At 43.4% G+C, this 72089-nt stretch overlaps 1 protein-coding gene across 1 annotated transcript; it reads left to right on the forward strand.

The window, feature by feature from the left end:
* The first annotated feature begins 2843 nt into the window (after positions 1-2843).
* LOC104032885 (maltase-glucoamylase-like) lies at positions 2844-51940 on the forward strand. The gene is made up of 48 exons (XM_075727505.1): positions 2844-2897; positions 4378-4501; positions 5553-5626; positions 8599-8719; positions 8926-9035; positions 10006-10157; positions 11546-11717; positions 13368-13467; positions 15843-15955; positions 17256-17381; positions 17816-17947; positions 18675-18794; positions 19463-19576; positions 20345-20429; positions 21009-21126; positions 21647-21818; positions 22819-22935; positions 23341-23495; positions 24062-24146; positions 25544-25600; positions 26181-26305; positions 26886-26974; positions 29031-29080; positions 29830-30000; positions 30603-30752; positions 32340-32552; positions 32866-33020; positions 33764-33932; positions 35422-35518; positions 35628-35740; positions 35916-36041; positions 36723-36851; positions 36974-37081; positions 37321-37383; positions 37721-37855; positions 38904-38988; positions 39894-40032; positions 42132-42265; positions 42680-42714; positions 42806-42922; positions 44625-44773; positions 45912-45996; positions 46139-46195; positions 46768-46892; positions 47315-47403; positions 48105-48154; positions 51055-51225; positions 51878-51940. The coding sequence occupies exons 1-48, from the start codon at positions 2844-2846 to the stop codon at positions 51938-51940; spliced, it is 5493 nt and encodes a 1830-aa protein (XP_075583620.1).
* Positions 51941-72089: the final 20149 nt, after the last annotated feature.

A 72089-nucleotide genomic window follows, 5' to 3' on the forward strand; every position in this document is an offset into this window, starting at 1 on the left:
TTTCAAAAAGGGAAGAAAGGAGGACCCTGGGAACTACCGCCCTGTCAGCCTCACCCCTGTGCCTGGGAAGATCATGGAGCAGATCCTCCTAGAAGCTATGCTCGAGCACATGGAGGACAGGGAGGTGACTCGAGACAGCCAGCACGGCTTCACCAAGGGCAAGTCCTGCCTGGCCAACCTTGCGTCGTTCTATGAAGGAGTGATGGCATCCGTGGACAAGGGAAAAGCAATGGATGTCATCTACTTGGATTTCTGTAAAGCGTTCGACACAGTCCCCCACAACATCCTCCTCTCTAAATTGGGGAGATATGGGTTTGATGGGTGGACTGCTCGATGGATAGGGAATTGGCTGGATGGTCGCATCCAGAGGGTCGTGGTCAATGGCTCCATGTCCACATGGAGACCGGTGACAAGTGGGGTCCCTCAGGGGTCCGTACTGGGACCGGTGCTGTTTAACATCTTCATCAATGACAGAGACAGTGGGATTGAGCGCACCCTCAGCAAGTTTGCAGATGACACCGAGCTGAGCGGTGCGGCTGACACGCCAGGAGGACGAGATGTCACCCAGAGGGACCTGGACAAGCGGGAGAGGTGGGGCTGTGTGAGCCTCGTGAGGTTCAGCAAGGCCAAGGGCAAGGTCCTGCGCCTGGGACGGGGCAGCCCCCGCTATCAGCACAGGCTGGGGAGGAAGGGATTGGGAGCAGCCCTGCGGAGAAGGGCTTGGGGTGCTGGGGGTGAAAAGCCGGACACGAGCCGGCAATGTGCGCTGGCAGCCCAGAAAGCCAACCCCATCCTGGGCTGCATCCCCACAGCGTGGGCAGCGGGGCGAGGGAGGGGATTCTGCCCCTCTGCCCCGCTCTGGGCAGACCCCCCTGCAGCCCTGCGCCCAGCTCTGGGCCCTCAGCACAGGACACGGAGCTGCTGGAGCGGGGCCAGGGGAGGCCACAGAAATGCCCCGAGGGCCGGAGCCCCTCTGCTGCGGGGCCAGGCTGGGGGAGCTGGGGGTGCTCAGCCTGGAGAGGAGGGGGCTGCGGGGAGGCCTGAGTGCGGCCTGGCAGCGCTGAGAGGGGCTGCAGGAAGGGGGGGGCAAGCTTTAGCAAGGCCTGTGGTGACAGGACAAGGAGTAATGGATTTAAACTGAAGAAGAACAGATTTAGACTGCGTATAAGGAAGAAATGTTTCACGCTGAGGGCGGTGAGGCACTGGAAGGGGTTGCCCAGAGAGGTGGGAGATGCCCCATCCCTGGGAACATCCCAGGCCAGGCTGGCCGGGGCTGTGAGCCCCCTGGGCTGGGTAAAGCTGTCCCTGGCACTGCAGGGGCTGGGCTGGGGGGCTGTGAAGGGCCCTGCCCACCCAAAGCGTCCCGTGGTTCTGTGACTCTATGAAGGTCTGTCCAGGCATCAACAGGCAGAGTCGATGCCGTGTCTGCAATGCCTTAGATCTCCTACGGGTACTTTGAAAGCATGCCATTTTGCAGGAAACATGAAATCGCTACTCTACCTTTAACTGGTTCAGTGGTGGACGTGGCAGTGTTGGGTCAATGGTTGGGCTGGGTGATCTTAAAGGGCTTTTCCAACCTCAACGGTCCTATGATTCTATGAAAATTAATTTTAAACATGTTTGCTGCTTTTCCATGGGGATGTAATCATTCAGTTGAAATTATTTCACATCATAGCTAGCAAACAAAATCAAAATTTCTTGGTGCAAATTGTTATATAATGAAAACTCCTGATTTTTGACACTGGGCTTACTTCTTTATAAGATATATAAAGGTTATAAGATAACCCTTCTTCAGGCTGACTGCTACCAGACCCATTGCTTGGGGTTCTGCCAGGCTTGGTGGGCTTCCATTTTCTCACGCGGCAAATAAATAAAACAAGGTAAAATAAATAAAGCAAGGTAAAAATAACGGGGAAAAGGGATCACCTGAAGCTTTCCTCTGGGTCAGCAGGATACTTTAGTAATTCAGTAATTAAGCAAGTGAGAACACGTGGTAGCTTCTGCTCTTTGCACAAGGAGGAGTCCCGGTCTCCAACCCCGGTGTCAGGACTCTGTGCACATTCTCCGCTTTTAACATAAAAATGCAAAAATAGCCCCGAAAGCACCTGCCCTGCCCTCCAGGTGAGCACCGTAAGGGTGGACGTGCAGGAATGGTTTCTCTTTTCTCTCTTTTTTCGTGGAGTTTCTGAATGAGTATTTTCAATATGAACTGATTTTTGTAATGTGATTTTTAAATTTTTTTAAAATTTTTTTTTTCCTTTTCCACCTTGAATGCCTGGGGTAGGTGTTTCATCATTTCAGCGTGAAAGAGACAGATTTTGGGGGTGGGCACATCGTTCCTAGTGGCTGATTTTTGTTTGAGGGTGGGGTTTGATCTGGGAAGGTCCCAGGAACTTTTGCTGAGCTGGAAGCAAATTTTCTTACTTTCATGGATTTGCCAGAATTCCCTTATCTTCAAGTCACTGATTTTCAGGACATAATTGGCTCTTAATTCCTGCAAATCTAATTGGGACACAAGAAAGCACCCTTGATTTGATAGCGTTTTAACTCGCTTTCGCAGTCCCTGACGTTTTCATTCCTGCAATTCGATGTTGTGTTCGCGGCTTGCAGAAAACTTGTGATAAATCCACGACGGCAGACACATGAGTTCAGGGAAATTTCTATTTCTTGTGACGGAGAACTCTGTGGAGCACTCTGCGGAATCAGCAAAATGAAGCTGTAAATCCTTTAAAAAAAAAAAAAAAAAAAAAAAAAAAAAGAAGCAAAGCTGGAGACGTGCGGCTGCCATTGGTGGATCTCATTAGCAACTGATGCACCCAGATGATAAGAGGATGGAATAAAACATGGATTTACAGCTGAGCGCAACAGCTGAAAAAGGAAAGCAAAAGGGCTGTAAGGTACGTGGTTTAATTTACTCGCTCCCTGTCTTTTTAGAAATTTTTGCCTGGCTGCTGCCTATTTGCCTGGCGGCCAAACAGACGTTTACAGATCCAACATCCTTATTTTTAGCATCTAAATACTTGGGAACGAAAGAACGGAAAATTGAATGTTATGGTTTTTTGGGATGGGTGCTTAGGGCGAGAAAAACGACAGCGACAACAATAATACAGTTTTAACATTTATTATCTATTATTATTAATTACTAATTATCATTATTATTTCAGTTTTGCCCCAAATGAAGGTTAGTTCTTAGGGGGCCTGGTCAATATTAAGTCAATATGAAAAGGAATTGCAGAGAGGCAGAGCCACCACATTCTTTAGTGTTTAAAACGAATTTTTTTCAATGTAGTTTTTTGGAGCTGCTTGGGCATGGGAGGTGAAGAGGTGCAACAGGCTTAAGCTGCCCTTTGAATGCGCACACTTTTCTTCTCTTTTACAAGTAACTATCTCACCCTGTTAATATATTTTTTTTAGGGCAATTTAATATCCTCCTTTGTACAACTGGAGGTTTTGTGTGTTTGAAAAAATGCAACTTGAAAAACCAAAATGTGCGGATCAGTTCAGTTTTAGTTCTGGAGTTTCAGTAATGGAAAAAAAAAACCCAACCCCTCCTTAATTAGAGTTGGATGAAAATGCTGTTTTGTGCGTATTTGAAAGGAGTTTGCGGGAAGGAAGAGAAATCCCTCAGTGAGGAATGATGACATCATCAACGTTACTCGAATTATTCTAGATGTAAGGCATATTGTACTTGGCCTTTATAGCAGTGTATGCATGAGGGGATACGATTTAAGGCTGAAACAGAATCATAGGATCGTTCAGGTTACAAAAGAGCCTTAGGATCATGGTGCAGAAGCGTAGGCGTAACACTGCCAAGTCCACCGCGAAACCACGTCCTTAAGTGCCACATCTGCATGTCTTTTAGATGCCTCCAGGGACGCGGACCCCCCCCGGGCAGCCTGGGCCGGGGCTCGGCCGCTCTTTCCGTGAAGAAATGGCTCCCAACACCCAGCGCAGGCCTCCCCCGGCGCAGCCTGCGCCCATCTCCTCTCGTCCCGTCGCTGACTGCTCGGGAGCAGAGCCCCACGCGCCCCTCGCTGCCCCCTCCTCTCGGGAGCCGCAGAGCCACCAGGTCCCCCCTCAGCCTCCTCTTCTCCCGGCCGAACGCCCCCGGCTCCCGCAGCCGCTCCCCACGCGTTCTCCAGAACGTTCTCTCCTCGTGGACCCTGCCCCAGCTCCGCTGCCCTTCCCTGGCCACGGCCCAGCGCCCCGACGCCCTCCTTGTGCCGGGGCCCGGCACTGGGCACGGCCTTCCGGGGGCGGCCCCCCAGCGCCGGTACGGCGCCCATCCCGGCCCTGCTCCCGCTGCCCACGCCGTATATAGTTTTCCAAAATTTTTATTCTTGGTTCCCTTATACAACTATGTTCTTCTGGGCTTAGACGAAAAAGAAGAAATTAAGCAAACTGGAAATCGTATTAGCCGTCCACTTCTGTTTGGCGGTAGCTGTGGCCTGTGTCCTCATCGGGATTTTGGCAACGAGGGAAGCTGTGTCCGCGGGCACCCGTAAGTGCTGGTTTCTGCTGCTGAATCAGACAAACAGTCTCCGTCTTGAGATTTTTGGATCCGTTTGATAAAATGAAATTTTATATATGTATATATAAACCCATATAATACCTTAAAATATACTTACATATAAAAACATACAAGATTTTATATAAAATACATATATGTAATTTACTTATATACAAATATATAAAAACATACCTATAAATATGATAGCAATAAAAAGAAAAAGAATTCTTTTATAATCTGCAGAAAGCGGACACTGCCCACAGGATCTGATGGAGATTATTTTAATGCCAGTTGTGACTGGGGTTTTCAAGAATGTGGAAAACCACCACCCCACCAAAAACATGAGAATAAACACTTTTCTTCTGCCCTTTGCAGAGCTGTTTATGGTTCTTGACATTGCTCTGTTTTTATCATTAATCAAAGGTGAACTGGAGGAATGTGCCGGTAACGGGGATGCCCTCGAATGGCAGAAATAAATGGGATGACGTGTAATTAAAGGCAAATTTTATCTCCCCTAAATCTCAATTTCATTTTGCTTCATTTTCTAATTGTCAAAAAAGGAGCATTTCAATTTTTTTTTTATATAAAGCATCACTTAAGAAAAAGATGGTGGGAGACAAGGCCCTTTCGTACAGAGAAAAGCTGGTAACTGCAAAAAGCTGTAATATTTTTACCGTTCCGGTACATCAGAAATCGCTTGTCTTGGAGAAACACCTGTGTTTAAAACCTGGAAAACCAAAGTTTTTCTGTCTTCCTCTGCAGCAGTTGCACAGAATTTTGTAAAACGAGCGAGTTAGCGGTAGTTGGGGCTTGCTGGAAGCAATGTTCACCGTTGGAGACTTCCGAGACAATGGGAAATGACTTGGGAAAATCGTTAAAAGGGCATTTAATAATAAATAGTAGTAGCAGCAGCAGTAACAGCAGCAGCAGTAGCAGCAATAGCAGCAATAGTAGTAGCAATAGTAATAGTAATGCTAATAGTAATAGTAATAATTTTAAATTAAATTATTGAGATTAATGCCTTTGTTTCTCTGCCTCACAGAATTTGCCCCAAACTGCCCGAGTGTGAGAACAGCTGAGCAGATCGACTGCATCCCCGACCAAGTCGCCACCAAGGTCTGAAAACATGAGAAAAAGCAGGGAAAAAAAAATAAAAAAAAAGGTTTTATAGCCTAATACCTATGGGATAAACTACTCTCATTTAATAACAAAAGAAATTACCTTGTTTATACCGGAGCAGGGTTTTTTTTAACCATTTTTTAACCAGCAAATGCCTGAATATTTTTTGGTGCTGGACAGCCATCAGCAGTAACCAGTTTAACCAGTTTCAGCCCATTTCCAAGTTGGATTTTGCTCCCTGTGGGAGCACTCGGAGCAGTGACAAAGTCCGTCCTGTTGATTTCAATTCAAGCTGGGGACAAAACTGGGCCAACACCATCCAGTCTGAAAATATTTCTGCTTTGCTGAAACCACTTTTTTTTTGGCACGATGCCAGATGTTGCGTTTCTAAGGGCATATTAAATTAAAAATTAGCTCATTGTGATGCATTGGATTTTTAGGATGTAATGTTATGATCTTTTCCCAAGCAAATTGAGTCTCCATCGCTCTCTTGCATTGGTGCCATCTCGGTAACGGAGCACACAGTGTAGAAAATGAGGTGAATTATTCCAGTTTTCCAGCAAAAACCCACTATCATAATGTCATAAAATAACATTTAATACAATTTGGCCGCTAAAACTGTGATTAAAGGTCAGAGCGAGTCCTCTCTGCCACGGAAGATGGCACATAGTGTCGGAGCAGCCTTGCAGATTGTTTTAAACTTTAATTAATACCTTGGAGCCAGCTGTGCTCTACCCAGTGGCTAATGTTAAATATTAACTTATAATTTAATATTAGTATGAAATAAAGCTGAATTTGGGAATAGAAGCAATGCGGCCATCGCGTATCTTCTCGCCGCAGTTGTACCCTGAACTCTATTTATTTATTTATGTCTTTAAGTGCCACGTTTTGCATCACCCCTAAGCTCTAATCGAGTTTTTTAATAAGGTTGGGTGTGGAATGGAGCAGGGCTGCAAAATGCACGAGCCGAAAATCCTGTTTCCTTCATTAAGAGCTGATTTCGCAGAATTATTGGACTTATTTCGATAATAAGAATGAGTGAGAAAGGCGATTTGCCACTGCCTTTTTTTACCCTTCAGTGGATTTCAGGCTAAAGGCTCGCTGGGAAAATGGCAATTAATTTAAATTACGTGTAAGCTTGTTTAGCTGGTAGAAAGCCTTGCCTTCCCCATTCATGCAAAATAGCTAGAAAAAGCCAGCAAACAAGCAAGTATAACTGGAATTACCAAAAATACTTATTTATGAACCACGCGTAGGACAGAAGGGAGTTGGTATTCGTTAACCGCTCGCTGCCAGCAAGAGCAAAGTTGGATGAGGCAAGAAAACCCCCTGGAAAATGACCCCACACGGCCAGGAAACTGATAAGCGGGTTGATTCCTGCGGGTTTATGTCAAATAGTGGTGCAGTCGGGTGCGCGGTCACGCCGCTGCCTTCACCCCCGGGGCAGAGTTCAGGAGTTATTGCTTACGCCGCTGTAAAACCTCTGCCCACATCTGCCTGTCTCTACATAAGCCTGGCTTGGGTTTCCTGCGCTCTCTTTTGTATCGTTATCTGCCGGGTGGTTTTTGTGGCCCGGAGCACGGGGCGAGCGGTAATGTTTATTTACACAAAGTGATAGCTTGTATAATAACACAAATAATTTTTTGGGTGGACTCTGCTCCTTTCTCGGTGCTGGGCATGAAAGATATAGAGTCTAAAATACATATACTATAAAAGTTTTTTATATATATATATATAAAAAACCCAAAAATGTATACTTGATGCTCCCTGAAAATATAAAGTCATTAATGGGCATGAAGACTATTTAAAGTCTTATTTAAATATTCTTATTTTAAGAGTTTTATTTAAATAGTCCGTGGTCTGGAAAGAAGAAAGCATAGTTGGAAGATGGAAAAGCACACTTAGAAAACCGGAGAAGGGGAATATTAGCCAATCAGGCTTTGGGGTCACCTCCGATTTTAAATAACAATTTTTTTAATATTTAGTCTTAACAGCCATTAAGACAGTTTAAATAGTTGCTGATCTATTTTAATAGACGGCGGAGCTGGCTCTATCCTGGGTGTCCATGCTTGGTCCTGGAGACCTGGACATTGGGCTGAGGTCATCTACAGGTGCAGCCCTTTGGTCCCCATGAAGTTCCCTACGTGTCACTGTGACCCCAGGAATGACTGACTTCATTAATGAAAAAAAAAAAAAAAGTGATATATGACCCAAATCTTACTTTCAGAGGTAAAACTAATTTAAAAAGTGGGTGAATAACTTATTTTCTAATAGCAAAGTGAAGGTGTCCTGATTTATTGGGCTGGAGAGGTTGGTGGCACCACACCAAGACACATGTTTTAAAGGACGGATTGAGTTGCTTGGGTTTGGTTTTTGCTGCTGTTTATTAAAAAAAAAAAAAAAAAAAAAAAAAAGAAGCGTGTTTTCCTCCATTTGAGCCTGTGCAGGACTCACCTGGACATTTCTGATACTGAGGTGTTGATATGACCAATGCCGAGTTGGCGACGCATCCGATGCAGCAAATGGAGACGTCCATAAAATATAGAGGAACCCGTGGCTTCGTCTCTATGCTCAAATTATTGGTTTTTTTCACTATTTTAAAATCGAAAGCAACCTTAGCTTTTATACAGTCTTCATTGCATGACTTTTTTTTCCACCCTTTTTGTGGCTGTTGCCGCTCAAATGATTCCATAATTTCCTTAACAGATTCGTGTCACTTGTAGCTTTAAGAAAAAACAAATGTCCAGAATCCTTTTTTTTTTTTTTTTTTTGCCAACTAACGAGCAATTTTCCACTGTGAATCCCCAAAACAACTTGGTCGCACTCTTTGCCACCAAACGAACCTGAGAGGTCATTCGGAGATGGAGTCCAACTGGGGGCAAATATTATGCAGGGTTTTCTGGTGGGTGTAGCACGGGTGCATTTTATTATGGGATTTATTTCTATGAAAATCTCCTGTTTTGGACCAGAGCCTCTGCATCCTCCGCGGCTGCTGCTGGAGTCCCCAGAGCGACACCAACGTGCCATGGTGCTTTTTCTCTTCAAACCACGGATACAAAGTAGATGGAGGGCTGCGAACGACTCAAGAGGGTAAGTTGACACCAAAGCTCCCAGAATTAGGTGCACGCAAAATTCCATTTCAATATAATTAATCTATTCTACTCTATGCAATTTTATTTTATTTTACTTTATTTTATTTTATTTCACTTTATTTTTATTTTACTTTAATTCTTTTCATTTTAATTTATTTTACTATATTTAATTTAATTTCATTTCATTCCATTTCCCCACCCAAGGGTTTCAAGCTACGTTGACACGGCTCTCCTCACCTTCACTTTTCGGGAATGATATCAAGACCGTCCTCCTCACAGCAGAGTATCAGACCCAAAATCGCTTTCGGTTCAAGGTGTGTTTTTCACCCTGTTGTCGGCAAGATTTTGGCCTGACTGGTGCACAAGGGAGATGAAGCGGAGTTGTAAAGGCAGATCAATTCCCTTTCTCACCCCATGACTCCCACCAAAATACATCCTTGTACTTCCAATAAAAAATTTTGACCAGGAGAAGCTTTTTTGTACCCAGAGGAGCAGCAGTTTAGCCCAGCAGGGTTTGTGCATGAAAAATTGCAAATACCTTTAAAAAGATCAGATTTTATCTTATTTCCATTTTTTTACCCCCCTCTTCATTGGAAAACAGTTTTGGGCCAAATACGTTCATTTATGTCTATCTCACAATTGTTTTGGCGGAAAGCTTTAGCTCTTCCAAAGCACTTTGGTGTTTTATGGAAAATTCAGCACTCGTTTTGTAGTAAATCTGCCCATATCCATGGATTTTTGGGGCTGGGCAGGACTTCTGTTTTTTGTTGTTGTTGTGGGGGTTTTTTCGTTCGGTTGGTTGGTTTGTTTTGCGGGGATTTGGTTTGGGTTTTTCCCCCTTTTTTTTCTTGTTTTTAATTTTCTCCGGGCTGGAGGGTGCCACACGGTTTCCAGCCCAAAATCTGAGAGTCGGGCTGGGTGTGGTTCCAGCCGGCCAAGGTAGGTCGTGTAGAAAGACTGAAAACGAGATGCTGAAGAAGGGCTGGGCAATGCCTACAAACAGAGTCATGCACAATTCCGCCTCCTGCATATTTCCCATGGGAAAAATACCCTCGGATCAAGCAATAATGGGAAATATCCTCGTACCTACCAAAAATAAAGAGTCTGGGTAGGTTTGCGCAGCCTTAATTTTGCCATTTATTGATGACCGCTTCTTGTTGTGATGCCGTTTTGACGACGGGTGGGGTTTTTTTTGTCAGGTCAAATATGGGGGGTTGTGCTGGGAAGTGTTAAAATGAGGCATTAATTTCTAAATTACTTCTTTTGTTCTTTAAACGTGCATAGATCACTGATCCTAAAAGGCAGAGATTTGAAGTCCCCCATGAGCATGTGGGACCCTTCAGCGGTCCAGCAGCCTCCAACTTAAAATATGAAGTTGATGTCCAGCAAAATCCCTTTGGCATCATGGTGACCAGAGCCAGCAACGGAAAAGTTTTGTGAGTAAATTTTGGGCTTTTTATCCATAAAATTGTGATGCCATCTGTTTTCTCTGGAGGTCTGTGTCGTGTTAGGTGCCCTCTTGGTTGCGCAAACTGCTGCTTCTTTCTTTTGATGGATCGACAGTATGGAAAGACTCTTTCCACGTAAAACTTGGGAGTTGGGGAGGTCTATCTCACAGGGTTTAGGCTTTGCCGCGCTGGCTCTGTGCCCTCTTCTGCCCTTAATCCCGGGGAGAATTGATGAATTGTGCCATCTGTTCATCAGTTATGATGAGAAGTCCTCCCCAGTCCATCCTCCCATCGCCGTTTACTGCATCTTTCCTGTCTTATTTATGCTGCTCCTCCTGAAGGGCTCAGCCCCCAAAATAAGGTTGCGCTTCAGGTGTGTGATAGGAGGCTATTTGGTACCCACCGGTGCTAAGCTGGTCTTAGAAAATTGTAGAGTAAAATATTCAGAGAACTTTTGAAGGATTTTAATCTCTGTTTTCTAAAAAAAAAAAAAAAAAAAAAGCCAAATCCACACCTAAAGAGAGCAAAGCTGGGCTAACAGCCCTGCACTGAGACCCACTGAAAGGTGGAAGCCTCAGGAGTAAATATTTGTTAAATCAATTAAAAAGTGATTACGTAGCTGACTGGAGTCAGATCAACTTTTCAAGATTAATGAATTCGGATTTACTTTTTCTCCTGCTGTTAGCGTTGTTTGCTTTCTTAAAAGCCTCTCTAAAGACTGATTTACCCTTAGCGAGTGCACGAAAGACGGAGTGGGTACTCAGGACCGACTTAGCTGGCATGTGGAGGGGAGAATAATTTCATTCCATGGGACCTGTTGGAAACAGCACTCTAGAAGATTGCTTAGATTTTCCTTAGACTTTCATTTAATTTGGAAAAAAATATTGGGAACTATTTGAAACACTGCTCTGGAATATTGCTGAAATCTTCCCTAGGTTTTGATTTAATTTTTAAGAAAAGATATTGGGATGTTTGAAACACTGCTCTTGGAGATTGCTTAAATTTTCCTTAGACATTCATTTAATTTGGAAAAAAAAAAATGTGGGGACCTGTTTGAAACAGCGCTCTAGGAGATTGCTTAGATTTTCCTTAGGATTTCATTTAATTTGGGAAAAAAAGTTGCATTTTCTGTTTTTAATGAAAAAAACCCCCACAATTAGTAAATTATTATTAAAAACACCCAGTATTTTTGCTGCAACATGCAACATGACTGGTTTGGGCCAAATTAAGAGACGCATATGACAGAATTAGTAGTGGCACATGATGCAAATGCTTTCTTAAATAACAGGTTGGGTTTTTTGGGGGGGACTTAGCGATATTAACGGATCCGACCCTCAGCATAAAATGTTTTATGCAACATTTCATCATTTCACCAGGTTCAATACCACCCTCGGCCCACTGCTGTACGCCGAGCAGTTTTTACAGCTCTCCATCAAACTCCCCAGCAGCAACATCTACGGGGTGGGCGAACACGTGCATAAGCAATACCAACACGACGTCAACTGGAAAACCTGGCCCATATTCAGCAGGGACGTGGCCCCTTCCGGAGTAAGCGCTTATTTTATTACATTTTCCTTTTTTTCAGGTAAATGACGGAATCCAGCCATAGTTAGCACATTAATGATATCCACCGATTTTTTCTTTTTCCTTAAAGACTTGCCAAGTGTCGCAAAATGTGAGATTCCACTGAATAAAATCCCCGCTGGAATAGCTTTTCATAAATATTTTGATCTAATTGGTTGGGTTTTGATGCAAATCAGTGGGGGAACATTAATATCTGACAGGCTTTGCTTTTTGCTGGTTCTTCCTGCCCATGCACTGCTGCGTGCCAGAGGTGGTTGATACAGCAGTTTTCCTTTCGTGGCGTCGTATCTTAGGAGATCATGCAAAGTTGCCCTTAGCAGCTGTTGCTTTATAAAGCAAAAGAGGTCTGCCAGCAACTATTTTGTTTCTACATTTTCTACCTTTTTTTTTTTTCCCAAGGTGATTTCTAGGGCACCTGGTTTTCAAAAAGTATAACAGCTGTTTTCTTCCATCTGCGATGAGATGTTTTACCCTGGGCCTGCGAGTTTTTGACACGCTATTGCTCCGTGCATCAACTTGCAAAATTTATGATTTCAAATCAGTCATTGGTATTTATACTCATTTTTTTGCTTATTGCTTTTTCTGACTTGGACCCCCACACGCATTTTTTGGGGGGTACTTTGGGGGAAATAGACAGCCAAATGTTATTGCTGTGCTTAATCATAGATTTCAGGCTTGATGAGAAAAAGGAAATATTTGGTAGAGTGTGTAAGCCCTTGACAAGGTAATGTTGCAAAAAAAAAAAAAAAAAAACCCGAACCAAAAACCCCACCCAATAGGAAACATTACTTTTCTTGCTTCCTAGCATTGATTATACACCAGAAATTTAGTGTAGGTCATGAAATAAGAAATAATAAGAATATTTTTACATTTGCTTTTGAGTCCCTAAACCAGCTTATTTATAACTACAGCATTTCAGCCTCTAGTCAACATTGTTTTTCATTATTTGAGGTAATAATGAGATTAAACGAGTGTTAAACTGAGACTGTTTAATGCAGCATTGATCCTTATCCTCATTTGGAGTAAGTCCTGAAGTCTTTTGCTGAAATAGGAGTGACGCGAACGGGATTCGGGAGCAGCTCGATGTTTGCAGTTAATTCATGTTCTAGGAGTATCTTTCAAAGCTTCGAGACATCGTCTATGGGCTGCTACATCTATTTTGGGTTTTTGAACCAAAACCTGGAATTTGCCTCATTACCAGCAATACATGAAATTGTCGCCCTTATTTTCTTTCCATCCCTACTAGAGATGCAATTTGTAACTTTAATCTTTTAAATAATGGGTATGTGGGGTTTTGAAGATAGTTCTTATCCAAATGATTCCACTGAAGGTCGGTTTCCCCGAATTTATGCTTTCAACAGGTTTTAAGCAACTTAAAGACATTACCATAAAAGAGAGAAATAAAAATAATGAGGTTAGTGTTGGCAATTTTATTGTTGCTGTTTGTTTCCTTTAGACAAATGGTTGGACTGGATGATCTTAAAGGTCTTTTCCAACCTAAACGATTCGATGATTCTATGACAAGCTTAACCTCACATGTAATGTATTTTTGAGATACTGCAGGATGCGTATAGTTACTGCTTTTTTTAATCAGCTTTTATGTTTTCCTTTAAGAACACGGATAACTTATACGGGGTTCAGACTTTCTTCTTATGTTTGGAAGACAACACTGGAGCCTCTCTTGGTGTTTTCTTGATGAATAGCAATGCCATGGGTAAGGATGTATTTGCCATCAGTATTGCAAAAAAATTAAATATATTAATTAAATGATCTGCAATGCCATGGGTGAGAATGCCTTCTTCACAGCTCTAAGTATTGGAAAAAAAAAAAAAATTAAATGATCTGCAGGGCTATTGCACTGTGATCCTGATGAGCTGATTTAGATTTTTTTAAAAAATACAGTCACATGTTAAACTTTGAAGAAAGTTGTTTTAAATCTGTGACTGCAGCCATTTTTTCAAAGCATTTACTCATTTTTCCTGTACAACCAGCATTAAGGTTGTATTGCAAGACCAGTGTCATACATCTCGTGGGCATTTTTGCTCATGTTCAGGGATGTTTCAGTACAAGATATTAAAATCTGAGCCTAAATTTATAGTGAGCAGCAGTTGTATATATATGTCCTTCATTTCTCTTAGATAAGCGTGTACGTATTTGGGTGCTTAACAAATATTCAAGCATCTTGAGACTGAGAATTTAATGAGAATAGGTTGTGTCACTGGATTTCTCTTCTCTTTCTGGACTGTAAAGGAACATAAGTATGGACATACAGGAAAAAAAGCTGAAAATACTCCACCTGCGTTGCAAGCTCCAGTAATGGTTTTGGGTTTCCTTAAATAAGTTTGTTTGATATTTTCTCCTAAACAATTTTTATATCTTTCGTATGGGCATGTCACGACCCAACCTGGGGTGTCCAGAGAGGATCGTGGAGGTTCTGTGATTCCCTTGGGCTTTCAGCGAAGCCAGCGAGGCGAAGGGCTCTGGAGTGGAGGATCGCGCCGGGGGGGCCCCTCCTAAAGCGGCAAATGGGTAGCAAAAGCGCAAAGGCAAAAGCGCAGGGAGAGAGAGGGCACCCCCCCGAATCCCTCCAGGCAGGAGCAGCCCCCAGGAGGGCGGGGGGTGGCAGATGGCACGGGTGGGGCACCGTCCCCTCTTGGCTCTAAAGGGCAACTCATAGAATCATGGAATCATTTAGGTTGGAAAAGACCTTTAAGATCATCCAGTCCAACCATTAACCTACACTACCAAGTCCACCACTGAACCAATTAAACCAATTAAGGGTCGAGTAGCAACCCCACGCCTCCTGGCTTGGTGGCTGGATCATTTATAATGAAAGTAAAAACTAGGAATCATTAAGATTGGAAAGGACCTCCAAGATCCTCAGTCCAACCGTCAACCCAACACCCCCATGCCCACTAAACCACGGCCCCAAGTGCCACGTCTACACGTTTTTTGAACACTTCCAGGGATGGTGACTCCACAGTCACCATGTGACCCCTCCACAGATGGTGACCAGGCTGCCCAGAGAGGTGGTGGAGTCACCATCCCTGGAGGGGTTAAAAAAACCGTGTAGACATGGCACTTGGGGCCGTGGTTTAGTGGGCATGGTGGTGGTGGGTTGACGGACTGGTGATCTTAGAGGCCCTTGCCAACCTTTGTGATTCCTAGTAATAACCCAGCCACCAAGCCAGGAAACACGAAATTAATTATTAGTCTACCCTTAAGTGGTTTGGTGGTGGACTTGGCAGTGTTAGGTTAAAGGTTGGACTGGATGATCTTAAAGGTCTTTTCCAACCTAAATGATTCTATGATTCTAAATTAAGGTGAAACAACACCAAACGATCAGTGAAACACTTCATTGATGGTAAACACCAACCTGAACTTGGAAAGCGTAATGGTCGGCAACACAAACCTGGAAAGCACAACGATAGGCAACGTGGGTTCTAATTCAAATACTTGTAAGAAGAAAGGAGAAGGAAGAATGTGTGGGGGGAGAGCGATTTCACCACCCTTGGGTCCCGCGATGATGCTAGACACGGCAGCCCTCCGGCAGTGGGCGTGCTGCTCTTGGAGTGCAGGGTCTCTGGCTGCACCGGCACCCGGCTGGGGCACAGACTCGGAGCAGCAGCAGTGTGGAGTCCTCCGGTGGTGGGCGCGTGCCCGTGGCTCCTCAAAGTTGTGTCCTTTGTAGGCCAGTCCCTGCCTCTAGTCTCGCTCCCCTTGAGGCTTGTTCCAGAATGTTCTTCATCTTCTGCGCAGGTGTCACTGCGGGGGGGTGGTCACGAGGGGTATTTTGGGTGGTCGTGAGCCCCTTCCTCAAATGAACTCCGCGTGACGTCCGGCCATCAGAAGGCAGAACTGCACATCGTCTGACACGCCTCCCAGCTCTGCGCCAATTGGCTTCTCACCTGTGGGGCTGTGCAGACGCCACTTTATCACCATGGAGACCTTAACTTGTCTCTATGTAGACCTTAACTTGCCTCACCGCAATATTTGTGACATTAACTTTTTCAGTCTCTCACAGGGCATCACAATTATTTGAGATTTAGGTACTATCCCAAATTGACCTCGTGCATTTTTTGCTTGCAGAGTTTGCCCTGCAGCCAGCGCCAGCTGTCACTTACAGAACAATTGGGGGAATTCTTGATTTTTATGTCTTCTTGGGAGACACCCCCGAGCAAGTGGTGCAGGAGTACGTGAAGGTACGTTAGTGAACCCCAACCCAATGGTGGTGGATCCTCCATCCTTGGAGACACTCAAAGCACAACTGCGGACAGCCCTGGGCAAAAGGCTCTTGGCCATTCTGCTTTGACCAAGGGTGTGATCTTTGAGTAGATGATCTCCAACCTCCATCATCCTGTGGTTTATCTTGAGAAATTATGCATTGAACAGATTTTTTTGTTGTTGTTGTTTAAAGTTTTATTTTCTCCCCCTCTATTTCCATGTCTCTTCACTATTTCATTAATCCAAAATTATAACTGAAGGTTTGCCCCTCACCTGTTTGCTGTTATTGGGAAGTGCTCTCTAGGGTTAGAGTTGGGATTATGGGTGAAATTTAAGCACTAATTTTGCTCAGATTGCTAAATCCATCCGTACACGTGTGCCAAAGGTTTCCCAGTGTGGCTGTCTGCTACTGGAGCCTGCAATGGTCTGCGTGCAACAATGCGCTGGCAATCATTTTTTACTTATATGATAAAATTACAGGGTAGATAACGTGCTTAGCAATTCATCATGATCTTACGGTAGCGAAGTATCTGCACTTCTACAAATCTATTGAGGTCTCTATGGCAACTAATTCCCATATGTGTGTTTTCGGGCCAAATACATGTTTCAATGACTTCTTAAAGACAGGATAGGTACATTTTAAAACAGCATTAAATTTACTTCTTTAGTAACTTAAATCTTTAAATTTAGACTAAAACCTGTCTTTTCCTATTCTATTCCATTCTATCATTTTTATGCAGTTTCCCTTGTTCCTATGCAGTTTCCCCTTACTTATCACAATTTTTTTTAGGTTCATTCTGCAGCTTTTCTTTACCTTGCCTCTCCTTGGTAATACTGCTCCTCAGTTCAGGGGTATCGGTGCTGTGATATTACCTGAAGCCATCATTCAAGTATAACAACTGCTGTATGAATACATGATAAAATGTGTTACTAAACCTAAGAGCTTACGCTTTTTTGGTAAGGCAGCAGATAAGTGGGTGCAATGCCAGGAAACAGAATGACGTGGCAATTTTATATCATATAAATAGAATGATATAATACAATATAAATCTTTATGGGTAGTAATGGACACTTCATTCTTTGCATCATTCACATCTGGTTGTTTTTTTGGGGAAAAAAGAATATAGAAAAATATAGCAGCTGTGGGCGATTTCATAAAAATGTACTTTATCGTACTCGAATTTAATCTCTGATTTGTATGGGAATCAGAGAATTTAGGGAATCAGCCCCAAAGAGAGGAGGTTCGTGACGCTTGTTATTTTTGGGTTTAATTTCCAGTTCATAGGGTTGCCAGCATTGCCCTCCTACTGGAGTCTGGGATTTCACCTCAGCAGGTACGATTACGGGTCTCTCGACAATGTGAAGGCTGTGGTGGAGCGAAACAGAGCAATCGGGCTCCCTTATGTGAGTAAAAATGCGACCTTTTTCCTCTAGCTATGGCCATTTTCACTGGCCGCACAGTTTTCTGTATAAAATGCTGAATGATTTTAAATGCTGTTCACTCCCTTTTTTTGTGGAAACATTTTTTTTGGTTTAACGTTTCCAGCTCAATGTATTTATTTCCACGTTATGCACATTTATTTGGCTTAATCTGTGAACCAATGAGATCAACCCCAGTATGCAAATTAACTTTACACTCTCAGAAACACTGGAAAACTAAAGAGCATCAGAAGCTAATTTTTCCCCCAATTTAGTGATGGATAGCAGTTAAAAAAATGCTTTAGGTGCCCACATCCAGCTGCGTTTCTGGGAATCTTTAATCAAAATGCAGCACGTTGAGAAGACGTGCCATGGCTGGGGCCCTTCAGCGTCACGTCTAACGTCCCATCTTCTCCCAGGACGTTCAGTACACGGATATCGACTACATGGAAGCGAGGAAAGATTTTACTTACGACAAAGTGAACTTCAAAGACCTCCCCAATTTTCAAACTTATATGCATGACTATGGGCAAAAATACATTATCATACTGGTAAGCGTTTAGATATTTGTTTTTCCGTTTTAAATAGTATCATTAGGTTAATGGGTGGACTGGATGATCTTAAAGGTCTTTTCCAACCTGAATGATTCCGTGATTCTATGATTATGAGTAAATATGCGTTATATGTACTTTTTAAATATGTATGTTGTTACATGAGACATAGAATCACGGAACCACGGGACGCTTTGGGCTGGAAGGGCCCTTCAGAGCCCCCCCGGCCCACCCCCCCTGCAGTGCCAGGGACAGCTTTACCCAGCCCAGGGGGCTCAGAGCCCCGGCCAGCCTGGCCTGGGATGTTCCCAGGGATGGGGCATCTCCCACCTCTCTGGGCAACCCCTTCCAGTGCCTCACCGCCCTCAGCGTAAAGAATTCCTTCCTTATGTCTAGTCTAAATCTATTCTTCTTTAGTTTAAATCCATTATTCCTTGTCCTGTCCCGACAGGCCTTGCTAAAAAGATTGCCCCCGTCCTTCCTATTGGCCCCCTTTAAGCACTGGAAGTCTGCAAGGAGGCCTCCCCGCAGCCCCCTCCTCTCCAGGCTGAGCACCCCCAGCCCCCCAGCCCGGCCCCGCAGCAGAGGGGCTCCGGCCCTCGGGGCATGTCGGTGGCCCTACAACGACATCTTCCCATGTAGTTGCTGGACTCTACGTAATCGGTGTAGGGAACCAATCATTGGCAGAGAGAACTGTTTTCTTTCCTGTGGTTTCCCACTCCTTTAGGATCCTGCTATCAGCACAGAGGCTCTCGCTGGTGGTTCTCCCTATCAAGCCTACGAGAGGGGACAAAGCAAGAAGGTTTGGGTTAACGAGTCGGACGGAGTGACACCGTTAGTCGGAGAGGTAATAAAACCCTTACGAAGTTGGAGCCCAAATTCCATTTAGTTTGGGCCAGGGTAATCTTCCATTTTTCTGCTCTTCTCAGTATTTCGCAACACTCACTATTTTTTTATCAATTTTCTTTCCATTTTGATTTTTGAAAAGGAAAAGTGAGCGATTTTGAAGTTTGGGAGACGCAGGCAGCCAACATCTGTTTATTTTCAATAGTTATCAGAGAGCAATTCCCACTTTGCTGCTTTGACAGCTTGTTTAGAATAGATTTACAAATGCAGCTGCTTATTGTAAAATTTGCATAACTCAAAAATAATTTTGACTTTAAAAGTGTCTTTGGAGTTTAGAACTCAGAAGTTAACAAAGCCACTTTCTGCCTTCTTTCCGCGTGTAAATTTAGGAATAATAGAATTCATATTAATTAATAATGATAATTCATATTATTTAATGATGATAATTAATGTTAGTTAATAATGATAATTCACTCTTGCAATTTACAGCTCAAACCCCTTCTCCTGATCACTATATCAATGCTGTCCTGCAAAAACTAATAATCCTGAGGTTTTATACCCGAATGTTTCTCCAAGAGAGCTGTTGACATAAATCTGAAGGAAGTCTGAGGACTTCAATCTTTCTGCAAGGTCATCGACAGTTTGGTTATTTCCCTACTTTTATGGTAGGTGTGGCCAGGAAGAACCGTCTTCCCAGACTTCACCAACCCTGACTGCACCAGCTGGTGGGTGGAGGAATGCAAAAAATTTTATAAACAAGTGCCATATGACGGGATCTGGATTGTAAGTAATTCCTGAAATTTTCACGTTTGGCAGAAATAGGCTAATAGACTAATGGTAAGTCAGGTGTCAGTCTGCATTGATTCGAAGGAAGATTTACTGAGAATAACCTGAAATCCATGTGGGATTTGTATCTTTTCTGTAGCATTCGATGCACTTGGGGGAAATCCTTGTTTTTCTCATGTCAGGGGGATTTTGTTAGAAATTGCATTTACCCAACGATCTGGATGCTTGCTTCTTTCAGTACAGGTGTATTTCTGTAATTTAATTTATCCAAGAACTGCCTGTGACCAGGATCACAATTACTCCACTAACTTCTAATTTTAATAAACAGTATCTTTGGGGAGAAATTATTTTCCCTCTGGAGAAAAGATGAACACCCTCTGTAGGATTTTGGGGTTTAACTCCATAAAGTAATTTTTCTCAGGCCAGAACAAATAACCTTCGTTTATATTGCAGGATTTGCAAAGAGTTACAGTGCTTGATATCTCCAGTTTTGGTGGAGTGCCACCATCGCCACTTAAAATCATCTTTTTGACGTTCAGAAAGATTTTTTTTTCCTTGCTTACTTTTATAAAACCAATGTCCTGGTTGCTGGATGAGGAGTTCAGCAGCTTATGAATATTATTGCTTATACGCTTCCTGTGCCCTCAAGTCATAGTCACTGCAAGTGGGTTTGTAGCCGTATATTTGGCTGAAAGCCCAGAAAGTATTGCTGTTGTGCATAAACATTATAGCTGCCATTTGAAATTTGAAATTGCAATTTTTCAGGATATGAATGAAGTAGCCAACTTTGTTCAAGGGTCAAGTAATGGATGTGAGCAGAACAACTTAAACTATCCTCCCTTCACGCCCCGTAAGTCTGTCGCCTTTGGCTGTGGAACAAAAAAAACCCAAAAAACCCAAGTCAGAAATTTGATCGTTGCTGGTACATGGTCAGATGAAATTATTCAGAAATTTGGGGTGTAGCTTTTGGGTGAGTCCTTCCTTGCATGAGAAATACATCTTGAAGCCAAATTTAAGCTTGTTGAATTGAAAAATTGAAGTAGCATCAGGCTACTAAATCCTACCCTGTTTGCAAAGCTGCATTTGTGCACATTTTAGCAGCAGTTGGGGAATTATTCTGCTATTTCTACGTTGATTGCTGTAAGATATGGGAATTTTGAAGACAGGAATATTCTTTCTTAAAACAAAGATGAATAAACCTGGAAACCCGTAGTAACATCATATGACACAGATGAGCACTTAACACTTTGGCCTTGGAGTACTGGGGTGAATTCAAACACCAAAGTGAGAAAAGGGCCGAAATTTCATGAGCGTGCATGAAGGAAAAGAATAGAAATACTCTTTTTTCCCCTTAATTAGGGAATTTATTTTTTCAACAAGTAGTGTAATTAAATCAGTTTAAATGCACTCCTGAATGTTCTTCCTGCAGGTGTTGTCGATAGACTCTTGTATTCCAAGACACTCTGTATGGATGCAGTGCAGAAGTGGGGGCAGCAATATGATGTTCACAACCTTTTTGGGTACTCTATGACCCTCTCAACACAACGGTGAGGAATCCTCCTTAATATCTTTGTGGAAAATGGCAGAGTAGAGCATATGGCCTCCATTTAGAGAAACTGAGCAATTTCATTCCCCAAGGAATCTGATCTGGGGATCAGTATCTGTCTTCCCACAATGGGCTGAACCTGAGCATTCAAAATCGCATTTTTTTAAAATTGGAATTGAATTCTCAATCAAATTCGAAGTCCTAGCATCGGATTTCAGCGGTGCCACTATGGGTAGAGGAAGCTGAAAGGAGACCTGAGCTTTATTATTTGGAGTTCAAATATGACGAAGGTTGGCAGCAAAAACTTAGAGAAAGATTCTTTAAGGCAAATATAGAGATATAATATTAATTTAGTTAATAGACATCTAGTTAAACTTGAAGGAGTCTGTGTCCTTAGCTTATTTATTATTGTGAAAGAATAAATGAAAATGAATAGAAACTTGCTTTATACAAGTCTACTCATCTCCATAACTTTTCTTTTTTTTTTTTTGCTTAATTCCAACCTTTTTTTTTACTTTCAGAGCCATTGAAACTTTATTTCCTGGAAAACGAAGCTTCCTTCTTTCAAGGTCTACTTTTGCAGGATCGGGAAAGTACGCCGGACACTGGCTGGGAGATAACGCAGCAACGTGGGACCACATAAAATGGGCGATACCTGGAATGCTGGAATTTGGCCTCTTTGGAATCCCTTATGTATGAAAACAGTCATTTATGCTACCCTTTCAAAACAAGCGGGTAGCTGTGATACTTGGTGAAGCCTGATATGTATAAGCCCATCTGAACAAAAAAAAAAAAAAAAAAGTATAAATAATTATGTATATATAAATAATTATATATAAAATTAGAAAATATTTATAAATAAATGTATGCATAAATTCTGTAAATGAATATAAATGAAAATCTTAGATAATACATTAATTGTATAATAAATTAAGCCCCTATAATAAATTTTAATCCCCCTATAAATTAATCCCTTTAGGAGTTTGGTTTAAATTTTTTTTCCCCAGGAATAACTGATCTTAGCTTTAGGCCATTTCACTCTATTGCTCATTGAATATGTGGGTCTATGGTTATCAAATATATTATTTTGCACGTTTTCAACCCCCTGATGCCTCTACTATTGATCATTCGTGATTCATGCGAGGCTCCTTAAATGCAATAAGAACACCCACTTCTTAATGAAATGCCCACTTTCCTTTTTCAGGATTTGAATTTCTGTGACTTTTGGACTACTTTAGTGTGTACGTATTAGCCCCAAACAGGAAGATAAATCTCTGGGACAAAGAGACCAATGAGCAGTGTTAGCTTGTACTTAGTTTAATTTTCTGCACCACCTATATTTGAATTATTCTAACTGTGTGTGTAGATGGTGGGCCGTAAAATTAATTGCAGAACTCTGACGTTACTGAAAAATCTGTATTTACCTGGCTACTTCTGCCACAAAAACAGCCTAGAAACTTCAGAAATTCTGTGGCTCAACCAGAGGAAAAAACAATGGGCAAATTTAGGTACAGATGAGAGATTTGCAAGACTCTATGTAGAAATGTGTTGAATTACTCTATTACCCTGGTTAGCAATTAGGGATGAATTAAAAAAAAAAAAATGCCTGCAACTCAGTCCTTGGAGGTTTTTTTTGGTAGAGATTTGAGGTGCAATGCTCTGTACAAACAAAGCATTCTGGTTTTATTTTAAGATCGGAGCAGATATTTGTGGTTTCTTTGAAGACGTCACAGAGGAACTTTGCAGACGATGGATGCAAGTGGGAGCGTTTTACCCGTTTTCCAGGAATCACAATACTGAAAAATGCATAGTAAGTGCTACGTCCTGCTATGGAAACTTGTTTTGTGGCACACCATTGAATTTCTATTCTGATAATTAAATTAAACTCTGATAATTAAATTTCTGTCACCGATCATTGAACTAGTCGACTGGTTGAAAATTGGCACAAGCTCATGCTTTGGGAAATCCTCGCTCCAAAAGGTTTAGCTTTGTAGGGCTTTGTTGTAAGCACCAGAGAATGCATTTGGCATAATTTCATTTTCTGAAATCATCATCTGACATCAAATTTGAACCCCTTTGGTGGTGTCTACAGCGAGGATCAAACACTGGGTGCTATCTGACCTGCCTTCCTGATTTTTTGGCTGCACCCCTCAGTTGTATCCTGAATGCTCTGTGCAACAGCAATAATAATAATACTATATTATTTATTTTTTAGCCCCAGGATCCTGCTGCCTTTGGAGCTGATTCAATTTTGGTGAAATCCTCAAAGCACTACTTGAATATCCGCTATACATTGCTGCCCTACCTGTATACGCTCTTTTACAAAGCTCATACCCAAGGAGAAACGGTGGCACGGCCTCTTCTCCACGAGTAAGTTGACCTTCGCAATACCAGAACAAAATAATTCAGGCAGGTCAAACGTTGTTGAGGATTTGCTAAACCCATCCGTAGTTTGTGAAGCATGCTGCCCATCATCATACGTAGAGACATCTACATTCACGAAACACCGTTCTGGAGTAATGGGGAGAGTCATCAAAACCCATCTGCAATTTCTGCACACACGCTGGTGTTATTGTCAGTTACAAAATGCTATTGGCAGCTGATGAAATTATATTCTCCATCGATATTTTAAAATTTTTATTTTCTCGCCTTTATTTTCTTGAAACTCTTGAATAGAACTATATCAAGACCAGACGCCCCCAGACACACTTATGCATATGCATAATTAATACATACAAAATTAATAAGCTGTGAATTTACTTTCTTAACCTCAGATTGCCTCCACCAAAAATAGTCTTGGGGCATCACCATATGATGGTTTTCAATAGCGATTCTAGACAACTGAGACATTGAAACATTAAGATTGCTCATGGTAATATTGATTATGTTATTAATTAGTAAGTGCAATTAATGCTGCTGCTTTCATATTTGTTTAGGTTTTATTCTGATGAAGCAACGTGGAGCGTGGATAAGCAGTTCTTGTGGGGTCCTGGGCTCCTGATTACCCCTGTGCTTGATCCAGTAGGTCTCACTTCCTTGATGTCTTGAAATGAATTCAAGGGCACATGTCAAGTCACCAGCGACACCTTTTCTACAGGGAATTGCAGTAAAAGCCCCGACAAGTTAAATTTCTCAACCTTCTGTTCCCCTCATTCTTTTATTCCCTCAATTTGAAAGTGCTTTTAAATTTTCTATATCTTATTCAGTCTAGGGATGATATTGTTATTCAGCTTAAAAGTCAGAGTTCCCCTATTTAGGGCGTATGTATTTCCCCTGAAATCATGCACCTTCTCTATTTTTCAAGCTGAAAAGAAAAAAAAAAAAGAAAAATAGGGTCTTCCAGTTCCCTGATGAACCTAACAAATTTCCTCTGGTCCTGTTTTAGCCTGAATTGTCTTGTTGAGAACTAGAAGTAATATTCCCAAGGGGGCCCTTCTTCATTACCTTGAATACATCTCCAGTGGAAACACGTGTCTTTATATAAACTTTGATTATGTCCTTCTTTCATGCATATTAATTACCATTTTCTCTAATTTAATTTTCTCCTTAAATTCAATTTTGTTCTAAATTTAATTTTCTCCTTGAACTCCATTTTCTCTTTAAATTTACATTTTTAGCATTTACATGCTTGTCTTTGGACTCCTCATTTGCTGCTCTCCGTGACAGAGCCCACAACATGCTTCTATCTCTGTCTAAATAGGAAATCTTGCCTTTTAGTGCCATTATTTTTATATCGTTACATTACTTCTGTTTTCCCATCCTTTGGGAATCTGATTCTTCTGTTGCGAAATTCTGCTTCACCTCCTCCTTGCATCACCTCTGCACTTCATTCAGAGTCAGCTTCTGATTTCTCACTTGATTTCACTTTATCTGTGATTCATCATGACAAACATACGGATCATTGCTTTTCCCGTTGCAAAATCTTGGACATAATGCTCATGAATTCTCGTACTGCATACGCTGTTTAGCAGAACAAAATGTTTGTTAAATGTAGCAAGTATCTGAAACAAGCCAACATGGAAAAAGTAAAATATAGAAAATTCAACAATGCTTGTGAATACCCTCTGAGATGCTGTGTTTGCAGCCTTGTAATTTTGGGTTACAAACAGTGAGTTTCCATCTTATGGCTTTGCTGAAATTATACCTGGATTATTATCTTCCTTTTTGGGCGTTGTCGTAGAAAACCATGAAGGAAAAAGAAAAAAACCAAGTAGAAATATTGATAGTTTTCTCATTGTCAACTCTATGATATTTGGAAATTTTGGCTTATTTTCATTGTTTTTTCTCTTGCCTGTCCAGCTGAGGAGGGGGAGTGATAGAGCGGCTGGGTGGGTGCCTGGTGGCCACCCAAGGTCAATCCACTGCATTGGATTAACGTAGGCTCGAATATCAAAGTAATTTCTGTGCTCCCCTTCCAGGGGGTGGACATCATCCAAGCGTATATCCCTGATGCAGTCTGGTATGATTATGATTCGGTAAGTAAGAAGGGTAATTGGGTGAGGGTTTCTAACTGTCCAAGTGAGAAAATCACACAGCTGTGGGATGAGCTCAGGATTTAGGAGGACCAGGCAGAACAAAACCTTAAGCAAAGGGCACACACATATATAAGCAAAATATAATATTGCTAATAATGCACAAAGGGGCTTGCGATTAGCTCTTGCCAATCTCATTTCTGGAAATAAATTTCCCACTGCTGTGCCGGTGATTTTAGTTGGTGGGAAAGGAATACAGTTCACCTCAGACATCCCAGCAGGACTTGCTCTCGCTGGGTTGATTATTAAATAAATAATCTGATATAATAAACTGAAATAATAAGCTGAAATTGAATAATGAGAGTTACTTACTTATATATAGCAATCTACAGCATTCTGGTCTGTGGTGGTTTGACTTTCCTGACCATCGGCAGCAATATGGACTTTCACAGAGCTGAAACGTTTGACTAAAAGGAAGAATTAAGGAAAAAGAAAGAATTAAGAAGAATTAAGACAAAACTCAGGATCTAAGGCAGCAGGGAGTAATGCAACCTACTCCTCCTTTTTCATCCCTGTTAATTAGGGCGCAAAAATCTGGTTGAGAAAACAGTGGACAGATATGTACCTTCCTGCAGACAAAATGGGGCTCCACTTGAGAGGAGGCTACGTCTTCCCCTTCCAACGGCCGGCCACCACGACAGTGGCAAGGTGAATCTCCAGACCAAACGGTCCCTTCACTACTTTGTTATGAAATGTGATTTCACGAGTGGACTCGAGGCCACCTGGCTGCAGAAGAAAAAGTAGCATTATTATTATCATCACCACAATCATCATTATTATAAATATTACGTTTTATTATTAGTATTATTAATATTACATTACCACAGTACAATATTACATTATTTTAAGTAGTATTTTTAGTAGTATTTGTAGAGGTATTATTATTTAGTAATATTTAGCATTTGCACTTTGAAATTTAGGAATAACTGTCAGTCACCACTCACTGCCACAGCCAACGACAAAACACGTTTAATGATTAACCAGAGAGGGTTTTTTTTTTTATGTAGCATTTTAATCTCACTGTGGATTTTATTCTGTTGCATGAAAATCATCGAACATGAAAACCTTGGACAGCCACAGACTAATGCGAGAAAATTCTCCAAGTTTTGAAACCCTGTTGAATGCTATACTCTTAATATGAACATTAAAGACTGCCTAGATATTTATTATACATCTAAAAATTACTATACCTCTAAAATTGTGTGGTTCTTTTTTTTTCCCCCCACAGCCGTAAGAATCCTATGGGTCTGATCATTGCACTGGATGACAATAATGAAGCAGTCGGGGAGTTATTCTGGGATGACGGAGAATCAACAGGTGAGCCTTTATTGACTGCCGTAGTGAAGCAGCGATGACAACCAAAATATTAATACTCACAGATTTGAATAACTGACCTGATGTCGTGGAAGGAGCATAATTTTTTTTTTTTTTAAATTTAAAATAGTTTTAATTTTAAAAGTTAAATAGTTTAATTTTTAAAAAAATCTTAAATTTTTAAATATATAACAAGCTATTACTACTTTTTCACCATCAAGTGGAAAAATGCAATCTTAATATTTAAATTTTTTTTTGCTTGTTCAGATTTCACAGTAGTCTTACATATGCAAGGATTTTTCCAACTGTTACACCGTACTGTCACAATTGATACACTTTCTGTTATGCACCCAAATGAGTTTCAATGGGTGCAAGAACACACGTGATCCATGTTCCACAGGAAGATTCAGCTGAAGATTAAAAACTCGTACAGTTGCTGAACAGTTTGGAATTAATTAATTCCCTTGGGAAATCAGCAGAAACGTTGTTAACCCAAAAGGTGTAGTATTGAACGCAAAATTTGTTAAGGCATTTCGTTCCCACAGCATATCCTTGAATTTGAGTAAGTTGAACAGGCTGCCCGTGTTATGTCCCCAGCCTCACTTTTTGAAAAGTTATTTTTCAGGCCAATGCCCTGCCACCTCTTGCGATGAACTGGGATTGATACTACTCAAGTCCCAAGCATTTTTCTATCAAACAATTTACATCCTTTTTAAGAAAAAAGTTGAGTGTAATACCAAGGTCATAACTTAATTCAACCCAAGTAAAAAAACTTGGGATTTAGGCTAAATTCATTTTTCTTACTGTGAAGATGCGTGCCTTTGGAATACAGGTGTGTCTAAGTAAAGCAGAGGTGATTTTGGAGCAATGCAAGACCCTTGCCAACAGAATTACTGACTTTTTATTTTAATGTTGAGGTGAAGGTATTTTTGGAAAATGAAGAACCTTGAATTTTCTAAGGTATTTCTGAGGCTTCAGTTAGGCATCTAGCTTTCATCAGATCCAAATTACTTCGGGTACTTAAATCCTTCTGGTGCTGTTGAAGCCTTTATCTTTTAATAGACATCTTCTAGAAAAGGCAAGAGACTGTTTAAACATTTATTCTGAAATTATTTTTGGAAGACATTTTATAAAATGCTTAAGCTTGTATTAAAGGTGGATGATTTATTATAATTACTATTATTATTATACAGACTTTATTGTTTTATTTGCAATCACTGTAAGATTAAGAGCAAAGGGCTTTGTTTTATGGCATAATCCCGTTAATGCTACTGCACTCCAGGTGGACCTGATCGCTAATTCATATCATATTATTTCCACAGGCTGCTGTGAATAGGAAACTTAATGGGGTTTTCAAAAAAAAAAAAAATAGGAAAGTTATTTGAGCTTTATTTAGCTATACTGAAAAAAAATATAGCTTAGAAACTAGAAGTTCCTTAACCTTAGAGAGCAGACCATGTCAAATGACTAAAATATACCAAAAGTATATACTGAAATGGCACATAGTTAGCATTAATATATATTGATTTAATTGGAGTTTATAGTCCTTCATCTAAGAGAAAAATAATTGGAAAAAAATAGCGGATCAAGACAGATAGCTAGGAAAGGCTATCAAAAGTGACAAGAAGTACTTTTCTAAGGACAGGAGTAATATGAAAAAAGAAATATGCATAATGAATGGGGCAAAACCGGGCAGGTTAGGTGGCTTTCTGGCACCCCCAGCAGCATATAACATCACGACTCTATAGGCAACTTCCAAACTTGAAAAAGACTACCAAAAACCCCAGGATTTCGGGAAAATGTAGAAATATTGACACCCTGGATCAATTTGACAAGAGATCGGCAGAATGTGAAATATCAACACTCATTTTTCCCTCTTCAAAAAATAATTAGGATTTCAGAGATTGTTGCAGTTTGTCCCGCAGCTGCTCAGTGGCGTAGTTTTTGAAGGTAGCTGTAATGGTAATAATCATCAGCATATTTTTTGGTCTTCTAGCTTTCCTTTTCTAATGCCATCTCATTCCTCACTGCAACTGTAATTTCTTTCTCCACGTTTTAGATACCGTTAACAACAAATCCTACATTTCCTATGACTTTAAAGTTTCCAATGTAAGTATTTTTTAAAGGATCTCGTTTTAATTTCCAATTTTAATAAATAATACTTTCTATGGATATTCCTTTCCCCCCTCCCTGTTTTCCTGAAATATTTACTAGAAAATGAAGTATTTGACAAAGTCTAAGAGGTGCCATTTCAAAGTATTGTCACTTGACCAAAATGGAAATCTAATATTTGTCTTTTCTTCTCCTAATTATTTCTAATATCTGAATTTGCAACCTGCCAATTTCCTGCCACTTTCTAGAGCAACAAACCCAACAAATGTTTATAGAGTTCATGACAGTTTATAGAGCAGAAAAACTGTAAAGCATCAGTGGCAGTTAGGATAAGAAATGTTTGTGAGTCTTAAAAATTGGGAAAATTGACAAAAACCCCTTGTATATTGGGAAAAAATGCAGCTGAATGTCTACAATGAGAAAATATCAGAACCCAGAGCATCCACATCGTGATTTTTTATGGTAGTAAGAAAGTTTTATATTGGTGTATGTGACAGCCATGGCACAGTTTGAGAGGTTGGACTCACCTAATATTGTTAAATGTAATTTAACAGAACCTGGCTTTTCTATGTCAAGAAAAGTTAATGTATTATAAGCATACATATATTATGCATATAATACAGAAACATATATAATATACATAACAATGTTACATATATATATAACATAGAAAACCAATTGTCACTTGTCAATTTAAATCAGGAGAAATTCTGGCAATTCAATGCAATTATTTCAATATTCCTCAGAACATTCTACAAATGAATGTCACAAACAACAACTACACGGATCCAAACAGCCTGACGTTTGAAGAAATCAAAATATTGGGATTGCTTCAGGAACCGGTGTCAGTCACTGTGTTGCAGAACAACGATGTGCAAAATTCTTCTCATAATATCACCTATAATCCTGTAAATAAGGTAAATAATAACAGGGAAACTGGAATCTCTGGAGTTGTACCACCTGTGTTTTATATGTTGAAAAGGAGAGTTGTCAGTACTATGGCAAATGCCACAGCATATGCGATGCATTTTATTAAAAAGCATGTTTACGTTATTTACCTTAATAATAATGTTAATTATGTCAATAATGAAGTTAATTAAAGAGGACGGATGTCCATTTTGCCCTCAGGCATTGCATGTGACACAAAGCTTATTTTTGCATTTATTTATGCAGTTGCGTTCAATTTATAAGGGGAGGAACAGCTTTAGGATTTTAGTTGATATTGTAGGAGGGTAAATAATATTTACATTTTTTTAACCACTTACATTTTAATTTAAAAAGGCTAAATAGCCATGCACTTGCCTTCACCCCTGGCATGCTTCCACAGGACTTGAGGGATCAGATCTTTTGTGCAGGAATTTCAGACGTGTGAATTTGTAAAACTAAGGGTGCCTCAGGAGAAATGCTAAGTTTGGTGCGAACTGCTGCGTAGGACGACTTTTTGTTTTTAAGGATCTGAAAAAAAACCCCATTTATGGGAGGTAGAATTTAATAGAGCTTTATTGTTTAATATTTATAGGTTGCTCTCATACAAGGACTCCAGCTCGAACTGGGAAAATCATACTCATTAAGATGGACGCTAGGAATCAGTGTCAATGAAAAATATGATTGCCTCCCCGGTCTGAATGCTTCCAAGGAAAAATGTGAACAGCTTGGCTGTGTATGGACGGTAAGCAAAAATTTGTGAAAAACAAATTGGGAAGAAGCATGTTAAGAACTGTAACTTTTTTTTTTTTTTTAACAAAAGAAACAGTCTCATTTGTTCTTCTCTCTGAGAGAGAAGGACTTAAAAATATGTGGTTTATTAAAACTATCATTATTTTCAACAACTTTTGGTTTTCTGAAATATATGAAAAATAGAGGGAAAAGCTGGTATTTTTTGAAAGATGGTAACAAAAAATATTAGGGTTATAAAAAGTAGAACAGACTTGAGATCACCATCTTCATGCAACTCTCCACCACTGCAGCAGGGACCTGCAAGGCTTTTTTTTTTCAGGGGTGGATGCCTTCTTGCTTTATCTTACGCTGGTACTTGAAAAATAAATGCATTTAAATAAATAATAATAAAAAATGAATGCATACATAAATTTAAATAAACCTGATTCCTCTGGAATCAAGAATAAGAAGAAATCCTTGAACCTCAGGGAAATTTCATCCTTCTGTGAACTCCACTGGTTATGTCCCTATCTATCTGATATACCCAAATCATTATTTGTGATATTGAAGCTTTCACTGGAGAGTTTTTGTTTCTGGATATCACATGGCTGTAAATATACGCCAGCATTGTGCCCTGATGGGAACGCTCCTCTGAGTCCTACTTCCAATGACGTTAGTCCATCATCCCCAAAATTTTAATTTTAAAACTTGGACATGTCATTACAGGATGGAGTCCTGGTAGCCATTCCTGATGCAACAAGAGGCTAAAATGGTTGATAAATTTCCCTGAATTTGTTGTGTTATCAGAAATATTTTTATAATCTAAGATATTTGGAAATGGCTCTTCAGCACATTCTGGTCAGGTTATGAACTGGCTATATATAAAACCCTTTCTTAGGTCAAAAGAGGCTTTGAATTTGGTGACGAAAGATGAAAAAATGTTCATTAGGAACAAAGATGAGGTGAGCAGGTGTAGTGTCATTTTTACGGATAGGCAGGAAAAATCATAATTATTCAGAGGTGGGAAGATAATGCATTAACCAGCATCAACACGTCGAACTTCAGAATAATTTGAGTGTTTATATTCAATTACAAGAGAAAAGGAAAGTTACTTTGACCTTGCTATCAGGAGATATTTGATAGATAAACCACAATTCCCACTGGGTATTTGGAAGAGAATTTGTATGATTAAAGAAATGCAAAAGCGATGGAGAGCTCTTATCTGACATCACTAGTAAATTTTGGGCACATCCTCTTGAAGGTGTCCAAAATAGCCAGAGACCACAGACACTTACAGGTCTTTTTGTTGTGGGATTGAGGTGAAGGTCACAGACAGAGGTAATACTAAATCATTGTCAGTTTGTAATGATACAGACAGGACTGAACAGCCTTGAGCTAATTAATTGTATCTAAAATAGTATCAAGATCAGTGGGTTCAGCACTGCTTCTTCATTGTTCAGTAACAGCACGAAGTTTTGGGCAAAATTTGCCATTAACTAGTTATCTGGTAAAAACAAGAGTTTTGGCATTCTTGCTGGTAAATAAAAAAAAAGTTGGCAATCAAATAATTCCCTCATCAGCCACATGCTTCCATCCGCAGGAAGATACCTCCGTTGTAGGAGTTCCGTTCTGCCATTACAACGGCCCTGACAACGCTTATTCCGTTGCCGACGTAAAATACACATCATGGGGTGTGACGGCCAACCTCACCTTCAACAACAGCCATCGCAAGGCCTATGAGAAATCAGCGTCACCAATCAGTACCCTTCGCCTGGAGGTGAAATATCACAACAACCATATGCTGCAATTTAAGGTAATTCAGAATTCCTCCGAGTTCGTATTGTCCCACTGGTCAAAATGGTGTTATTTTGGGGAATACTGTTTCTAGTCAATTTTGTCTTACACGGATAATGCTTTTGTCATCCAAATAAGTTTCTCCTTTTAACCAAATAGCTTTTATCGCTCTTAGTCTTGAATCAACTCATGCCAACTTCTGTAATACAGAAAACCTACTTAAGGCAGGCTAAGAATTCAACCAGAAAGGTGAAATTTCTTTACCATACATAAAAATGCACTGGAATCAATATATTTAAATAATAATAAATGAATTATTTTTCCATGCGTAGATCTATGATTATGCAAATGAACGATATGAGGTGCCGGTACCGCTAAATCTCCCCAAGTCCCCAGAGAGCACAGTCAAGAATCGACTTTATGACGTAACAGTTCAGAACAATCCATTTGGCATCCAGGTTCGACGCAGAAGCACAGGGACAGTGATGTAAGCCATGCTTATTTAATTTCAATGTTTCATTTAATTTTGCTACTTTAATTTTTTCATCTAATTTTCTCTTTTAATTTTGTAATTTCGTTTTGCTACTTTAAATTTTCCTTTTCATTTTGTTAATTTAATTTTGATTTTATTTATAAATTTAATTTAATTATTTTTCTTTTAATTTTTCATTTAATTACTTCTTCCCCTCCCTTTTTGTTTCTTCCCTTCTCTTTTTTCCTGCCAAAACATTTTACTGTCCAGTCTGTTCTAAATGCCATGTAACCAGTTTTTGCATCTCTCCCATAAAATGGCCGCATCTGTCAAATACTAAACTGTGCTGCAGTGGCAGTCATTTGACCTTTCCATAAGTGTGAGAATATTAACCCAGAGGAAGGGTGGAGAAGGTGACCTGGACAAGACCCTATTCTTTCCCCAAATTGGCTGAGGTGTTTTTCCCTGCCACCTCGTACTTTGATACTGGCTAAAAGTCCTCTACACCATCTTCAAGTACAAAGCGTAGACATTTCCAAACACTAGTTTTTATGCAGTTCCCAAGTATCTGGGAGACACAACCATTTCCTACACTTCTACACAAATGTTGTTTAAGTTTTCTGGATAACCATAATGGTTTTGTTCCAACTTTGTGAATAATGAGATTTTTAGAGAAAAAGCTAGCTTTGAAAGGGTGACCTCTGTCTACGCCCCGTGCTGATATTGCTGACATCCTGTTCTATTTTCCTCCTTTTCAGCTGGGATTCTCAGCTACCAACTTTCACCTTCAGCGACATGTTTATTCAGATTTCTACCCGTTTGCCTTCACGATATTTGTACGGGTTTGGCGAAACCGAACACACCGTGTTTCGACGTGACATGAACTGGCATACCTGGGGAATGTTCACCAGGGACCAGCCTCCTGGAGTAAGTGTGTGTGAGGGAATCCCCATTTTGCTTTCTTTTCTGGAATTTCTCCTTTTTTTGTTTTGTATCAACTGGTGTTGATTGGCTACGGAGATAGCCAGTCCCGCGCCTGGGACGGGGCAGCCCCCGCTATCAGCACAGCCTGGGGATGGAGGGATGGAGAGCAGCCCTGCGGAGAAGGGCTTGGGGTGCTGGGGGTGAAAAGCCGGACACGAGCCGGCAATGTGCGCTGGCAGCCCAGAAAGCCAACCCCACCCTGGGCTGCATCCCCACAGCGTGGGCAGCGGGGCGAGGGAGGGGATTCTGCCCCCCTGCCCCGCTCTGGGCAGAGCCCCCTGCAGCCCTGCGCCCAGCTCGGGGCCCTCAGCACAGGACACGGAGCTGCTGGAGCGGGGCCAGAGGGGGCCACAGAAATGCCCCGAGGGCCGGACAAGGACACGGAGCTGCTGGAGCGGGGCCGGGGGAGGCCACAGAAATGCCCCGAGGGCCGGAGCCCCTCTGCTGCGGGGCCAGGCTGGGGGGCTGGGGGTGCTCAGCCTGGAGAGGAGGGGGCTGCGGGGAGGCCTCCTTGCAGACTTCCAGTGCTTAAAGGGGGCCAATGGGAAGGACGGGGACAAGCTTTTTAGCAAGGCCTGTCGTGACAGGACAAGGAATAGTGGATTTAAACTAAAGAAGAATAGATTTAGACTAGACATAAGAAAGAAATTTTTTACACTGAGGGTGGTGAGGCACCGGAAGGGGTTGCCCAGCGGGGAGATAGATGCCCCACCCCTGGACACATTCACGTTCAGCTTGGACAGGGCTCTGAGCGATCTGGTCTAGTTGACCCTGCTTATTGCAGGGGGGTGGACTAGGAGACCTTTAAAGGCCCTTTCCAACCCAAAGCATTCTATGATTCTATGATCTGCCCTCCTGGGTCAGACCTGAGCAAAGTCTTACAACTTTGGGATTGTATTAGGACTTAGAGAGTCAAACGAAAAAAAAAAATGTATATTTCTGAATACCTAAGTATTGGGTTTTGCATAACACAAATATTGGCAATTCACAAGGGATCATAGACTAGTGGTGTCTTATTACAGCTATAATTTGAAAATTTGAAATGTTTTGGGTAAATGAAAAATAAGAGAAAGTCACCAGCTTGTCTTGATGATAAAGGCTACCTGGAAGTGTTTGAAAAGAAGAAAAATTTTTCTCCTAGGGAAGCCATTTTGTATTAACAATGTTTAAAGCTAGAAATATATTTTCTTCCCTTCCTGCCTTCAGCCATCGGAAAGAGATTGACTTCAAGATTTGAAGCTGAAAATGATTGCTCCTGGTCAACATTTCCTGCTGCATGTTCAACATGCAAGATTCCTTGTTGCACACTTGACCTTTGTGTATCTGATAATTTATTAACCTTGTTATTTATAATGGATTACTTATTGGTAGATGCAAATAACTGAATGCTTATGATGTCTTTCCAATAGAAAATACTTTATTTCTTTTGCAGTACAAGTTGAATTCATATGGTTTCCAGCCGTTCTACATGGGTCTTGAAGAAGATGGCAACGCCCATGGAGTTCTCTTGCTTAACAGCAATGCAATGGGTGAAAAAAACAAAAATCCACTTTATTTTCTCAATGTCTTTTATTTCAATTTTCAGTTTTTGCCTTACCCAGGCATTTGTTGCCTCCTTGTCCTGCCTTGGTTTTCCAGATGTGACCTTCCAGCCTACACCTGCTCTGACGTATCGCACAACTGGGGGCATTCTGGACTTTTACATGGTTTTGGGGCCAACACCAGCGCTTGTTGTTCAGGAATACACTGCGGTACGATTCTCCTATTGCAAATTCAAAGTGTTTTGGGTGGGGTTTTTTTGTTTGGCTTGGTTTGCTTTGCTTTTGTTTGTTTGTTTGTTTTTCTTAATTTTTGGGTTTTTTGTTGGTGGTGTTTCGTTCTGTTTTCACCTATGTGCAATAAGTATTCTTTCTTTTTAATTTTTAGCTGGTTGGGCGACCAGTCATGCCACCCTACTGGGCACTGGGATTCCAGTTATGCCGCTACGGATATGAAAATGACACTGAAATTGCGAAGTTGGTGGAAGACATGAAAGCAGCCAGAATACCCTATGTATGTTGAGAGCCGTTACAGCTTGTGATGGCACTTGAATTTCTGTCTTTGGGGTATTGTCTAATTTAAAACAGTAAAAGAAATCCTGTGATTAATGCCATTGTCCAACTTCTCCATGCACTTTACAAGGAAACACAAGGGAAGCAAGATAAAGCAACTTCATTTGCATTATACAATATCTTGTGCTGAGAAAGCTACTTTTTGGCATGTTTTGGGGAAAGTTGCAAAAGCTTTAGACCTAACCAAATTATACCTAAATTAAGCATGGCTTTCATTTTACAGGTAATTAACATCAAATTATGTCAGTATGGAGCAACTGGTTCCCTTGTTTCTGGACAGTGTGTATTCAAATGTATGCAGGCAATGTGTATATCGGCATATATTTATACATATGCACAAATCCAGGGGAGGTTTTTTTGCTTGCATGTATGAATTCCTATTTTCTTCACAATAAATATGGTAGTGAAAGCTGAATTTCAGACTGGATAGGTTGTGGAAGTCTGTTCATCTGATAACCTGAGCTTTAAACTGCAACAGATTCCAATTTTACATTTCAAAAAAAAGTCAGTAGTTTGCTTAATTTTGCAAAGGGATGATGAAGTTGCTCATGGATGATTTCATTCAGGAAATGACCAAAAAAAGCCTTTTTTTTTTTTGTGTGTGTGTGTGTGTGAACTACAGGATGTCCAGTATGCGGATATTGATTATATGGAACGGCAACTGGACTTCACCCTTAACCCACGCTTCACTGGATTACCGGCTCTAATTACTAAAATAAAACAAGAAGGAATGAGGTTTATCCTAATCCTGGTGAGTGTTGAATTCTGGTTTTAAATTACGGTGTGACGTTGCAGAATATGGAATGCATTTAGCAGCATTTCTGCATTTGTCTTTTGAGCATAGAAGTAAAATTGTATTACCTTTAATTTCAGGATCCAGCCATATCTGGTAATGAAACCGATTACCCCGCCTTCACAAGAGGTTTGGAGAAGGATGTCTTCATAAAATGGCCCAATACCAATGACATCGTCTATGCAAAGGTGCTGTTCTTAAAGCTGATTATTTTAGCCAAATAAGGATCATGCCAGTTAGACATTGAGGAGACTTCTAATATCACATACATTCCCGAATTTAGTTGACACTTTGAGCGCTACGAATGGAAAAGTCTTCAGTTTGCGTTGCCGTTGGACTATGTAGCAGCAAAGCTGTATTGCTGTTGATACTCTTTTTTTTTATCCAGTTTAATGTAATTATTTTAACATCTCTCTCCTCCTACTAGGTCTGGCCAGATCTACCCAACGTAGAAGTTAATGACACACTGGACTGGGAAACCCAAGTGGAGGTAAATCTTTTGGTGACTGATACAAATAGAGAAGGAGCAGCAAATTCATTAAGGTTTATAGCAGTGAACTGGCTAATAAAATTTAATCTAAGAAGTGAGATGCAGAAAGTGACCAGTTTTTCTACCTGAACATCAAAAAAACCTAAATAACATAAGAGTGATTTGCAGAAACTGTCCAGCCTTTCTGCCAAAACATCTAAAAACTGTAGAAAAACCGTGCATTATTTAAGAAAAAATTGAATTTTAAATAACAAAAAAAATTAAATTCCAACATTTTAGTAGTGGGACAGTGTCCTGTGTCTATGCTGCTTCTTTTTTTTTTCTATGACCTTTACAGCTCTACCGAGCATATGTAGCATTTCCAGATTTCTTCCGCAATTCCACAGCTGAATGGTGGATGAGAGAAATCACAGAAGTCTACACCAACCCACACAATGCATCGAAAAGCTTGAAGTTTGACGGCCTATGGATCGTAAGTGTAAAAAATTATTCTATTTCTGAGATTTTTCTGCATCTTTTTATCCTAAGATTAGTTCTCAACACCTCAAAACCCAGCAATGTTCTGAGGCCTTCAAGGAAGGAAGGATACAGACATTTAATGCTAAAAATCATAAATGGTCAACTAAAGTTTAAAAATCCTTCTTCCTGTTAACAACATCACTATTTGTTGTATTTTTTTGCCTGTTGAAAAATTTTACTTTCTCAAACATTCATTATCTACTTTTGACCTGCCTAATGGCTCTTTTACAGTGTTGTTTTTCTTCTAGAAGTTCCTAAGGGGTTGGGTTTTTTGGGTTGGGGTTTTGTTTTGGTTTTTTTTTTTTTTTGCAATGAGAGACTATTATTTTTTACTGTTATTACTTCTGTGAGGCAAAATGAGATAAATGACAGGTTTAGCTTGTTTCTTAAATGAAGTGGACTTGCAACAGCTGTACAGTCTATAAAATATTAATATATTCCTATAGAAAACCCCCAAACGCCTAGGAACCCAGTAAAATATTTGGTATTTTCCTGTACCCCAGCTCTGGCGTACTGCTGCAACCAGAGGACCACAGGCACTGAGGACAAGAGCCATCATTACAAAATTCAGAGATTTTAGTAATTTACATATCTGTAGCTGTATTTTCTGTATTGATTTCTATTTTAGACAGAGGAAAACCTGCCCTTTTCAGGAAATACAATTGATAAATAAGAATGTCTTAAAAGTGAAGCATCTGCCTTCAATTAATCTCTATGAACTTGACGCTTTACTCTCTGGGAAATGAGATATTCAGAATCTGTCTATGAAGGGAATTGCTCAGAAAAATTTCTCTCGTTGAACCATTGTTTTATACTGATTAAAAAAGAAATGCAATGGGTGGTCCTGAAAATATGAATTTTCCTCTTCATTTAATTTCTTTGGTCAGCCCACTGACAAAGGGAATTAAATATTGGGGGCACAAATGAAAATAGCTGAAAGGAACTAATTGCCCAAATTTAGGAGAAATTTGTTCATCTGGCACTTTGCTTTATGTTTTCAGGACATGAACGAACCTGCAAGCTTCGTTAACGGTGCCGTTGGTGGCTGTAGAAATCAACAGCTAAACTTTCCACCATATGTACCCCGTAAGTCTGATTGCTGCTGTAAACGATGTAAATGTTTTGGGTCACTCTGGTTTCTATCGAACTTCTCACATGCTAGACGTGGCATAAACGCCTAAAATTAGGTAGTCAAATCCATAATTGAACCCATAACAGAAAGTCAACCAGTTTTTGCAGATGATCAATGCCCTTAACTGCTATCTTTGATGGTGAGAACTACATGGCACTTCTGAAAATTAAGATTTTTTTTTTTTTGCTAGATTTTGGTATCTATTTTCTATCTAGGTAATTTGCTTTGGACATTGTCAAGGATATGGCTTTCAGGGTTTTGTTTAGTTTTCCCAGATGAAAAATGCAATTCATGACTAAAACTTCTGAAAAAATCCTTGTGCCTCCTCTGATTAATAGTTACATATATGTAAAATTATAAGGCTTAGGCCTTATTATTTTGAGAAATGGTCTTGAAATACCCCCTCTTCTTAGCAGGGCTTTACTTGAGTGCTGGTGTAGAGTAGTGCTAATTGGCAATAACTCACTAGTGCTTTATTAGAATACTTCTGTTGCTCCCTGTTGTGTTTAAATATAATTTCTCAGAGTATTCAGAAATAGACTTTCCCCTCAAGTTTTCTGGGTATATGGCTGATATGGTAGCATTTACAAAGACTTGCAATATTTTCTGAGTTAGGATGTATTCTGTTTACTCTTCGGTCCTCTTCAGTAAGACCATCTATAACTGAGTTACTATTTCTCTTGCAGACCCTGATACTTACACGGGAGTATCAGGGATTTCAAAATTTCCTAAATTTCTGAAACAGAATTTCAAAATTTCCTAAATTTCTGGAATTCAACCGCAGAAAACCTAAAATGTTGTTTTATTTAAAATAAAATACATTGTTAAAATGCGAGTGTCTTCATTCCCTTTCCAATAGAGTTAGGATCTAGATCGGAGGGACTGACTTTCAAAACGCTCTGCATGGAAGGTCAGCAATATCTCCCAGATGGTTCCCCAGTCAGTCACTACAACGTCCACAACCTGTATGGATGGTCACAAACAAAACCTACCCTCGAGTAAGTTATATTTTTTTCATTCTTTCCAAAATATGTGGCAAATTAATATTCAGGGTCTACATTCTCATGACAAAAAATTTCCCCAGCTTATTTACCAGAAATCATTTTTTGTCTCATAATTTTTCTTTCCATCTGAATATCTTCAGTTCTTCAATTCAAAGTGAATAATTTCCCCCCAAAACCCCACCCCCAAAACACTCTTCTGTCCTTTACAAGACAGAACTGAGAACAAATCTGAACACTTTGATTAATCAATCAAAAGCAATTAGTTAATGACAGTCTCAAATGCTTAGAGTAATTCAAGTACACAAAAATTTTTGTTTCCATGTATTTCTATGACAATATGGCTTATTTATAGTGTTGATCTTCTTTTGGCCTTACGTCAAGGGAGGGAAGATGAATGGAGATTTTAAAATATAGGCTATAATACAGCCATTAAGTGAGTATCATTAAAATAAATTAAATGGTGCTGAAAAGGGAAAACTGACTCCTGAAATGTAAATCGCGTGCCTAGATTTTCCTTCTAAGGTTTTCTCAGTTCCAAGACAAATTTTATGATATATATCATACCGAATCATATTGTAGTCTATTTTTGATAACTTCTGATGTAAGGATAATATACTAGTGTTTCATTTCCAGTTTAACAAACAAGCAAGGAACAGTGTTTCTTTATAGAGCTTCACGACTTTAACCCCCCTAGTAACATTTATATTAACATAAATAAAGAAAAACATCAAGTCTGCTTGAATTTTTGAGTGAGGGGGTGTTTCATTTAGCAACGTGGCATTGCGTCCCTTGAAGCTGAAGCATTCACAATTTTGCTGACAAGACAGGAAGGACGTAATAATGCTTTTATTATCAGCCAAATCTAAAGGAATTTGGTTATTGTAGGTAGACAGCAATTGAACATGAAGGGGAATATTATCATTGGTTCTGAATATTAAGTCTGTTAAGAAATGTTTTCTTCTAAGAGGCACTACAGTATATTGTAGTAGATAATATTGTGTATCATAACTTTATAATTATTTATCATAATATGCTATAGTATTATAATATAATGAATTAGCATATATTATATATCAATACATATCTTTTATATATATAAAGATACAAAAATATATCATATATGTAAATATCTATATTATAATATATTGCAAAGAAATAAAAGAGACCAGACGACTTACTGTGTATCTTGGAAGAAATAATTACACTACATTAGTCTGGTTTCATTACTAAGGGGATTTAAGTGAATAGTATGTTTTCACAGGAATTCTATCATCACAAAAACTGCAAATCTTGTAGAAAAAGAGACAGTAAGCAGCTTCTTAGGCCATCACAGTGGAGGTACCAAGAGAGCAAAGCGATTTCATCAATGAAGGGCTTTAACTAGTGTATTTTTGTGAATCTTGACAGATTGCAGAGGAATTCTCCTAAGAAATCAGACAGCTAATGCATACACTGTAGTCACAGAAGATAGATGAACGGCATATGTTTTAGCAAAAAGTGCCAGAATCATCATCAGAGAAATTAAGCAGCATAAATTCTGCCTCAGCTAATTTAATTTTTTGTACTTTGTTTTTTGACTTTTCTTGACCTTCCTTTTTGACTTTAGACTTTTTTTGACTTGGTTACCTTTAGAGGTATCTTGCTGTAGTGGTCAAAGACTTATTTAAGGAAATGAAATATTTTAACTGTTGCTGCAAGTTTTCTGGTATTGCAAAAAGGGACTAATGTGCCCTGGACCAGATCACGTAACCCTTAAAAAATGTGTAAGCTGGGCTACACTTCTGTTTTCCCATAAAGTCATTGGCCTTAACTGGAAATCCTTAATTTAGTGCCGCCTCGCTTTGCCAATTCATTTTCTAACTACAAGCTGGTTGACAATTCTTAGTTTCTGCAGATGTGTGGATCATAGCGAATGCCAATAAAAAACCACATCTCGACTGGGTTTATGGCTGCTTATGCTCACAACGACAGGACAGCAGCACTTTCCTACAGAAAAATAAGCCGCCAATTTTATTTTCAGAGTCGTGCATAAGACCTTTTATGATTGTCTTAGTTCTCATCCTCTTGGCTTCTTCTCCCATGTGCAACCCCAGTGCCTTGCGGAATATCACAAAGGAGCGAGGAATTGTTGTTACCCGTTCAACCTACCCCAGCAGTGGAAAGTGGTCGGGACATTGGCTGGGGGACAACAGGGCAGCCTGGAATCAGCTCGATAAATCCATCATCGGTAGGTCAACACAACCTATAACCAACTTATTTGATGTTTCTTCTTGGTTTCCTTCCTAATAATCACATTTTTTCAGCCAAAATGGGCTACTCAGTTGAGCAATCAGAATTTACGGCCAATTTCTTCCTGACCTTTTTTTTCTTCTTATTGCCTCTTAAGAAAGTTTTCCTGGTTTCTATAGGAATTGGGTTTGATTGCATGGGTTTGAGCACCACATTGTCCTCAAATTCATCCTCTATCACCTTCCCATCATCCTCTCCCTGTTGCCCAAAATCTGCTGGTTTGCTTAAGAACCAGCTTTCCTGGGGAATTCTGGAAATTCTTTTTCTCATCCCGAGTTGTATGATCTATGCAACCCTTACCGTACCAAATAAAAAAGCACAGTTATTATTGAATTTTTTTTTTTCCTTGCAGGTATGATGGAGTTTAGTCTCTTTGGAATATCTTACGTAAGCTCCCGATTTATTGACTCGTATTTCAGTTATCTTTATTAACAAAAATGTATGGTATTGCCATTGGATTTTTTTTTTTAATTTTCAGACAGGAGCAGATATCTGTGGCTTCTTCGGAGACTCGGAGTATGAGCTGTGTGCTCGATGGATGGAGCTGGGTGCCTTTTACCCATATTCGAGGAATCACAATGGAAAAGGAGCCAAGGTGGGCGCCTTCCATATTTGCTTTGCCTGAGTTTTTTTTATTTCCCGTTTTTTCCCCATTTCCTACATTTTTTTATTCCCTGTATATGCCATTTTTAGGTAAACACACCACATCTACAAGAAGAAAATGGATATTTTTCATATGTTCCAGTTCTACTTAAACACACCGCCTCTACAAGACTAAAATAGTTATTTTTTTTCATGTAGTCCATTTTTATTTCAACATACCACACTTATGAGACTAAAATAATTACTTTTATGGCTACACACATTTAAAGGGGCAAAACTGACCTTTATGTTGTCATCCTTAATTATTTCTCATGTCCTGGTTTCGGCTGGGATAGAGATAATTTTCTTCCTAGTAGCAGACATAGTGCTGTGTTTTGGATTTAGTAGGAGAAGAATGTTGATAACACGCTGATTTTTTTAGTTGTTGCCGAGTGCTGCTTATGCTAGTCAAGGACTTTCCAGCTTCCCATGCTCTGCCAGGTGCACAAGAAGCTGGGAGGGGGCACAGCCAGAATAGTTGATCCCAACTGCCCCCAAGGGCCACTCCATACCATACAGTGTCATGGGCAGTATAGAAACTGGGGGGGTTGGCCGGGGAGCAGCGATCGCTGCTCGGGAACTGTCTGGGTATCGGTCGGCGGGTGGTGAGCAATTGCATTGGGCAGCACTTGCTTCGTGTATCATTATTATTATTATCATTATTATACTGTTACTATTAGCATTACTATTTTACTTTATTTCAATTATTAAACTGTTCTTCTCTCAACCCAGGAGTGTTTCTCACTCTTACTCCTCCGATTCTCTCCCCCATCCCATCGGGGTAGGGGCAGTGAGCGAGCGGCTGCGTGGTGCTGAGCTGGGGCTGGGGCTAAACCACGACACTCATTTTCCAGCAAATTAGAAAAGTAGAACAGTGGAATGAGATTCCTAAGTATCTAATATTACTCTACTTTCCCCACTTCCTGCTATAAAATATCATATTTCTTTTAAGAATAAATGAAAATAACTGTCTAAATGCAGGACTGTGCTGTCTAAGGACTGTGTGGTAGAAAAAACAAGATAATTGGAAAAATGGCAGTGAGGGAAACAGCATTTTTATCCTCATTATAGCTTTAGGCTGAGCAGAGCAGAGCTATTTACCCTTCATTAAAGAACAGAGAAATGAATAAAGGTACTCTAAATTAGAGGAGGACAAGGAATTTGCAAGGGTCCACCCAGATCTCCTCAGCTATGCTTTGCTGTGTCGATTCTGAGGCAGGTTTGACACTTAGCTGCCGCTAAATTGTATGAATTTATGGATGATGTATAAGATGAAAAAAAGACGCTAAACATGAGGGGTTTCTTTCCCCCATCTCTTCCCAACAAAATCATAGAATCATGGAATCATTTAGGTTGGAAAAGACCTTTAAGATCATCCAGTCCAACCATTAACCTACACCACCAAGTCCACCACTGAACCAATCAAGGGTAGATTAAACCATGTCCCAGAGTGCCACGCCTACCCGTTTTTTGAACACTTCCAGGGACGGTGACTCCCCCACCTCTCTGGGCAACCTGTTCCAATGCCTGACCACCCTTTCTGTGAAGAAATTTTTCCTGATATCCAACCTAAACCTCCCCTGGCTTAACCTGAGCCCATTTAATAAGCCCAAATAATCCTGTTGAATAACAAAAGACTCTTTTCTCTTGTTTAGAGGCAAGATCCTGTTGCCTGGAATTCAACATTTGAAGACATTTCCAGGAAAGTGCTAAATATAAGATATACCCTCTTACCCTATTTGTACACGTTGATGTATGAAGCCAATGCTCATGGCAGCACTGTCATCCGCCCTCTGCTCCATGAGTAAGTGTGGTCCTTCCTGCTCACTTCCTTCCCGCTGAAGTCCACAGGATTTCTGTGGTCCTTGTGAAAAGGTTTTCCCTCAGTTATAGTGATTTTTGTTTTAAAACTGGCAAGGGGTTGAGGATACTCATGTTCAGCATCGGCTTGCTGTGACAGCTCAAGGTCTCCATTTCCCACAACGTCAGCATTTCTTTCTTATATAAAAATATAATTGACATATACATTTTAAAGCTCATTCTCATTATCCCTAGTGGCATTCAGCAAAGACATTCTGCCTGGTGCTGGATATACATAGAATCAGAGAGCACGTGTTGCAAAAATAGCTGGAAAAAAAAATGAAGCAGAGAAACGGAAAAAGAGGGAGAAAATAGGGGGTTTTGACACACGTCTTGAGATGTTTGCAGGGCAAGGTAATTTCTTTTGGCTAAACTGATACAGCAGTTTTTTTAAAAAAAGGCTTTTATAGCAGTTTGTTTTTAAAAAAGACATATTTTTAGAGACATAAGACTTTATTTGTACCTGGTCAGAAGGGGCAATATGTGCCAAAGACTGGTTAATGACTTAACGTTAAAGATGAAGTCTAATATTTACAAATGCTTTTCTTCTACTAAAATCCACTGAATTGTCAGCATGTAATCCTGGCCTAATTTTGACTAATCCAAGACTTGATACTGATAAAGTACCTGTCCAAAAAAAAAAAAGAAAAAAAAGTACAAACCAGAAAGTAATTGGGCCACTATTTAATTTTGCTGTTGCTAATACCAAGAAAAAGTGATTTTTTTTAAAGTTTTGTGTTCTAAATAAAAATTTATTATATACGTAGATGTAAGCCAGCAAACCTGAAGAAAGAGCAGAAATGAAAATTAAGTAATAGGTGCTATTTCCCTAACAATTTTCACATTAGTATCTTAATACTTTCTTGACAAACTTTAATTGATACATTTGTAAATAAAATGGGATTAATTTTTAACAAATATTATCTATTATTAATAAATAGGTAATAATATTACCTGTTATTACTGGTAGCATGCTTACAGTTGAGGAAATGGCAGTTTTACTGAGAAAAAAGGCTCCAACAAGGAAATATTTTGGGAAAGGTTGACACCGAGGGTTTGACCACTCTTTTGTTACTTTGCAGGTTTGTGGAAGACAAAACGACATGGGACATATATAGACAATTTCTGTGGGGACCGGCACTGCTCATCAGCCCTGTACTGGAACAGGTGAAATATCAGAAATAGAAATAACAGAAAAGTTGGAAAAAAATTAGAAAATATTGGAAATGGATGAAAATATTAGAAGTGACTTGAGCTACACTTTACTCTTTGGCTTTACTAGACTTAAACCGAAACTGTTTAATTCTAGGGTGCCGTGGAAGTGAATGCTTACCTACCGAATGCCCGCTGGTATGACTACTACACAGTAAGTAGTTTTAAAAACTATTATTATATTTATTTTTCCTCATATGTTTGAACAGGAGTACAGTGTGCTGGGGTGGAGTGTGAAACCACCACCTCTGTTTTACCAACACGTGTCCAGTAGGAGTTTTTAGTGATGTAAAAAAATCACATTTGGCTAATTTTTTGTTAAATTAATCAGTTTGTTTTCATGTAATCTTGCTCAACATGACTAGTAAAAAGGTGGGATAATATCTGTAATTTGAAGTGCTTCCATGTTTGCTCTTTTTTAAACCCTTCAATGATACATATAATTTCTTTTCTAAGAATGATGGAGTGGAGGAAGACAGAAGTTTTAAATAATTTTTAGAGCTTCAGGCTTTAAAAGTCGCTCCATTTCTCAGGTGTTGTGGAATTGTTTTATATATGCAGAATTTCAGATTTTATCTTGAAAATACGTAGTTCTGCATTAAAAAAGGATTTGCAGCAACAACTTATTTAGTATTTATGTATTCACAAAATTTCATTCTAAAAAAAAGTTTAAAATGGGTAATACAACAAAGAGACTATCTTTTTTTTTTTTTTTATCATAAACAGGGTGAGTATATTGGCTTTAGGGGACAATTCAGAAATTTATCATCTCCTTTGGAACATATCAATCTCCATATCCGAGGTGGTTACATCCTAGCTCAGCAAAGCCCTGCTAATACTACATTTTACAGGTATGATAAGAACCAAGCAATTAAAATTTAATTTAATATTTTTTTTCTTTTTAAGGGAGATATTTAAATAGTGGCCTGGCAAATATGTTGTGCATTAATTACATAGCGAGAGCATTTTTCTGGACTCCTTATTTTCAACCTGGGAAAACCAAAATTTTCTGGTTTAATATACACCATGCTTGGAAGTATCTCTCATTTTGTATAAATGAGAAAATCAATACCTATGGTAGCACCTTAACTTTAGGGCATTTTTCTCTTTTTGGTTTCCTACCTATGGCCTCCTTTAAATGTAACGCTATGGATTGGGGAAGATTGGTAACAGAGATAAACTGTGCTGTGTACAGTGTCTATAATATAAATTATATATAAACTTGCGAAACATAAAATCTGATTGCCTAAGAAAAATACTCTTTTTTTCATAGCCGAAAAAACCCATTGACACTTACTGTTGCTTTGAATGATAGTCAACTTGCAGAAGGTCAGCTTTATTGGGACGACGGGGTGCACATTGGCAAGTACCAAGTTTCTTGTTTACATAATAAGTTAACTAATTCAGAGTCTACAATGCATAAAAATTGCCTTTCTTTAGCTCAGTGGATTGCTAACATGAACGGTTAATTTTTATTTTGGGATTATTGTATGATTGTGTAAAACAGCATAGGAAGCATGAGCACAAACCGGAAAAAAAATTACAGTGAAATGATTAAACTTAATTAATTAAACTAAAATTACAGTAAAATGTGAAACAATAAAAATAATAAAATGTAAAATGATGGTAAAATAATAACATAATGTTGTTACTTATAGAATATATATTCTGCATAAATTAAATTGTGCCCTGGACCTAGGACAAGGTATATAATAAGGATCTGTTCTCAAACCTATGGGGAACATAACCACAGATGAAGTGGGAAACTTTAACTGATTTCCTTGATATTAATAAATTCAAATTATCTTTAGATAAGACATATCTAGAAGTCTCTTCCCCTTTACTTCTACAGTGTCTTATCCTTGTAATAACGATAAGCTATCCCTGAGATTATCACAAGTAATGCATAAAATTGTGATTTCTTTTTAACATACCAAAACGTAGCAGGACGTTTGCACAATGCATATACATGTATCTAGAATATGCAGCACAATTCTTCTATTTAATTTTAAAAAAAAAGGTGAATAGCAAATACATTTTACTTTATTCTTTCTTTTTAACAGATGCGTATGAAGACGGTGTCTATCTGCTGACCTCATTCACTGCTAATCAGGTATGTCACGTTAACTAACTGCTTTTGAGCACCCAGGGTGATTATTGTTGTATGTTTAACTAAGGTATTTTAATTTGGCTTTTTAGAAAATGTTTCAATATCCCAATATGCCACTAATCCTCTGTGATGGACTAGCTCTTACCCAGTATCGTGAAAACTGTTGCAGGTCTTTAATTGTTGATTAAAAAAAAAAAAAGAAAAAAAGCAATGCATGCAATAGCATATCCTAGATGGATAAACTAATTTTGCAATAAATCAGGCAACTTAATTTACTTTAGTGGAGTTATTCCACATTTGTCTATTATTAAGTAGCTGGCCCACCCTGAGACCTCCAAGACAGATGGTGGGTCAGATTTGTTATCTGCTCATCGGTTTTTGGTAAGTGAGGTTTTAACTTAACAGTAAAAATCCCAGACGTATCCATTCGCAAATTCTCCTTCTATACCTGAAGATATTTAGGCGTGTTTTGTGTCCAGGGTCCAATATATTGCAACTAATATAATTAAATTGTGTTAAGAACAAATTTAAGCTGGATTCAGAAGATGCCTATTTTTGCTTATTGCTGTATTTGTTGTATATTCATGACATTATAATTTCTTACAATTCTGAAAATGCCAGTTTATTTCAAAAAGGATTTGTAGAAAATGAAAACACGTATGAATGCAGAAATCCAATAAAGCCAGTACTTTGTCAGACGTGTATTCCGCATCACGCTTGCAGAGTGTTCAAAAACCGGGTAGATGTGGCACTGTGGGACATGGTTTAGTGGGCACTGGGGTGTTGGGTTGACGGTTGGACTGATGATCTCAGAGATCCTTTCCAACCTTAATGATTCCTAGTTTTTCCTTTCATTATAAATAATGCAGCCACCAAGCCAGGAAACCTGAAATTGCTACTCTGCCCTTAACTGGTTTAGTGGTGGACTTGGTAGTGTAGGTTAATGGTTGGACTGGGTGATCTTAAAGGGCTTTTCCAACCTCAACGGTTCTATGATCATTTATTAGCATCTCTGTAAATAAATGCATTTTAGCTAATCATCTTGTGCATATTTTATAGTCTTGCAGTTAAGCATATATCTCCATATAGGATACAAATTTCCTCGGACAGACTAGAAAGAAGTGGCTATATACAAAATAAATATATCCAATCTGGAATGTAGTCACAGTTAGATCCAGGAAAGTGCTTTCAAATGGTCTATAAATGAGCACCCGGTAGAGCCATTGTCTCCAAATTTTTTTCTTTGACCATGCATCCCTAGCAGTAAAAATTTTTAAGCACATACGCATATTCATTTATAATTTGTAGACATGTGCTACTGTACTGTTATGTGCATTATAAACCATACCCAACAATAGAAATTAAAAAAAGAGGATAAAGATGAAATGGATGCTGTTATAAAAATATTTTTAATTTTATTTATTAATAGTACAGAAATGCTTTCTTCCCACACTCCAATGAATGTTCTTGCACAGCACTGCAATAGAGGACAGTATTTTCTGCTACCACTATCAAATATCCACTTTAGGGGCCTGATGGAAAAGCAGGGAAAAGCTAGTTGGGCAAAACCTGTTTAATTGCTGTTAACAATTGTTAATTGTTTAATTAACAATTGAACTCTTTGAACAGAGGCTGGTGTGGAGTCAGTGACTCAGTTAGTGACTACTTTTTATCATTATTCTTAGTTTTTATCATTATTCTCAGTTTTTATCTTTATTCTTCAACATAGAAGATTGACCATGGAGCAGTTACTGTGTAATAAAGTCAATGATCAGTAGTGTGTATTATAATTATTGGCATTTCCAGCATGTCAGCTTTAAATGTTGGTCTTAAGAAGTTGAATAGCTGGAATTAAATTAGATGGTAATTGTATGGACTATCTATTTAACATAAATGCTTTTTGTATTGTAATAAAAAAGTGTGCTGTTGCATTAGTTTTCCAGGTGGCCAAAATATATTACTATTTTATCAATGCTCTTAGTTCTCATTCATTTTGACTTTGTTAAGTAATTGGACATTAAAAAAGGGAGAAAAGGGTTTTTTGTTATTTCCTGTTGTAAGATTACATAGTAAATGCACATTTTCTGGCTCTTACAGAAAGCTGGTAAGGAAAAGCTTAATTAAAGCAGTCTTAAATTGACCAATAACGAAAAATGCAATACAATAATATAACAATATAATTACTTCATATTTGTGTAATTTTATCATAGCAGATTTGCATGGAAGAGGAGCCGGGATCTGACCCAGCAAGCACCGTCTCTGGGCAACTTAAATATTCTCTGTCTGGAGACCTGGTAGAATTGGGTACAAACTACAGAAACTGAATTGATTATCTACCTAAAATCAAGTCAGCTGGTCCAAGAAATGCTCCCCCCGCTGCCCCAATTCACACTCCTCTTTTGTTAGGTCTGGAATGAAGAGTTTTGCAATCCATCCTAAGCATTTTTGCAGTTGTAAAAGGCAATTTAAAAAAAAAAAATTAGCAAAATTAGCAAAACACCTGCAAGACTTCAGAAATCACCAGTGGATGCATAGAAATCCACTGAATTCAGTAGTTTGGGAAACTTCAGAGCATTACAGGAAAAATGAGAGGAAAAAGTCTGAATTGTGAAAACACGTTGTTTTAATCCTTTCTTATGCTGCAAAATTCACATCAGGACAAATTTGTTTAATATTCAGCACCCCACTGGTAGCGGAGAGGTCTGTAAGAGATTTGCGAAAGTGGAGGAACCGGGAAAATCAAAGCCTTCAACATTTGGAAAATAAATAACAACATAGAGAGGGGTTTTTTTTAAATTGAAGAAGAGTAAAAAACTGTAAGCCCCAAGTGGGCCAAAAAAGTGAACTCTGACAAGTAACTGCCCAAGGACAAATCACGGATTTTCTTTTTCCTCTTCCTTCAGAACATTTTAGAGATAAAGGTTTTGCACCATGGCTACACTGATCCAAATAATTTGACGTTTACGCAAATCGAAATCTTGGGGATGACTTCAGACGTTCAGGAAGTGACGGTACTGCAGAATGGTGAAGCAATCCAATCTCCTCATGTTGTGTACTACGACAGCCAAAAAAAGGTGAGCTGACAGTTTATGGTGAAATCCGATCTTTGCAATGAGTTATGTGCTCTTATACGCTTGGGGATTCACCTCTTGGCTATAATTTCAAATATATATTTCTTTACTGAAGTAAAACCACCGACATCTTAGAAAAACTCAGGGTACTTTTGCAGCAAATTTTTTTTCGTTCAGAATTACTCAAGTCTTGTCACAAGTCATGGTCACACTGTTCAGTGAGACCCCCAAGCTAAAATCAGTTGACGTTTAATTTCATTTACCACCCTTTCTACAGAACTCAGTGTTCTGTTGAGTCTCATTTATTTCTGCCTTTTAGTGGGAAGCCAAAAGATACTGTATTAATATATTAAAACATATAAATATTATATATAAGGAATATATACTATAGAAATATATTATGTAAAATCTGTAGTAACATAGCATAGCATAACATAGTACACCACATTATAATGTAATATAAAAAATAGAATATAATGCAATGTAATGTAATAGAATATAATAAAATAATATATAATATATATAACCAAACAGATGAATTAAGAAGGTGAGAAGTAATCTGAAATAAGAACCTGCTGTCTTCTATGAGCTGCAGAAAACCAAGACATCTTCAGAGCAAAGTTACTCATTGCTCTTTTTTGTTTGTTTTTCAAAGGTCCTGAATATCACCGAGCTTGAACTTGAGTTAGGCAGAGACTACGCGTTACAATGGAGCTAACATGCCTGCAAATAACACTGGCCATACAGCTGAACTTTCTCATCTTCACAAATTGTTTTTCCCTTCTCCTTCTGCCTCTTTGACTTCTTGAAATACTTTGCACTGCGAACACGTACGGTCAGCTTGTATTAAGTTATTATGTGCAGAACGGAGTCGTGGTTTGGTGTTGATTCCAGCTGACTACATGCTGTCCTTGGAATTTGTTTTCGGGTCACGAATATAAATTGGGAGAGGAGTGGCTGGAGAGCAGCCCTGCAGAAGGGATCTGGGGGTGCTGGTTGACAGCGGGCTCAACAGGCGTCAGCAGCGTGCCCTGGCAGCCAAGAGGGCAAACCGCATCCGTGGCGGGTATCAAACACAGTACAACCAGCTGGTCAGAAGAGGGGATTATCCAGCTGTACTCAGCAATGGTGCAGACTCACTTTGAGTACTGTGCGCCCCACACAGCTCTGGGCCCCCCATCTAAAGGATGTAAGGTAAAGGACGTTTAAAGATCATCTGGTCCAACTCCCTTGCCACATGCAGGGTTATCTTTCAGTGATCATGTTGCTCAAAGCCCCAGCCAACCTGACCTTGAACGTTTCCAGTGATGGGGCATCCACAACTTCTTTGGGCAACATGTTCCATGTCTCAGCAGCAAGGTAAGGGACAGAGGGAGGTGGAACACGACGCATGTGAATAGTTCAAAGCTGCACCAGGGGAGGTTTAGACTGGCCATTAGGAAGCGTTTCCTTACCAAGAGGGTGGACAAACACAGCAATAGGCTTCCTAGAGAGGTGGTTGATGCCCCTTGCGGGTCAACGGGTTATAAGAACAATGCTATAAGAATAATGCAGCAGTACAAGACTCCCTTTGAAATTAAATCGCACATCTACAGACTACTTAAACTGATTCACACATGCATACACAGAAACATGAATGCATATATAAAAACAGTATACCTGTTAAAAATTCCCCTCGAGTTCAGTGAAATACGTCTAATGTCTTGGCATTTCTCAGCGGGCGAGGGTTGAGCCTCGAGGAGTGGAGAATTTCACCCAGGCTCCGTTGTCGGTCTCCGGCAATGGAGTTCTGGTGGCAGCAGACTTTCGGAGCCTGCTAGTTTCACTGGCTCTGAGGGAGATGCTGGTGCGGCCCGCGGCGGTCCAGGAGAGCTCAAAGGGCCTCACTTAGGACTGCTGTTTATAGGATTGTGAGATGTTTGACTTTAATCACCAGTAAATTTCCATCCGAGCCACAATTCGGGTCGGCAATTATTGGAATTCCAGCAGCGATGATACCACCCTGCTTCAAGGCTGTCAGGGGCAGCTGTTTGTTCTTGCTCCCCTCGTTAAACATAATATGAATATTGATAAGGACAGGGCTACTCTGCTCCAGCCATGTAGGAGTTTCTGGCACAATTAAGGGTCGCTTAACTGACCAACTCGCTACACAAAAGCTGTGGCCTGGAATACCTGAGACTGTAAAGTGGCCAAAGAGAAAGGAAAAAAAAAAAAGGGGGGGAGGGGAATGCACCACCACACAGTGTTTAAGAAGCATTTGGACAATGCCCATAATAATATGATTTAACTATTGGTCAGCCCTGAAGTGGTCAGGCAGTTGGACTAGAGGCCCGCTGTAGGCCCCTTCCAACTGAAAAATATTCTACTCTATTCCATTCTACTCTATTCCATTCTACTCTATTCCATTCTACTCTATTCCATTCTATTCTATTCCATTCTATTCCATTCTACTCTATTCCATTCTACTCTATTCCATTCCATTCCATTCCATTCTATTCCATTCCATTCTACCCTGTTCCATTCTATTCTATTCCCCTGCCTTGTGCAGGTGCTTCGGATCTTGCACATGATGGCTCAGTAGCTGATAGGGCAGGATCAGGCCCCTGGCTTGTGCACGTGGTTGTGAAGTCACATTTTTACGTTTAGCTGATTGGTCACCATCAGGCCCTCTGCTTTTACAACTCCTTATGATGTCACGTATGGCTGAGTAGCTGATAGAGCAGGAGCAGGTACCTGCTGTGTTGGATTAATGGATGGACGACTCTTTTGGTGGATGGCTGGCTGAACTGGAAGGTCGGGATGACTGCAGCTTGCAGCTCTTGTCAGTCCAGGTCCAGCCTGCTCCTGAATTTCAAACCCTGGGAAAATGCTAAAGAGAGTGTCTTTATGCCTCTTTGTCTCCCGGACACACCAGGAGTGCCCTGTTGGGTCCCTCCATGGGACGTGATGAAAGGGAGGAGACAGCGCAACATTCCCACACCCCAAACAGCTTCATAATAAAAGCAGAACTGTCTTTTCAAGCAGGGTTTTCTGCCAACACTTGGTACTTTATGAAAATAGCAGATGGGGAGGGTGGAGGAAAAGGCAAAGGCTGAAGGATTTTATCCATTGCTGGTGATCCTCTGCAGCAGCCACTGGGAAAACACAGAGTTTGGTCTCTACCTGCCCCTACCCCAGCTTCTAACCCTAGAAAAACACCACCTTCCCCCACACAGCTGGTTGTAAAGGAGAGCCTTTACACCATGACCGTCCAGGAAGGAGGTGATGGGCTCTTATGCTGGGGCGGGCTGTCTACTCTTCTTTGGGAGTAGATGCTGAACAAAGGCGCTTGACCCCCAGGGTGGTTTGCCATGTAAAGGTGACCCCCTGTTGCACACCTCCCACCCACATTTCTCTTCCCGAGACATCAGCCCTCTACAGAAGCAAGCCAGAAGGCATCAACGGAACAGACACTAGATATATTTATTGGACCTGGACAGCCAAAAGAGGCAAACCGGAGGAGCAGGGAGCTGATCTGGGCATTGACCTCCTCCCCAACCCGTTGTCCTTCTACTGGACCACACAGTCCAGAGATCTAAGCCCAAGGTAGAGTGGTCCCCCAAAGGAGGCTGAATTTCAGATGCAAATAAGAACCAGGTGTGATGGGAACATGGTGGGGTTATGGGTGAGATGGAACAGACACACACATATGCACTCACAAACATGAGCACGCGCTTTGGGAAGGAGCATGGAAATGTGCATCTTTCAATGAAACCCACAAGACCCAAACACAGTGTCCAGCTTTATTCGGAAAGACCCGAGGCAGGCTGGAAGGCATGGGGGTCTGCATAGGGGAACAGAGCAGCCAAAGCAGTGCCAGTTGAACATGCACCCCTTCTGCCGCTGAGGCGGACAACGAGGAATCAGGCAGGACCCGAGGGAACAGATTGCCTTAGCTAGATGGAGAAAAACCTTTAGGGGATTCTTCTTCTCATTCATCTCATTTGTCCATCCGGAATCCAGCTTCCAGATCTGCAAGTGATGGAAGCAGCAGCATCAGAAATGGCTTTTCTTCAGTCCTGGCCCCCTAAGGGAGATAAATGCGGGGATCAAAGCAGGGAGGAGGGTGAGAATCATAGCATCATAGAATTATAGATCCATTTAGGTTGGAAAAGACCTTTAATATCAAATCCAACCATAAACATAACTGGAGTTAGTCTATCACCAAAGCATGTCCCTAAGTGCCACAAGTCTTTTCTAAAAGACCTCCAGGGACGGTGACTCAGCCACCACTGAGGAGCAGTCCTGTTCAAATTCTCCATCCAGAACATCCTCCCAAAACAGCTTTGAACAAAATGTTTGTTTCCTTTTTTCTTTGGAAAGGAGGGTGGAATAACAGCCAACGCAGGCCATTATTTGGCAAAGAAAAAGAAGACCCAGGATTCTAAGAATTAGTGCGGCCTAATGAAAGTAAAATAGTTACCTCTTCTTTTCCTCAGGAGGTGGGAGAAGAAAAAGATGAGGCCGTCGATGGTAAAGAACAAACCCCCAACAACGATCTCTCGAATCCAGCTGATTTTATGGCCTGGGAAGGAATCGATGGTGACTTTACCATGACACAACACTTCCCACACCCAAAAACCACCCAGACAAGGTGATGATACACTCTTTTCATTGAGATCTTTTTCTCCAGCATCTCTCCTTATTTTTGTCCATAAAATCATGATTAGGTATAGCAATGAGCTCATTTAGTGATGGAAAGAGAGACTGAGGCAGAGATGGATGGTCATAGGACAGGAAGGGATGGAAATGAGACTCGTGGATGAGGTCATAGGCAAGCACATGGGGAATGAAGGGTCAGCAGTGACTTGATGCTCTATTGAGGAAGTGTTTGAAAACTCACTTTTCACATTGACGCTGATCCAGCGGCTCCTTGCTGAGCGAACGGGATGTCTAGACTGAATTACAAAATAGGCACAACTGTAAGACCCAGAGACCTCCTCTCCCGTGATCCTGAGTGTGTAGTTGTAGTTTCTCACATTCGGTACCGGGATGGAGACTGCAAATCCAAAGTCCGCATAGTACTGCGCTTCTCTTACATCACCTGGAGAAGAGGGGATGGAGCAGAGTAGCTTGATGTAGTCTGTGGACCTGCTGCTGAGGATCCAGGGACAAAGTTGGGGCCACGGGAGCCACTGGGAAAAAACACCCCAAACACAACACAACAAGTGTTTGAAATTATAAGGCAGAAATAAATGAGACTCAACAGAACACTGAGTTCTGTAGAAAGGGTGGTAAATGAAATTAAACGTCAACTGATTTTAGCTTGGGGGTCTCACTGAACAGTGTGACCATGACTTGTGACAAGACTTGAGTAATTCTGAACGAAAAAAAATTTGCTGCAAAAGTACCCTGAGTTTTTCTAAGATGTCGGTGGTTTTACTTCAGTAAAGAAATATATATTTGAAATTATAGCCAAGAGGTGAATCCCCAAGCGTATAAGAGCACATAACTCATTGCAAAGATCGGATTTCACCATAAACTGTCAGCTCACCTTTTTTTGGCTGTCGTAGTACACAACATGAGGAGATTGGATTGCTTCACCATTCTGCAGTACCGTCACTTCCTGAACGTCTGAAGTCATCCCCAAGATTTCGATTTGCGTAAACGTCAAATTATTTGGATCAGTGTAGCCATGGTGCAAAACCTTTATCTCTAAAATGTTCTGAAGGAAGAGGAAAAAGAAAATCCGTGATTTGTCCTTGGGCAGTTACTTGTCAGAGTTCACTTTTTTGGCCCACTTGGGGCTTACAGTTTTTTACTCTTCTTCAATTTAAAAAAAACCCCTCTCTATGTTGTTATTTATTTTCCAAATGTTGAAGGCTTTGATTTTCCCGGTTCCTCCACTTTCGCAAATCTCTTACAGACCTCTCCGCTACCAGTGGGGTGCTGAATATTAAACAAATTTGTCCTGATGTGAATTTTGCAGCATAAGAAAGGATTAAAACAACGTGTTTTCACAATTCAGACTTTTTCCTCTCATTTTTCCTGTAATGCTCTGAAGTTTCCCAAACAAGTGGGCGGGGGGGAGCCAGCGACGGCAAAAATAGCGACAGGCTACACAGCAGAGAGGAAGGAATTAAAAAACAGGGATGGGAAGCGAAAAAAGAGCGAGATGGAGAAGGGGGCGGGGGGGAGCCAGCGACGGCAAAAATAGTGATGGGCTACAGGACACAGAGGCAGGAATGCAAAAGTAGCGGCCGGGTGCCGGGCAGAGAGAGACACAGAAGGAAAAAACTAGCCATGGGCTACAGGGCAGAGAGAGGGAGGACCTAAAAGATGGGGACAGGCAGATGCTCAGAGCGAGATGCAGAAAGGAGGTGCAGGGGAGAAGGGGGCGGGGGGGGTGTGTGTGGGAAATTAACCCCCACAAAAAATTGCAGTGGCGTGGGAAAGTGAGGGCGCCAGGGGCGGGGCAGGGAGGCAACCAGACACACGGGAAGGGAGACAGGGCCCCGAGGGCCCAGGACTCACCGCAGCCTTCGCTCTCGGGAGAATTTGCCAGCTCGGACGCTTCCTTCTCCCTTCCTCTTCTGTAACTCCGGTCGCTTGGCTGTCCTCCACCTAAGAGGATACGGGGCTGTCTTACAGCTCTCACGAGACAAGGCTTCCTAGACGTGGCCTTGCTTGCTTCCTTGCTTGCTCGCTCGCTCACACGCTACACGACTACAAAGCGGGATCCTTCCTCACCCGCAGAGGCAGGCGCTCTCTTGCCTGCAGCGGGAGGCAGCTGCCGGCTGCACCCTCTTTATTTTATTCTTTGGCTGTTTTACCTGTCTCCGGCCTCCCCAGATTCAGCCGCGGCAGCTCCCGGCCACAGCCAGGAAGCGCTCCGCCTGCCCCTTTTCACCCGTGCCGCCAGGACAATGGGGCCAAAGGCGAAAACCATGCAAGTCCGAGCCAGGGACAGTCAACGACGTCCCCGGAGAGGAACCAACAAGTGAGTCCTCAGCACCGCCCCTGCGAGACAGAAAGAACAAGCCCCCATTTATCCACAGCGATGACTGACCGACTCTAGCTGCACCTGGGGATGCGATGGGGAGCAGGACAGAGCAACGGAAAGAAAAAATAAGACGAGGGAGAAAGACAGAGGAGCAGAGAAAGAAAGGCACAGGGAAAAGGACAGCCAGATGCACGCATCGCTAAAAAAAAGGCACGAGGAGCCCCGCAGGGACACAGCAGAAGAACAAACAGGGTCGGGGAGCAGGCCAGAGGGAGAGAAAGTGACGAGCGGGGAGCCCAACAGCCAGATCGAGAGAGAACCCGCATGAGAGGAATAAGGGAGGGAGAAAGAGAAAAGGATAGCGAACGAGCCAGAGGGATTGAGGGGGAAAAGAGAGACGTGGATCAGGACAAAGAGAGGGAGAAAGACAAACCAGCACTGGGCTGCAGGATGAGAAGAAAGGGAGCGGGACAGAGGGGAATAACGGGACGACGAGCTGGGCAGGGGGGGGTGTAGCGAGAAACAATGGGACAGGCAGCGGTGCGGAGATATACAGGCAAAAATTTAGCGGGAGGATGGAGGGCAGAGAGAAGAAAAGGGACAGGGAGCGGGGCACAGATGGAGAAAGAAACATTAGAGAGAGGAGGAGAGGCACAGGACCAAGGCAGACAGATGGAGAAGGGAGGGAGGGAGGGAGGGCCGAAAAAAACAGTGATGAGCAGCGGGCCAGAGGGAGAAGGAAAGAGAGGACGAAGGACAGAGCAATACAGAAACCAGGTGAGGGACAGGGAGCCAGGAAGCGGGACACTGCGGAAGAAAGAGGGACAGGGAGCAGGATGCCGAGACAGGGAGCAACCAAGAGAATGACGGAGAGGTGGAGCACGAGGAAAACACAGGGCACAGAGGCGAATCCGCAAATAACAGGGGCAGGGAGCAGCGCAAAGGCTCAGCAAGAGTAAGAGATGAACAGGAAGGGGAACACAGACAGCAAAATACAGAATGAAAAACCCAGCAACAGCGAGCAAGACAAAGGGATCAAGAGAGAAAGAGAAGGAAGGAGGGAAAGAAGGAGGGAAGGAAGGAGGGAGAGCGATAGGAAGGCAGGGACACGGAGCGGCACGTACAGGTGGAGAGAGGAAGAGAACGCCAGGGAACAGGCTGGGGGGGGGGGGGGGTAAAGAGACAGATACAGATCAGGACAAAGAGATGGAAAAAGGAAAAAAACAGCAATGGGCTGCAGGACTGAGACGGAGAAGGGGGGGGGGGAAGAGGGAGAGGAAGCAGGACAAAAGCGCAGAGAGAAAAAGAAAAGGGAGCAGTAGAACAAGCGAGATGAAGGAAGAGAGGAAGAGGGAGTGGGAGAGAAGAACAGAAAGGAGAAGAGAGGTGCAGGGAAGGGGCGGGGGGGGGCAGAAATCGCAGCAGCGTGGGAAAGCGAGGGGGCCAGGGGCGGGGCAGGGAGGCAATCGGACGCACGGGAGGGGAGACAGGGCGCTGAGGGCCCGGGACTCACTGCAGCTCTCGCCCTCGGGAGAATTTGCCAGCTCAGACGCTGCTTTCAGCTTCTCTCCTCCCTTCCTCTGCTGTAACTCCGCTCGCTCGGCCGGCCTCCCCCTGAGAGAACACACGGGGCTCTCCCGGCTCTCCCGAGAGCACGGGCCCAGCGGGCAGGCGACACCCCCCGCACCCCCAAAGGGGCTCGCTCGCCTCACCGGGGCTCCTGCCCGCCGCCCGCCACCGCTCATCACGCCCAGCACCCTGCCGCGCTGCAGCGGCAGCCAAGGCTGCGGCGGCGGCGCTGCTGCGGGAACCGCGCTCGCCCGGGGCCAGCACCGGCGCTGCTGTTCCGCCTCGTGCGCGCCGAGAGCACGGCCGGGGGCGGCAGCGGCGTTTCCTTACCGGCGGGCAGCGCCGAGCACGGCGGCATCGCGTGGCTGGTACCGACGGGCCGCCCCCTGGATCCCGTGGCCGCAGCAATGCGCATGGGCGGCTGCCGGGCTGCAGTACCGGAGTTTGGTCACAGGGCGGCAGCAGCGAGCCCGGGGAAAGCGCCCCACGGCACTGTGCGCGGGGCTGGAGCTGCAGTACCGAACTTTGGTCACACGGGGGCAGCACCGAGCCCGGGAAAGCGAATAACGGAGGGAAGGGGCCGGGGCGGGGGAAAACCACGCATACCAAACCCCGCAGCTCCACGCTGCAGGGCAGAGAGGCAAGAATTAAGAAATAGGGACAGGGAGCCGGAAAAAAGAGAGCGGGAGGGCACAAAAGGTAGCTATGCGTACAGAAAGGGGGGGGGAATTGTAAACTAGGGTCCTCGGGGAGCCAGAGACAGCGAGATGGACAAAGGACAAAAGCGACAGGCGACAGGGCGGAGAGCGAGGAATTCACGAACAGGGGCAGAGCGCTGGCCAGAGAGAGACGGAGAAAGGCTGGGGCTGCAGTACCCATTTTTTGGTCACGGGGGGTGGCAGCAGCGAGCGCGGCAAAGCTCGCCCCCGCGCATTGAGCGGGGCTGGAGCTGCAGTACCGCATTGTGCTCACCGGGTGGCAGCACTGAGCGCTGGAAAAGAGCCTCGCTGCGCATGCGCGGGGCTGGAGCTGCAGTACCCGCTTTTGCTCACCAGGCAGCAGCACTGAGCGCTGGAAAGCGCGCTACTGCGCATGCGCGAGACCGGAGCCGCAGTGCCCCATTTCGGTCAACAGGGGGCAGCACTGAGCGCGGGAAAAATCAGCCCCACTGCGCATGCGCACGGCAACAGCGCCGGCTGCCCGGAGCATCTTCAAAATTCTTTTCCGATTACTCCGCAGAATGAGAAATGGCTGCTACCTCAGCCCCGTTTAGACCACCCAAAGGCGGCAGCTACTGACTGCGGGGGGGCGGGGGGCCAAGAGCAGGGCTTGCATTGCTCTGCCCGCTTCCTACTCGCGGCCCATGCGGCACGGTGTGCGCTGCTTCCGCTGCCAGAAGCATCCCAGGGCTCGACTGTGGCAGCCCCGAGCAGCATCCGGCTGCTCCGAAAGCCTGGGCGCTCTTTCTGCCCGTGCCCCCTGCACCCCATTACCTTGGAAGCAGAAGCAGCACAAGGAACCGCTAACGGGTTTTCTTTTTCCCCTTTGCAGTAAGCACCCGGCATCGCTCTATTGCTCTGCACGTACAAGCCGCGTTGCGAGAGCGGCAGCAGCGAGTCAACAGATGCTGCGGAAAGGTTAAAGCAAAACGAAACAAAGCAGCAACACACATGGCATCCTCAAGGCAGGCGAGAAGAGACGAAACCTGCTTTCTGTCAGAGGGGCAGATACGTTCATCGGGAAACAGCACGCCCAAGCAGACCGGACGCGACTGAGCAACATGCTGGGGAGGCCTGGGCTTTGGTCTGTTGTTTGCACCTGTCCCCACCTCTGTGCTATCGGAACTCTGCTCTCCTCATCCCGCCTACACACGAGGAAGGCTTCCTGTGCAGGGCTTGTCCATTAGCTGAGAACACGACGTCGTGTAGTCCGGAACGGCCCTTTAGTCAGCTGGGGTCAGCTGTCCCGCCCGTGCCCCCTCCCAACCCCTCGTGCCCCCCAGCCCGCTCGGCGGCGGGGCGGTACGAGGAGCCGGAAAAGCCTCAGCTCGGTGCAAACGCTGCTCGGCAGTGGCTAGAACACCAGCGTGTCATTCCCAGCACAAATCCAGAACAGCAGAGGAGGGAGACGGGGCTGGGAGCGGGGTGCAGGGAAGCGTCTGGGGGGCCGCAAGCAGCGCCCTGAGGGCCCAGAAGCAGAGGGGTTATGGGGGGCTGTGCCCAATATGGTGGGGCGGAGGCGGGGGCACGTCCCCGGGGGAAAAACAACTCACCTGGGGGAAAGCCTCGTGCAGGGGGACGCTCGGGTGGAAAGCATTCGGGAGGGCAGGGAGACAGAGGGGGACGGGGAGGAGGACACGGACGGACAAAGGGGTACGTGCGGCTGAAAAGGTGCACGGGGGGACACGCGTGGGGATGACCTACGCCAGGGGGTCCGCCCAGGGTAATCCACAGCAGATAACTCACCTGGGGCAACCCGCAGCAGGCGATCCGATCCGCGCCGCATAACTGACCCACACCGGATTCACGCTGGATAACGCTCGGCGGTGCTCCTCAAACTGCCAGCGTTTCACCCCACATTTAGCCCAAATTAGGGGCTGGGGTGTCATGGCTTAGCCCCAGCCAGCAACTCAGCACCACGCAGACGCTCGCTCGCTGCCCCTACCCCGATGGGATGGGGGAGGGAATCGGAGGAGTAAGAGTGAGAGACACTCCAGGGTTGAGATAAGAACAGTTTAATAATTGAAATAAAATAAATAATAATATTATAATAAGAGTAATAATAATATCCAAAGCAAGTGATGCCCAATGCAATTGCTCACCACCCGCCGACCGATGCCCAGACAGTTCCTGAGCAGCGATCGCTGCTCCCCGGCCAACCCCCCCCAGTTTCTATACTGCCCATGACACTGTATGGTATGGAGTGGCCCTTGGGGGCAGTTGGGATCAACTATTCTGGCTGTGCCCCCTCCCAGCTTCTTGTGCGCCTGGCAGAGCATGGGAAGCTGAAAAGTCCTTGACTAGCATAAGCAGTACTCGGCAACAACTAAAAAAATCAGCGTGTTATCAACATTCTTCTCCTACTAAATCCAAAACACAGCACTATGCCTGCTGCTAGGAAGAAAATTAACTCTATCCCAGCCGAAACCAGGACGTGGGGTTTGTTTGGGTTTTGTTCGAGTTTTTGCCTTTCTTTCTTTTTGGCATTTCCACAATAGAAAAACGGCATTTGTTTGCTTTTTCCAAACATACTCAATTCTGGGGTTTTTCAGCGCTTTCCCACAACATAAAAATTGCTGATTCTTGCTTTTGGTGTCATTCTTGAGAAAGAGGGGTTGTTTTGGGCTTTTGGTGGGGTTGTTTTTTTGGTTGCCACCCCCCCCCCCCCCCCCCTTTCTTTCCGGCTGCACAAATCCAGGTGCCTTTGGCTTTCCCGAGAGCAGCAACGGCTTCAGAAATATTTAGACCAGGAACAAGGGAGAAAAATAAAATAGCTTCATCTCGCGCACAGAAAAGCGGCAGACAAAGGGTCGGCATTTAGAGCCTTTACAGAAAACAGGCATTCTCTTTCCATTCCTAAACCCATCTGTTAGGTCGAAATATTGCAACGCTACTACGGCAATACTGAGAGGAGGGAACAACGGCCCCGCCGCTGCACAGCCTATCCTCCCATGCTATTTACGTAGCAGGACGCACAGAGGGAACTATTTTTGCACACACGACCCCGGCTTTCCCGAAAAATTTATGCTTACCAAAAATAGCCATTTGGAACACATTACCAAACGACATTTGGCAATAAAACTTCGATGTCTTTGACACACGCACATTTCTGGTGACTTGCTATTTGGCTTCTTGTTACTGCTGTTCTTCCTTCAGAAATGCTACTTGTGGCCAAGCGACTCGCTACTGGTTCAAGCATTTACCTTCCTGGTATTACCACCACACGGACACAGGCAAGTAACTTCACTGCTCTTCTGAAACGATCCAAATGAAAATTAGAGCCATGAAAGAGGAGGGAAAGAGCAGAAAAGGAGAGGTCAGGCGGCAACAGAGCCCTGCAGGCTGCCACCGGTCAACACTGCGCTCTTTTTAAAACAAACAAATCAACCAACCAACCAACAAAAACCCAAAAACCCCCCAAACATCAAAACCCAACACACCAAAACCAAGCAACAACAAACCGAAACCATGACCATGTATCTTTTTTTCCTTTCGGAGCTCCTCCCTGTCTCACCATGCTGTCTTGTCAGAGCATGAAGCACAGGCGATCTGTTTCCCCGATGACATTTGCATGTGACGAATACACATTCACAAGTAGCCCAGATCTCTACGACTGGTATCATGCTTATGGTTTTAATAACCGTAATTCAGTTTTATCGACTGACGCGTTTGTGAGGACACTACTTAACTTTCAAACGTAGCCTCTCCTTGGCAGGGGGCGGGGGGGGGAGGTTGGGGGAACCCAAATGTGTTAGAGACTGAAAAAAAATGACAGTTCAGAGCTCCCAACCACGAGGGAGCGGCGAGGAAATTCATGAAAGTGAAGACAAACAGCAGCAACGTTAAGTGAAATTTGGCTTCAATTCTGATCACGTACCTTAGAGACGCTCCAAGTCTACACCTCAGTCCTATGAATGACCAGCCCTTTGTTGGAAGGGCAAACTTTTTTTACTTCAAAGTCCTAGATCGAAGGTTCCATGGAACAGAATGCGGATCGAGCCACGGGACAACACGCCACCAACATTCTAATGAAAGCAAACAAAGAAACAAAAAAAAATCGTATCAAAATCAAGCTTAAGCACCGGTTTCCATCACGTGTCATTCATTATGCTTCTAGTGGCATCTAGCTGCTCAAAAATCAACTATGCCGACACCACATATTACTAAAAATTTAGCGACGCGCAGAAAAATAAAAGGCTATTGCCAACTTGCCCATAAAACTAGTATGAACAAACAGAAGAGAAGCACTTGACCCTACCGAAAGTTACAGGCAGCTCTTAATTTATCCTAGATGAAAGCTTGTTCTTTTACCTGAAAGGAAAACATTCGTGACTCCCAAGGGACCGATGCAGGAACGAGGCATGCTCCGGTAACTGCAATTTTTCATCAGCTTTTCGGCACCGGCAGCACATTTGCCTTTTCTCTGGGTTTGATGCGGAGTATCTGTAGCATCCTCAAACTCACAAAGGTTTCTCAGCCCGACTCACGCCGAGAGCGGCAGAGGCCGCCCAGCCCCAGCGAGGAGCAGCCGGGGATGGGATGGGACCGGGCTGCCTCTACTCGCCCCGGCCAGGCAGGGGCTTGGCCCCAAAACCCCTCAACGACCCCGCTGCAGCGTTTGTCCCAGGGCCGCTTCTGCCCCCGCCAGCCCTGCAGAGAGATGGAGCAAGAAAACGTTGAGTCTGCGAGCAGGACGGAGGGAGAGAGAGATGGGGGGGAGTGGAGGAGAGGAAGAAGAAAGGAGGGACAGAGACAGTGACAGAGAGAAAGAAGCATTGGGGCAGAAGGAGAGACGAAGAAAAAAAGGCAGACAGGAAGAAAGCTAGGAGATGGGGAGGGTGGGGAAAAAGGACAAGGAGCAGGACACAGCTTGTCCGAGAAAGACAGGGAGCAAGACAAGGCGATACAGAGAGAGAAAAAAGGGAGAGGAAGGCAGGACAAAGCGCAAGACAGGCAAAAATTAGAGCCAGGAAGCAGGACAGAGATGGAGGGAAAAAAGGCCTAGGGTGGGTAGCAGGACAGGAGAGAGGGCCGGGGGTGTGGAAACCAGCACCGGGCTGCAGGACAGAGATGGAAAAATTAAAAATAGAGACACAGGGAGCGCGACAGAATGACAGAGAGAGAAAAAACGGACAGAGAGCTGGACAGCATTGGAGGGAAAAAAACAACTGTGATGAGCAGCTGGACAGAGAGAGAGGGAGATCCGAAAAGAGAGAGAGGAAAGAAGGGACAGCCAGCTGGACAGGGGGACACAGTTAGAAAGAATGGAAGAGGGAATGGGGCAGAGGGAAAGAAAGACAGAAAAGATAGAGAGAGGAAGCAGGGCAGAGCGATAGCAAGAGGAAAAAAAGAAAGGGACAGAGCGCTGGACAGAGATGGAAAAAAAAGCAGCAGGGACAGAGGACAAGGTGCAGAAAGAGCGACAGGGAGCAGGGCAGATGGGGGGGGGGGGGGGGGAGGAACAAAACAGGGCAGCAGCAGGATGGAGATGGAGAAGAAAAAAACACCTGGGATGGTCAACAGGACAGAGACAAACATGAATACGGGCAGGGAGCGGGACAAAGGAAGATAGCGAGAAACGACGGGATAAGCAGCGAGACAGAGCAACAGACAAGAATAATGACAATGAGAGGGAGAGAAAGACGAAGACCTTGAGAAGGACAGGGGGTTGGAGAAAGAAAGGGAGGTATTAGGAGCCCTGCGGAGAGACAGAGGACAACACAAACTAGAACAGGAAGCAGACGGTGAGCTGATGAAAAAAAACAGTGACAGTGAGCAAGAAAAAGGGATAGAGAAAGAGAAGGAAGGAAGGAGGGAGATAGGAAGGCAGGGACACGGAGTGGCACGTACAGGCGCAGAGAAGAAAAGGACGCTAGGGAACAGGTCAGAGCAATTGTGGGGAAAAAGGGATAGATGCCGATCAGGAGAAAGAGATGGAATAGTGTCCTGGTTTCGGCTGGGATAGAGTTAATTTTCTTCCTAGCAGCAGGCATAGTGCTGTGTTTTGGATTTAGTAGGAGAAGAATGTTGATAACATGCTGATGTTTTTAGTTGTTGCTGAGTACTGCTTATGCTAGTCAAGGACTTTTTCAGCTTCCCATGCTCTGCCAGGTACACAAGAAACTGGGAGGGGGCACAGCCAGAATACTTGATCCAAACTGACCAAAGGGCTATTCCATACCATATGACGTCATGCTCAGTATAGAAACTGGGGGGGGGTTGGCCGGGGAGCAGCGATCGCTGCTCGGGAACTGTCTGGGTATCGGTCGGCGGGTGGTGAGCAATTGCATTGTGCATCACTTGCTTCGTGTATCATTATTATTATTACCATTATTATACTGTTACTATTAGCATTACTATTTTACTTTATTTCAATTATTAAACTGTTCTTATCTCAACCCAGGAGTGTTTCTCACTCTTACTCCTCCAATTCTCTCCCCCATCCCATCGGGGTAGGGGGAGTGAGCGAGCGGCTGCATGGTACTGAGTTGCTGGCTGGGGCTAAACCACGACAATGGAGTCCTATACGACAAGTCGCAGAAACTGCTGAAGGAGAAGGGGAGTCGAGTCAGTTTGCAGAGGTGAAAGCCATCCAGCTGGCTTTAGATATTGCTGAAAGAGAAAAGTGGCCAGTCCTTTATCTCTATACTGACTCATGGATGGTGGCAAATGCCCTGTGGGGGTGGCTGCAGCAATGGCAGCAGAGCAACTGGCAGCGCAGAGGCAAACCAATCTGGGCTGCTGCATTGTGGCAAGATATTGCTGCCCGGGTAGAGAACCTGGTTGTAAAAGTTCGTCACGTAGATGCTCATGTACCTAAGAGTCGGGCCACTGAAGAACATCAAAACAACCAGCAAGTAGATCAGGCTGCTAAGATTGAAGTGGCTCAGGTGGATTTGGACTGGCAACATAAGGGTGAATTATTTATAGCTCGGTGGGCCCATGACGCCTCAGGCCATCAAGGAAGGGATGCAACGTATAAATGGGCTCGTGATCGAGGGGTGGACTTAACTATGGACAGTATTGCACAGGTTATTCATGAGTGTGAAACATGCGCTGCAATCAAGCAAGCCAAGCAGTTCAAGCCCCTTGGGTATAGTGAACGATGGCTGAAATATAAATATGGGGAGGCCTGGCAGATTGATTACATCACGCTCCCACAGACCCGCCAAGGCAAGCGCTATGTGCTCACCATGGTGGAAGCAACCACCGGATGGTTGGAAACATATCCCGTGCCCCATGCCACCGCCCGGAACACCATCCTGGGCCTTGAAAAGCAAGTCCTGTGGCGACATGGCACCCCAGAAAGAATTGAGTCAGACAACGGGACTCATTTCCGAAACAACCTCATAGACGCCTGGGCCAAAGAGCACGGCATTGAGTGGGTGCATCACATCCCTTACCATGCACCAGCCTCCGGGAAAATTGAGCGATACAATGGATTGTTAAAGACTACCCTGAGAGCAATGGGTGGTGGGACGTTTAAACATTGGGATACGCATTTAGCAAAAGCCACCTGGTTAGTCAACACCAGGGGATCTGCCAATCGAGCTGGCCCTGCCCAATCAAAACTTCTACGTACTGTAGAAGGAGATAAAGTTCCTGTAGTGCACATGAAAAATATGCTGGGGAAGACAGTCTGGGTTACTTTCCCCTCTGGCAAAGGCAAACCCATTCGTGGGATTGCTTTTGCTCAAGGACCTGGGTGCACTTGGTGGGTGATGCGAAAGGATGGGGAAGCCCAATGTGTACCTCAAGGCAATTTGATTTTGGGTGAAAATAGCTAATGAACTGAATTGTATAATATTAATTGCTTTATAATACTGTATGTTATCTCTTAACTATATGTTATCTCTTAACTGCATGTTAATATAATAATATAGTAGGTTAATATTAAGTATATAATACTATATATTATGATTGCTATATGCCGCATCAATGGTATTGCAGTAAGAATTGCCCAGCTTAATGAAAATGAACTTTGATGAAACCATGTTGGAATGAGAACTGACTTCAGCATGCAACAGTCCAACACTGCACACCACCTCTCCTGCTCTGAAAGACTGTGATGACAGATGGAACCCAAAGTCATGGGCTAAATGAACTCAAAGGACATTTTAGAGGGATGGGCCATAGACGAAGGGAATGATATCTGTGCGTATATCAAGATAGGGAAAGCGGTGGTGATTAATTGGAACACATTGGAAAGGGGAGGGCCTGTGCATGACGTAGATGGTATAGAATAAGGGGTGGATACTGTCCTGGTTTCGGCTGGGATAGAGTTAATTTTCTTCCTAGCAGCAGGCATAGTGCTGTGTTTTGGATTTAGTAGGAGAAGAATGTTGATAACATGCTGATGTTTTAGTTGTTGCTGAGTACTGCTTATGCTAGTCAAGGACTTTTCAGCTTCCCATGCTCTGCCAGGCGCACAAGAAACTGGGAGGGGGCACAGCCAGAACAGTTGATCCAAACTGACCAAAGGGCTATTCCATACCATATGACGTCATGCTCAGTATAGAAACTGGGGGGGGGTTGGCCGGGGAGCAGCGATCGCTGCTCGGGAACTGTCTGGGTATCGGTCGGCGGGTGGTGAGCAATTGCATTGGGCAGCACTTGCTTCGTGTATCATTATTATTATTATCATTATTATACTGTTACTATTAGCATTACTATTTTACTTTATTTCAATTATTAAACTGTTCTTATCTCAACCCAGGAGTGTTTCTCACTCTTACTCCTCCAATTCTCTCCCCCATCCCATCGGGGTAGGGGGAGTGAGCGAGCGGCTGCGTGGTGCTTAGTTGCTGGCTGGGGCTAAACCACGACAAATAGGAAAAAACCCCAATGGTTGCAGGACAGAGACAGAGGATGAAAAAAAACAGGGAGAGGCAGCAGGAGGGAAGAACAGAGAGGCAAGGAGAGATAAAGGGACTGGGACGCGCAAGAGGGGAGGCTGGGCCCCGAGGGCCCGGGACTCACCACAGCTCTCGCTCTCAGCGCTGCCAGGGGAATTTCCCAGTTCAGACGCTTCCTTCTCCTTCTCTCCTCCCTTCCTCTTCTGTAACGCCGGTCGCTTGGCTGTCCTCCACCTAAGAGAATACACGGGTCTCTTACAGCTCTCACGAGACAAGACTGCCTAGACGCGTAGCCTCGCGCGCTCGTGCGCTCTGCAACTACAAAGAGGGATCCTTCCTCGCCCGCAGAGGCAGGCGCTTTCTTGCCCGCAGCGGGAGGCAGCTGCCGGCTGCACCCTCTTTAGCGTATTCTTCAGCTGCTTTACCTGTCTCTGCCCTCGCCAGCTTCAGCCACAGCAGCTCTCCTCCACGGCCAGCAAGCGCTCCGCCTGCCCCTGTTCTCCCCCACACCGCTAGGAGTGCGAGGCCAGGCACAGACAACCCACGCCAGCCTGAACCTGGGGCAGTCAACAGCATCTCCAGGGGAAGAACGGGCAACCGTGTCCTCAGCGTGGCCTCTGGAAGGGGGAAAGAACAACCAGTGGCCATTATTACCAGAGCCTGCCCCCGGCCACAGCCCCTCCTTATGCAGGGGCTTCTGCAGACACCGCTCCTTCCCTGCACTGCTGCTATCGGTACCGCATTAAGGGAGAATCCAGCGCGTTCGAGGGCCAGCTTCCAGCCTTCGCGACAGGCCTTGGGGGTGATCTAGGGCTACGGGACAGGCTTCGGGGCAGGTGCTGGAGCTGGGGGCAGCTGCACGGGCTCAGTGGGCCCGGGGGGGGGGGGCTCAGGGGGAGCCCTGGCGAGTTGGGGACGTGCCCGCCGTCGGCGCCAGCGGCATGTCCTCCTCCTTCCCTCCTACCGCCGCTCTCTCTCGGGGAACTCCCCGGGGCTGCCCCGACCCCGCTCGCCCCCAGCTGCCCGGCAGCCTGCCGCAGCGGCACCTTTGAAGCTTCCCCTCCCGCCACCCCCGGGAGCCCGGCGGGCAGCAGACACCCCTGCACCCACCAAAGGGGCTCGCTCACATCACATCACATCACATCACATCACATCACATCACATCACATCACATCACATCACATCACATCACATCGCCGCTGCTCCTGGCCCTCACCCGCCACCGGCAATCGCGCCCGCCGCGCCGCCATGCCGCTCCCGCACACCGCGCACGCGCCGGACACCGACGGCGCGCCGGAGGGGCCACACCCGGCGCGCGAACGCCGGGACGCAGCACCGCGATTCGGCCACCAGGCTGCCGCGTGACTGGGCCGTGCCGCGAAAACTACAGCTCCCGGCATGCCCCGCGCAGGCAACAACATGGCCGACCGCAAGCCCCTTTCCCAGCACCGCAGCTGCCGGCACGCCGCCAGAGGCAGCCGGCCCCGCTTTCTCCCTTCCGGGGACGCCGCCGTTCCCCCCGCCCGCCGGCGCCCCCGGGAGCCCTGCCGAGCCCTCGGCGCAGCCCCGCGCTCCTCAGGCAGCCCCCGCCGCCCGGCTCCGGCACACGGCGCGGCACCCCCACACGCCCCGGCTCCCCTCGCCGCCAGCTGCGACACGACACGACACGACACGACACGAGGCAGCCCCGCACTCCCCCGCAGGCACCGTCGCCCTCCCGGTCCATCGCCCGGCCCCTGCTCACCTTCTCCCTCGGTGCAGGTGCAGCCACAGCCCGGCGACCGCTCCACTCCTCCCCTTGCCTCACACCGGCCCTTCCACGGCCCCCCGGGGCAGGGCAGCACCGGCAGCACCAGCCCCTCCACCGGCAGCCACCCCTTTACAGGGAGGGGCCCTGGCCATCAGCCTCACTGCCCGCACCTGGGGCTCCTCCAGCCCCGGCCCACAGCTGGAGCCCAGCAGGAACAGGGGGCCATTGCCTGACCCCCACAGCGTGTCACCTCCTACCCTGGGCCCCATCACAGCCCCTTGCCTGGTGCAAAGGGAGCGCAAATTCAGCCGGCGAGTGTTTATTCAGTCACACACACGTAACAAGTCCCGGGAGCGAGTCTGCTCCGGGGCTCAGGGCCCCCGACACTCCCCCTGCCCCTGGGACACCCTGGCAGTGGTTCCGGGAGCCACGCTCGTCAGTTCGGCGGGGAACGGACAGAGGTGGGGGACGCCAAAAATGAGGAGCGGGGCGCTGGACGGGGGGGGGAGAGAGAAAGCACGAGGCAGGGAATGGGACAGCAAGAGAAGGACGGGGACGAGGGAGCCCGACAGAGGTGGAGAAAGAAGCAGCAGGGAGAGAGGCTGCAGAAAGGGGGAGAGGGAGCTGGACAGACACTGACAAAGAGGGACGGGGAGCAGGATGGAGATGCGGGAGAAACCTGGGACGGGCAGCAAGACAGAGAGGGAGGAGAGAAGAACAGGGGCAGGAAGCTGGACCGAGAGACATGGGGAAAGACAAAAAAGCAGCGGCAAGAGCATGGCAGAGAGGGAGGAATGAAACAACAGGGACAGGGAACCAGGACAGCGAACAACGGAGGGAAGGGCCCGGGAGGGTGCGTGGGATGACAACACAAACCAAACCCCGCAGCTACACGCTGCAGGGCGAAGAGGGAAGAATAAAGAAATAGGGACAGGGAGCTGGAAAAAAAAGAGAGCAGGAGAGCAAAAAGGGTAGCAATGTGTACAGAAAGA

This window comes from Pelecanus crispus, unplaced genomic scaffold, assembly GCF_030463565.1.
Source record: "Pelecanus crispus isolate bPelCri1 unplaced genomic scaffold, bPelCri1.pri SCAFFOLD_91, whole genome shotgun sequence".
In the NCBI taxonomy this organism is placed as follows: Eukaryota; Metazoa; Chordata; class Aves; order Pelecaniformes; family Pelecanidae; genus Pelecanus; species Pelecanus crispus.

What these genes read in the sequence shown, in the direction of transcription:
- LOC104032885 (XM_075727505.1), top strand. Translation starts at nt 2,844, where the DNA reads ATGGATTTACAGCTGAGCGCAACAGCTGAAAAAGGAAAGCAAAAGGGC. An exon ending in GGGACGTGGCCCCTTCCGGA is followed by an intron (nt 11,718 to 13,367) that starts GTAAGCGCTTAT and finishes TTTTCCTTTAAG; the next exon opens with AACACGGATAACTTATACGG. An exon ending in GCTCGATAAATCCATCATCG is followed by an intron (nt 42,266 to 42,679) that starts GTAGGTCAACAC and finishes TTTTCCTTGCAG; the next exon opens with GTATGATGGAGTTTAGTCTC.